Source organism: Punica granatum, chromosome 8, assembly GCF_007655135.1.
Source record: "Punica granatum isolate Tunisia-2019 chromosome 8, ASM765513v2, whole genome shotgun sequence".
Taxonomy (NCBI): Eukaryota; Viridiplantae; Streptophyta; class Magnoliopsida; order Myrtales; family Lythraceae; genus Punica; species Punica granatum.
Genome location: NC_045134.1, coordinates 17,603,579 through 17,674,513, shown reverse-complemented (window position 1 = coordinate 17,674,513; position 70,935 = coordinate 17,603,579). Strand labels below are relative to the sequence as shown.

The following is a 70,935-nucleotide window of genomic DNA, read 5'->3' as shown; positions in this document are numbered from 1 at the left end:
TCACGATCGAGGCTCCTACGATAAAATGATAGAATTTCAGAGGATTAGTGGATCCTTTTGTTTGTAATTATAGCTCACAGGTGGTATTCCCTGCATTCTGTTATGCATCATCGTTTTCCAAACAAAATAAAAGAATGTCGCTTTGAATAGACCCTCGATTGACGCGATTATTTGAATAGCGATCCCGAGATCAGCCTAGCGTTGAACCAACATTTATTTTTTAATGCAAAAACTTTGATTAACCAAAGGGATTTGTCATTCGAACTCAAAATCGCTTGGACGCATTTGCAAAAGAAACTATGATTTCGCAGATCAAAATCACCTTTGCAATCAAAGTCGTATGATGAAGTGAAATTTTCATAAATTCTTGTAAAATTGTTTTCAAGAGCATGAAATTCAAATCCTGCCTAAGCTGAACTTGAGGCCGCTATGCACAAAATTATCTCGATTAAATTTTTCATGACTTGATTTTAAAAGCAATCGGATCAGATTCAAAATTTTGTAAGCTCATAAATTTGATTAATTTTTTAAAAAAGAACGAGGCGCGAACTAGGTCATTGAGATTTTGAAAAAGCGTGAATGAGACTGAAGAATAGATCTCTCATTACTTCCTACCAATCAAGGTTTTTCCTCAAATCGAGAAACATAACGAAAGATCCTGATTTATCAAAGCGGCTTTCTTGGTTTTCATGCATCAGATATTGCGTCGAACGATTGCTCATTAGATGCCTTTCTTTTTTCTTTTTGTAGGAAATAAAAAGGAAAAATTCGAGATTAGATTAGCTGGTCGCGGAAGGAGTGCTTTGGTCTTGTAGTGCCTGTCATATGAGAACATTCCGATGATGACCAATTGTCTGAAGTAACTCAGAGTGCAGCAGCAACGCCATGGAAACTCGGACCTGCTTTAATAACATTCTTATCCCGAACTCTTTGATTGTTATTTATATGTGTGCTAAAGAAAAAAAGATTTTAAAAAACTATTTTGCCACATGATTCCTTATATGATACTATCGATTTAAGAAATAGGGTAAAACTCATAGAAAAATGAGTGCCTCCATTAAAATAAAAAAGGCAGGTGTATCCTTAAAATCATTTGATTTCATTTTATTCTAAATCTGTCACGCTTGACTCCTTTTGTTATTTTTTATTTTATTTTGTTTTATTTTTTGTGGTGAATCGCAAACATTGCAGTTCAGCGTGCAAAAGTATGGCCTATAATGAGTGGGTGCCGCGTATGTAGAGCCTCCACAGAATCATGATAACAGTGACAAATTTAGAACGTGACGGGAGCCATGCGATTTTACAAAAAAAATTAAAAATTAAAATCACTGGATACTATAGGAATTTTTTTTAGTAACATGTAATCTCTATTATATTTAGTCTAAAAATGTACTGACTTTAGAGATGAGAATCAATCAAGTACCTGCACTAAAAAACAAAAAAGCACAAAGAAGTCCAATGAAAGGCTATTTTTTCATGGAAGTCAATGTTCTGCACTACCTATGTTTATCTCTCAAATTCTTTTGGCCGTTTCGATGAGTGATGGTTGGACATTAAAATGTAGTACAAAGGTCGATACTTATATAAAATTAATCATGCAGATATTTTGTAATAAAATGACCGAACTAGCATATCATAAAGAAACGAGATTGGGCTGAAAAGCTTTCGTTTGTTATTCATTCCATCGGTATGTATATAACTCAGTCCTGATCAACAAAAGAAAAATAATGTCTATGGCTAAAATGGGATATCCTAAGTATGGTATACATGGATATGTACATAAATACAATAGAAAGAAAATCCTTCCATAATACTTCCCATCAAGTGGGAGAATGAGGATTCCGAATTTCCAACTTGCTGAGAAAAAAATGGAATTGGTCACGTCCAAGTGCTTTAGTAAACATGTTTGCCAATTGAAAAAGCGTAAACACATGGGATGTTTCGATAGCTCCAGAGCGTAGATGTTGCCTGATGAAATGGCAATGTATTTCAATGTGTTTGGTGTGCTCATGGAAAATTGGATTGGAGGCAATGTGGAGAGCCTTTTGATTATCACAGAACAAGCGCATGGGATTGGCATGAGAAACGCCAAGAGATCTGAGGAGGGAACAGAGCCATAAAAGTTCACTGACAGTTGCTGTCATGGCCCGGTATTCGGCTTCAGTTGAGGATTTGGAGACCCTCGTTTGCTTCTTAGTCTTCCAAGAGATGGGATTGTCACCTAAAGTAATGAAATATCCAGTTAAGGACCACCTAGTCATAGGACAACTAGCCCAATCTGCATCACAATAAGCCATCAAGGACAAAGAGGTCGGTCGAAGAAATATCCCTAGTCCTGAAGATTGCTTGAGATAGCGGAGTACTCGCATGGTAACGTCCTAGTGGTCTTGGCGAGGATCCTGTAGGAATTGTGATAAAATGTGAACGGTATAAGCGAGTTTAGGCCTGGTGATTGTGAGATATAGTTGACGACCGATAAGATGACGATACAGTTCGAGATTGGGAATGGGATCGCCACAATCTTGAGATAACCGATGTTGTTGTTCCATAGGAAAATAAGCAGGTCGAGAACCCAGCATACCGGCTTCAGTAAGAATATCCAGAGTATACTTCCTTTGATTGAGAAAAAGGCCGGAATCGCTTCGAATGATCTCAATACCAAGAAAGTATGATAATGGGCCAAGATTCTTAATATGGAAGCATTGATGAAGATAATCCTTAAAATGAGCACATGAGAGAGGATCATTAGTCACGAGAATCATATCATCCACATATACAAGGACACCAAGAAATACATCTCCCTGAGAGAAGGTGAATAAAGAGTAGTCTGCCTCTAACTGCCGAAAACTGTAGTAGATGAGAGCCGTGGCAAATTTGGAGTACTAATTGCAGGAGGCTTGACGAAGGCCATATAAAGACTTCCACAACCGGCAAACCTAACCAGTAGTGCCTGGATGAAAACCAAGAGAAAGAGACATGTAAACTTCTTCATCCAAGTCCCCGTGAAGGAAGGCATTGTTAACATCAAGCTAATGCATTTCCCAATTCTTAGCAACAATAGTGGTCAATAAATAGCGTACGGTGACTAGTTTTGCCACTGGGGCAAACGTCTCGTGAAAATCAACCCCTTCAATTTAGGTGAATCCTTTTGCCAAGAGTCAAGCTTTACAGCATTTTCTACAATGCCATATGCCCGTCTTTTGATCTTGAAAACCCATTTGCATCCAATGGGTTTCTTCCCAGGTGGAAGCGACTGAATAACCCAAGTGCCGTTATCCTCAAGAGCACGAATTTCATCTGCCATGGTGAGCCGCCATCGGAGATCTTTAGCGGCTACGGAGTAAGTCCTTGGCTCTGTGTTGGAATCAATAGCAGTAAGAAACGACAACTGTGTAGTATCGATAACCGAATAAGTAAGATAATGGTCTAGAGGATGAGACGGAGTGGGTGGTTGTTAGGGGGGAGGGAAGATTCAAAACAACGAGCAGTGTGAGTGATACATGAGCCAACTTGGTAGACGAATATTCCGTGGAGCCAACTTGGTGGATGAATATTCTGTGGAGCCTTAGAATGAGCGATACTTTCCATTTGAGACTCATAAGAAATAGTCGGGTTAGCTGAAGGTGCGGCGGTTATCGAATTGGGCGGAGAGTCGGGCGGATCTGATGAAGAAGAGAGAACGAGCTCACCAGTAGATGTGGGTTGGGCTGGATTTGATGAAGAAGAGAAAGCGAGCGCAACAGGAGATGTGGGTTGGACTGGAGTAGGCCCAATTGGCATCGAGTCGGACAAAATAGCAGAGGTAGCAGGCGGAGCAGAAAGCAACATCCATCTATGCCCAACGGAGGGATGTTAGGCCAAATGAAGCCCAGTGTCTGGTCAAGGCAAAGTTGGAGTGGGCTCAGCTGAATCAGAGCCATAAGGGCTAAGTGACTCCCCCTGAAATGCTGGGCCCGAATTATCCAAACATTGTATGCCAGTATTAGTCGGTTCATTGGGTTTTTCCTTGCTGAATGAAAAAATCAGTCTCATAGAAGCAGACGTCTCGAGAAATAAATACATCACGATTCTCCAGGTCATAAACTTTCCAACCTTTCTTCCCAAAAGGATATCTAATAAAATCACATTCTTGATCGTGGCCCAAACTTGTCCTTGAAATGAGGATTGTTATGTGAATAGCAAAGACATCCAAAAACACGAATATGCTGATAATCCGGTTTCTTACGAAAAAGTAGTTCAAATGGTGCCTTGCCTGATAGGACACTTGAAGGTGTGAGGTTAATTAGATGTGTCGCAATAGAAATACGCTCTCCCCAAAAATCAATAGGAAGAGAGGCTTGAAACATTAGAGCCCAAGCTACATTAAGGATGTGACGGTGCTTACATTCGACCCGTCCGTATTGTTGTGATGTGTCAATGCATGAAGTCTGGTGTATGATCCCATTGTTGAAAAAGTAGTCTTAAACGACTCGACTCATGAATTCCGATCCATTTTCACTTCGCACTGTTTTCACTGTACGATCAAATTGATTCTTCACCTGCCTGTAGAAAGTTGATCAAGAACCTTCGTGCCTCTGACTTATCTCGTAGAAGATAAACATACACACCACGACTAAAGTCATCCACAATTGATAAGAAATACCGAGCACTAGTAATTGAAGAAACCTTGTAAGGTCCCCATATATCACAGTGTACTAACTGAAATGGAAAAGAGGCTTTATTTGAAATTATTTGGAAACTTGAACGTGTCTGTTTTGCTTGGCAACACACGTCACAAGGCTCATTGTTATCTGAACGATTCATAAAAATAGAATGATCCTTGAACTGAATACGATGAGAAGAATGCCCCAACTGCTTGTGCCAAATGTCATCACTATCTGCTTTCATTGCCCATGCTCTCAGAAATGACGAAGACACTTGTCATAGAAGCCAAACCCCTCCATGAAGTTTACCTACTCCAATCGTACTCCCATCCTGAATTAGACATAGACGAGAAATGTAGTGAACATTACAGTTAAGTTCCCGAGATAATTGAGTCATAGACAATAAATTGCAATTAGAATTTGACACATAAAGAGCATTATGAACAACCATATTAGCTCCAAACGATATTTTCCCAATAAAAATGGCTTACGTTGTTCCATTCGGAACATGAACAATTGGGCCATTCTTAATAGGAGTAACATCAAAAAGATTATCCAAACTACTGGTCATACGTCGTGAAGCCCCGGAGTCAATGATTCAGTCAAGTTTAGAATTATTGGGCACAAAGTTCTCACCACTTAATTGATTAATCTCACTATCATCTCGTGAGACTATCAAGACAAGTTGCTGTAACTGGGCTGTACGGACCCGAATGTGGACTCTCGTCGGGGCCCGCATCGCGCACTTTTGGATCGCGCGGCTTGGGAGTGTCCACCTTCCCGTGGGGACGCGTGACAGAAACGCGTGAGAAGGAGTCGCCACTTATCATTTTACGACCCGAAGGTCGAGGGCCGATAAGTTACCCAGGGTCTAGGGGTATGGAACACCTAGTTATTGTTAAGGCATTGATCTATGCGGAACCAGAAAGTCCATATTCGGGGGTTCATGTTACGTAAGGGCCTATATCCCGCACGCCTTTTCGGTACTCTGATTTGCTAGGCTTGCATGTTTTATTATTTACTGCATGAACTCGGCTCGCACGTTTTGACACCGGAGATTCGGTGAACTAAATGATGTCGGTGGAGAAGCCGAGAGAGAAGTAAATCCGTGTGTCGGGGAATTGGTTCACAATCTTGCGTTACAGTTCATCGAACCATGGAGGTTGAATCCCTGCGTGAACCAGAACCGCGAATTCTTGGGTTTACTTTTCCTTGGCCAAGCATTAGACCGATTCGATTAATTCGACTCTAGTACCATTCGCTTACCGACTAGAATTCTTACAGAATGAATGTACAGAATAAAATCCTTACAATGCTCTCGAAAATAATAAATACAAATTACAAGTGGTAGAATTCCAGTCAACTCGCGTTCGGTTATTATTCCTCTCTAACTCACCGTAAGTTTAGAGAAAACACCGAAAAATTGAAATTCAAGCGTTCTCACTGAATAGGGCGTTGGACCATGTGAGTGTTGATTAGGGCGTTGAACGCTGTGATCGATGATTAGGGCATTGAACCCTAATATTATTCGGCCTAGGGATCAGGCTCAACCCGCATGGCAAACAGGTGCGGAAAGATAACAAGCAGCAGGTAAATAACAGACAATGTGTTTGTATTCACCGAATGTACGTGGATTAGCAAGTTTATTAATCCAGGGTATTTTGGTATGCAAATCCTACCCTAGACAAACAAACGCGTGCCAATGTTTTAGCATTCGGCTTTCGTTGGAAAACCTGACATGTCGGGTGTCCATAGTCAAGTTTCGTGTGTGCGCATTGCTTTTACAGTGATTCGGTATTGTGACACTGAATTACCACTGAATTAACCCAACTCGTGTTTTGACTCTAAATTTGGAACCTAGAATTCCACCTAACCATTTTCTAGCGTTTGGTTAGATCGAATGAAATGATTAGTCAGGTAATTGTATTTTTGATACAGAATACTCAACAGACACCTTAAACTGCGCTAGGATGTCGCCAAATCACAAAATAATGTTCTTGCCCTTGATTCGAAAATTTGTTTTCGGAAAAGGAAACAACACAATACGGATTTGAAAGTATAAGGGTTTTGAAAAGGGCATTAACACCATTTTGTAATTCGTCGACGCGAGTTACAAATTAATATCCAGTTCGTGCAAAGTTGTTTAAATTGAATGAATTAACCATGTGAGCGTCCCGATTAACCCGTTCATGGAATTAATGCTTAAGGTTATTGCCGAATGCATTAATTATGAAAACGATTCGTGACTCGACGACCAAGACGATTCCATAAGGATCGAAGATAGTTCGGTCCAATGACTGAAATTACCCTCGTAATCGAATGGACCCGAATGAGTCATCGATACCCGAATCCATGCATGTTTTGTTTTAAAAATACATTTTCAAGCGATATTGCGACGATAATATAAATTGCAAATTACACAAAAGCCGAGAACGAACTTAAAACGGGAAGAGGAAGCCTCGTGCAACCCGAATAAGCCCATGAATCTCTCGGCCACTACTCCTTGGAGAGAGAGCCGAGAGGTCCCATGGCCCGAATAGGGTTCCACGAGTTTTTCCCGTCTCATTTCGAATCATTTCCGGAAAAGCTCAAGCTACAAACACGATAAATGACACGATTAAACTAAAGTCGGTATTGCCATGATTTGAATAACGCATTCGAACATGCAAACATGCACAAATATATTATTTAAGGAATCGATAAAACAATACCGACTTCATGCACGTAAGAAAACACGAGAAACTCAGGAATCGAACTTGGATAGGGCTAAGAAGGTCGTTCTTAACCCGAGGAAAGCAAGCCAAGTCTTGGTCACCTCTTCTTGAGGCAAACCCGAGAGCTCTTTTGCTTGTTTCGGGTCGGGATGGTCTTCCGAGTGACGATCCAAACATTTCCCGACATTCTTGCAAGATGTATGATGATAAGCATGCATAATATAACATGAAATAAAAATTAAATCTTGCATATGAAATATGTCATATATTCCATATTACTCCATAGCCATGCAAAAATATAAAAGCCCTAACTCCTCTAAGTCGAGAATGTTTTACCTAGCCTTGGGATGCAAGGAAAGAGTCGAGGAAGAGTTTGAGAATCGGGTGACTCGGTGGAATCCTCAAAAGGACGTCTGGGTGCATGGGCATGCACGTTCGAACGAGCTAAGCCCACGGCTGGATGTGCGTGGGCGTGCGAGCGCGCAGGGCGTGGGCAGGCGCCCAAAAGAGGCGAGCGGGGAGGGCGGCTGGAGCGGGTGTGCGCACGAGCGCGCAGCTGTGCTCAGGTACTGTTCAACCGAGAGAACGGTCTTCGTCCGAAATGAAGAAATCAACCTGAAATGATGAGCAAATGAATTCAAACAAAAATTCTAAGTTCATAAATGAGCTCCTTAGGTCCAAAACAAATGGTCCATGGAGTTTGAGAATTTTCGAACTTAAGTAGGGATGATGAACATCGGCTTCCGACTTAAGAACTCAAAGTTTTCTTCGGGTTTTCTTCGGTTTTTCGCTCTTGGTTTTGAAGTGTTGAAGCTTGCTGGTTTTGGCTATGGAATTGAGAGCTTTTCTTGAGGGAGAAAGCTTGGAGAGAATGTGCAAGAAGAGAAGTGATTAACTTAATCACTTTTGGGCAATTTCTAGGCAAAGCTAATGACACAATTAGCAAAAGCAAGTTCACTTAACCCCCATGCTTAGCAAATTTTGACCAACTAATGAGGATGAGGATGAATGTGTACCATGCATTCTTCATGTGGAAGAGCCAAGAGCATTGATGAGCATTGATGAAGGCTTGAGTGTTGTCTTCAAACTCTTCTTGATATTTTGGGCTAAGTGAGCAAGTTGGTTTCTTGCATTGAAGAAGAAGAAGCCGAAACTTCTAGGGCAAGGGACGGCTCATCTTGGGCAGACCGTGGATCCCACGGTCGAAGAGGAAAAATCGGGAGAAAGCTCGGGTCTCGATTGATCGCGCATTCGAAGCTCGTAGCTCGAATTGAACGTCGAACTATCAATATACGTGAGAAAACGGATTTAATGAGTCCGAGATTGGCATTTTCCGTGGAAAATTGCCAAATGTCTATATAAGGCTCGGAAGCCGGTTTTGCTCATTTTAAGCATTCAGAGCGAGGTTACCCACTTCTAATAGCATATCTTGTATCTGCATCCCACGTCGGTCATTTTGAAATAAATTGTCAAATAACGTGGGCACTTGACCCTTAAGTTGGTAATGCAAATATAGAGCCGGAAATATCCTAGGAGGCCGAAACTGGATTTCTCAGATTGCTTTCAAAGTTGCTTGGGCGATCCGGAGTTCACCATGATCTCTGTTTGTCGAGATTGGGCCTTTAAGGACATGAAAAGTGCATCTTAGACCCTTAAAGCATTGCTTGGGGGGTCTAGATGAGTTGTGTGATTCATTCCGACGATTCCACATTGAGCCTTGAGAAGGCTAGCACTGTGTAAGGTACGCATCCGGCGTCAAGTTTCCCCAAAGAGGACCTCCGGATATGGATTTCCTCTGAAAATGGCCTTTTGTGCTCCTCGGAAGTTACTCGGGAAATCGAAAAGGGTTTTGCTGTTTGATTTGCCCAATTGCGTCTGTCCGCTGGAGTTTTCGGGGCAATACAGGGTCAACTTCGTTTGCCGTTATTCCATCTGACCAGTCTCCGGTTATGCTCTTCCGAAGAGGGGTATGCTCGTTTTGTCGCTCGAAAGTCATTCGGGGTGCCTGTATGGCTTCCAAAAGACAATCTGAAGCACTGCTCGTGCCCTATATGATTGTGGGGTATGGCCGCATCTGATATTTGAAATTTACTTTTCTTCGAGAAACCGGCATTTTTGGACTTCCACTGAAAAGTTGTCTGTATACAGAAAGTTGTTCTGTATAGAGCAGATGATTTGCGAAATGCGCTTGAAGACACTTTTCATCTGTTTAGCATCGATGTGGATTTTTGAAATCCAATATTGGCTATCTTCCGATAGACGAGCGAACTATCGAAAAATAGGATTGTCCATGTGGTACACTGAAAATGCCGGTTTTGGACATTGTTGAGCTCTCTAGTCACTTTGTTGCCTTTTGGTGACCCCTGGAGTCCTTCTATCATATGCATATGTCATCTGCTCGATTTTACCGACTTGAGGATGAATAATGATTTCTTGCTCTGTTGAGCCGTTTTCTGTGATGATGCTCCAATCGTGACATGGATCACTGCTGATAATGTAGTTCAACTTGATGAGCCAAAATGAGATGCTCACATGGGCCTCAGAGAGATGGGCTAGTTTGCTGAGGTCTACTGATTAACCTCCATGGGCCTGGGCCTGTGCCGCCATGTGACCTGCTGAACTATGAGGGGAAAACTGCTGGGCTGACTGGTTGGGTCTCCATTGCCCACAAGTCTGATGGGCCGAACGCACGTTAGATGGACCGCCGCCCAAGTAGTAATTTCCAAACTGTTCCAAATTGGAAGACCTAAAACCCGAAACTACCATTTTCCACGTTGCTGTGAAACAAAGACTCCAAACTTTCCTCCTAGTCACGACTACCCTAATGAAATCCCCTTTGAACTCCGTTGATTCGATTTATCGGTGCTCGAATATCCATGGAGCTGATAATAGGTGTCTCGGTGATGTCCATTTTGTTCGCAATAGTCACAGAAAGGTCGACCTCGAGCCTTGAAATCTCCTATGTTCGAGGCGGCAAAATTAGGGTTACCACCCCTAGAACAATTCGCGATTTTGGCCGCGAAACCAATTGCTTTCCAAGCTAGAATCGCTGCCTTGGGTGACTAATCACTGAGCTTCATCATGTGCGGCCATGGAGTGGGCTCGATTGACATTCGGGAGAGGGTCCATACTTAGGATTTGGGATCGAATTGTAGAAAACTCGGGATTGAGCCCGATGAGAAACTGGTGAACCTTCTCCTTCTCCTTGAGATCATCCCAAAGCACCTTGGCGTTATTTGCACTGGCTATAGAGCTCTACAATTCTTCGTCCAAATGATTAAAAATCCAAGAAACAAGCATTGAATTGCACGTTACCCATTGCTCATGGTGAGGTTCTTCTTCTGCCGACTGCCTTACTTTGCCTTCGATAAAGCCAAGCTTATTCTTAGCTTGGAGTGTAGTTTACATTGCCTGTGACCACATATTGTAATTCTTGCCATTGAGTTTGCAGGAAATTAACTGAGTTCTGGGTTCATCCGAGGAAGAGAGAAGATACGCTGGAGGTATGCTTGCTATAAGATTATTGCTCTCTGTGCTTTTCGACATTTTGATAACACAAGGAATTAAGAATTGACTGATGACGCTCAGCTCCAAATTGGCAGGATGAGTTGGTGGATGACGCTCAGTCCATAAACTGGTCGGATAGAAGCTCGACCTAAAAACAGGCCGGCAAATTGAAGTTTGACTATTGCCCTCATGATCGATGCTTTAATAACATTTAAAGAAATGAGATTGGGGTAAAAAACTTTTGTTTGTTATTCATTCCATCGGTATGTATACAACTCAGTCCTGATCAATAAAAGGAAAATAATGTCTATGACTAAAATGGGCTATCCTAAGTATGGTATACATGGATATGTACATAAATACAATAGGAAGAAAATCCTTCCTTGGTATACATATCTTAGATATCTTATATTGATTAACGTGAAATCCAGTAGTTTGGCCATAATCTTGTAATCTCATTAATATTTGCATGGATTCTTCTAACTAGGCACAAGATAACGATCAATAATAATTAAAAAAAAAACACTTACTAACATCACAACTTTATTTAGCAGATTTTAGTTACCATTTGTATTTTTGCCAAGATTTCAATTGCCATCTCACAAGTATTTAGTTCATTTATAAATTGACAAATAAATTAATTGTGAGTACTTTAGCAAATTTTTACCCTTTAAACACCAACATTTGTTTCAGGAAAAATAAGATCATGTATCCGAACCTTTAAATATTATTTTAGTTTTATCCTAGCGTTGACTTTTTTTTTCTTGATGTATCTTAACTTTAATAGTTTGATTTCAAATCTATCCCGCCATAAAAGTTCCGTCCATTTTTTATGGAAATGCTTACTTGCCCTGTTAACTACTTGACGGAGCTGACGTGGAGAGTGTATAGCTCCCGACATAAGGGAAAAATTGCATCAGATATCCTAACATTTTGTTATTTCTCAGTTTTATCCTAACTTTTTGATGTTTTTTGAATTTTATCCCACCATTTCAATAGTTTCTCGATTTTATCCCAATCTTTTACTATTTTCTCAATATTATCCCAACCTAATGGAATAAACTTGAGAAATTATGAAAAGATTGGGATAAAATTAAGGAACAACAAAAAGGTTGGGATAAATTTGAGAAAATACTAACAGGTTGGGATACATAGTATTATTTTTTTCCTTATATTGGGACCCACATACTCTCCACGTCAGCGCTGTCAAGCAATTAACGCACCAGTTAGCAGTTTCGTTAAAAATGGAAGGAACGTTTAAGGCGGGCTAGATTTGACAACAAACCATTAACGTTAGGATATCAAAGAAAAAAATCGACGTTGGGATAAAACTAAGACGACATATAAAAGTTGGGATATATAGTGCAATTTTTCCTTTATTTTATTCTCAAATTGATAAATACATTTACAGTAAGTATTTTAGCAAAACTCTATCATTTAAATGAATGGATATTATGTACTGTTCAAAGGCGTCAGGGCTAGGGGGCAGCGTTGAGGGGCAGCCACTCCATGACACTAAATCAAAGACTTCAATGGATAGTTACTGCATGCAACAACTGGCTAGGGACAGGGTCAAGGGCAAGGGAATTACTGGATGCAGCAACCGGCTGCATAGTTGAACGGTTTTCCCCATCCTTCGTTTGCGGTCTATTGGCTTCATCACTACCGCGCAACGTGGGTTTTAGGCCTCTGCCACTGACTTGAGTGTTTTGTTAGTTCACGTGGTTTGGGACCCAATCGGGATTAGAGTCGCCACTATATCGTTTATTTGGCTGGTGACCCACCTAAATCACCTACGTGGTCAGGATAGTAACCGTCTAAGAATTTATATTTGGACTCAGTTTTTTAACTAGAGAAATGAGTCTGGAGACTTTGTTACGAGATTAGAGGCTTGTAAGTCAATAACTCGCCATTTCGGTATCCTCTTGGGCTCCTAATAGTTTTAGCACTTTTTATTTGTTAATGTCGAGTTATTTAATCCTAGGTCTAGTCCATATTCGAATATAAAAGGAAATTAAAAAATGAATTACAAACTCCGCACACGTGCTTATATAGCTATAAAATCCGACTCTTGAATAATGGCCACGCATTCAGGCCAAGAAAGATAAATGGGCTATACATTCAGGCCAACATACATACATAGGTCATAAATGCATGCCAATCATTCATGCAATAGGCTGAGTGGGCCTAAGGCCCAAGAGGAAAAATTGGTTTATGGCCACTAACCTAAAAAAATTCTAAGTTTATTTTCTATATTTACACATTTTATTCGCAATTTTTTTATTTTTAATAATGCCATATTTACATGAATTAGCCAATTAATTCCCAAAATTCTACAAAAATAATCATAATCTCTCGAGGTCAATTTGACCTTCAATTTGAATCCTAAGACTCAAGTAGTGGGTTAATTACCCCTAATCCCCATGGCATCTATCAAAATACATGATTATCCATTTTTAATCAATTTACACTAAAAAATCGAATTATTAATCCAATTAAGTCAAGTGATTGACTTTAATCCGGTTTAGGGAACCCTGGGTTTTAATGACCAACCCTCAAGGTCCCAAGGACCTTCCTAAGAGTCCCCTGTTTGGTTTCAGAATGCTATTTTAGAATCACAATTCTAACTTAACTCTACCCACTACAAAACAAAATAACTCATACAAAGTCAAAGAGTGGGCACCATTTATACCACTTTTTTCCACAACAAAACAACATAACTCATACAAAGTCAAAGAGTGAGCCCCATTTATACCACTCTTTTTCAAAATCAAAATCTGATTTTAAAATTTTACTATGAAACCAAACACAACATAAGACATCCTCATTGTATCTAATTACTCTTAGGCCTGTGTATCTAAGTCAAATATACACGATTATTACAAGTTAACATGTCAATTTCACGGTTTGACCAATTTTGACTCGATTACACACATACAAAGCTGACCAACACTGACAAGGATGATTATCTATATTAATCAAGCCTAAGAACTCCCAGTTAGACTTGATTGGACTCCGATTCCATAGGCCGGATCACTAATTAAGTCAGTTTCACCTAAATTGATCTAATTACCCCCAATTAGACGAAATCAAATTCAATTGGACCATAACCCACTCGGCCCTAGACATTATTCATACATTCATGAGCTTCATACATCAATTGAAACATAAATTGAAGGATTTGGCCACAATTAGGCCTTACTACACAAGAGGAAATAATAGTCAACATTATTAACACCTAATTAAGCCTAATCAACCCCTAAATCAATCACTTGAATCTCAGGTCAATTCAACAAAAATCTTTCAGCATATTTAAGAAGTCGATTTTGAGCTAATCAAACCCAATTAAGCAAGATTCCAAGTAATATGGAGTTAATTACACCTAATTAGGCCTAGTCAAGCAACAAATTACCAAAATGACTCATCTAAGCCTAATTTACTGAAAATTACAGAATGTTACAAAGTCCGATTTCATGTTACAAAGTCCAAAGTGCTACCAGGTCCCTTTTGACGAGGGAGGGGGAGAGGGTGGATCATATTGAAGATATAAAGCTGGTGGCTGTGGAATTCTTCAAGAAGCTACTGGGTTCCTCAAATCCTGAAGTGCAATCCTCTTTTTCTCGAGTTGTAGGGCTTTTAAAGCTGAAATTGAATGATTCCCATGTATCAATCCTCTCTTGAGATTTTCTCTAGAGGAAATTCAGTCAACTATGCTTGCTATGCCGAAGAATAAAGCTCCAGGACCTGAAGGATCTTCTATGGAATTTTTAATGGCTAATGGGACATCTCTGACCTAACTGTTATTAAGGCCATTGACAGTTTTTTTTTTTTCCCTTTCGGCAAGCTTCTGAAGCAAGTTTAACTCCACATTTATTACTCTTGCTCCTAGGAAACTAAACCCGAAATATATGAAAGATTTTAGGCCCATTTCTTGCTGTAACGCAATTTACAAGTGTATCACTAAGGTTCTTGCCAATAGAGTTAAGGAGGTCCGCCCCTACTTAGTTAGTAAGAATTAGAGTGCATTCATAAAAGGAAGAAGGATTTTGGACAACATAATATTGGCTCATGAGTTGATTAGGAAATACCATGCAAAGGGGATTGGTCCTCGATGTGCTTTCAAAATTGATCTAATGAAGGAGTTTGACTCTCTTGATCATTTACTGAGTTGTTGTATTTCCAATTAATATGGTGAGATGGATTAATTCAAGCGCGACTACTCTTTGGTTTTCTGTAGCAGTTAATGACTCACTTGCAGGTTATTTTAAGGGCGAACAAGGGGCTAGGCAAGGAGACCCTCTCTCTTCTTATCTTTCTGTACCTGCCATGGAGGTGTTCTCTGAAATGTTAAATTCAGCTGTTGTAGAAGGATAATTGGGTTTTCATCCAAAGTGTAGAGGGATTAAGTTGACCCACTTTCTTTTTGCTAATGATTTGCTGATCTTTATGCATGGGAAGCTTAGCTATATTCATGCTCTAATGGATCTCCTGTAGGATTTCTATGAGGTTTCAAGCTTGAAACTGAATGCAGAAAAAACTGAAGTTCTTTGTGCAGGGTTATCTGAGGACAAAATTCAATCTATCATGGACTGCTATGGGTTTTCGCATAGCCAGTGTCACTAGCATAATTTTTTTTTTCAGTACCATTACATGTGGCATCGTAAGATTACGATGCGTGTCTGGGGAATTTTTGTAAATATACAAAGCTGGAGGACGATTGCGTAATTCTGAAACAGTATCCTCAGGCAATCAGCTCCCCAGGCAAAATGTCATCGCTCAAAGGCTTGATTTTGAGCCTAAGAGTATTTGGATTCTGATCCAAAAGGAGGGGGTCAGAACCAGAGGCATACGTTGCATGTGCGTGCATGGCTCAAATTCTGAGCTGGACAGATTCTAAAATCCGGCTTTGAACGGCATCGTAGATAAAGCTTATCCAAAAGACCGTCTCAACTAATTTTGGATAATTAAATTAAATGCCGATTGCAGTAAATGTGCGAGTTGTAGACAATTAGACAGATCATGAATTGATCCACTAAATGAACTCTGAGTACCCGAAAAGCTTAATTTAAAGAAAACAATTCATGACATGGCGACTAAGACGAGTCCAGGAATGTCGAGGATATTTTGGTCAAAATGATCAAAATACCCTCAAAATCCAAATGGCTTGAAAGAGTTACTGATACATGAATTCATGCATTTTTACTTTAAAAACAATGTTTTAAAGTTATTAGCATGCGGGATTTGCGATAATATTAAAATTTGCAATTTATACAAAATCAGAGAAATTGATTTCATCGAGGTAAAGAGACCGTTCTTAACCCGAATAAGGTCAAAGAACTCTCAGCTCTTTCCTCTTCGGAATAGTCGTGGGTTTTCTTGACCCGTTTTGGGTTTCAAGTGTTCTCTTTAACCCAATTTCGACTATATCTCGCATGCTCAATCGTTAAACACAATAAATGACACGTATGTAACAAAGCCGGTATTGCCAAGAGTTTGGAAAACGCATTCAAGCATACAAACATGCACAAACACGTTATTTACGGAATCGATAAAACAATACCGACTCCATGGATGCGGGAAAGCATAAAAATTTGGGAAACAACTCAAATCGGGGCAAGGAAACCAGTCTTGACCCAATAAAGTCAAGAGTACCCTCGGTTACCTCTCCAAGAGGTTAATCCGAGAGGTATCTCGACTTTTCCGGGTCGATATGGTTTCCTCAACTTTGATTTAAACATTTTCCGACATGCTAGCACGTTAAACGATGATAAACATGAATGATATAACATGGAAATTGCATAAAGATTAAAACTTGGAAGTAAAACATGCATAAACCCCTTATAACTTCATAAACACAATGAAAATGTAAAAGTCTTATCACCTCTAAGTCGGGAGTGGTCATACCTAGTCCCGGGATGCGGGATGGGACTATAAAAAGTCGGGTTGGACCTTGGGTGGGTCGGGTTTGGGCTGTTTTTCGTTGAACAGACCCGAACAGGCGCAACAGACCCGACTGGAACACTGAACAGACCCGACTGTCACAATTCAGGTCGGACGTCACCACGGAGGCTCCCGATGGAATTTTGAGGCAAGGTCAGCGGCCCTGGGTAGCCAAGGAACCCCTCTAGGTGACCATTGTGGTCGTTTTCTCTCAGAGTTATCGGGTAGACCCGTATAGTCCTGCAAAGATCACGGAAAACAGAGTGCATTCTGGAAACTGGCCCGTCTGGGCAGTTTTCGGCCCTGGGTAGCCAAGGGACCCCTCTAGGTGACCATTGTGGTCGTTTTCTCTCAGAGTTATCGGGTAGACCCGTATAGTCCTGCAAAGATCACAGAAAACAGAGTGCATTCTGGAAACTGGCCCGTCTGGGCAGTTTTCGGGTCGGAATTCACCACGGTGGATCCCGATGGAATTTTGAGGCAAGGTCAACGGCTCCCGACTCCTAACTCACCTCCGGAGGTAACTGTAGTTGTTGTTTTTCTAAAAGAATCTCGGATCGACCTGATCTGCAAGAAAACCACAAGAACAGTCAGAAATTTCGACCCGACTGGGCAGTCAGGCTGTTTCTTCGTATTGGGCTAAAACCAACGGGTTTTTCTTGGATTTATTGACTCCTTGACACCCTAGGGTTGTGTGGAGAGGTGTTTGATGGGTTTTGACAACTCAAACCGACCCAGAAGGGCTTGAAACCCTGGTTGAAAATTTTGACCGGAGAAGAGCAATTTTCTGGTTCGGTTCTGTGGTGGCTGTTCCGATGGGTTAGAGGCTTCAAACTTAAAATCTAAGCTTGGAAATGGATAGAGGGGGTTGAAAACATGTGGGATATGAAATTTGGTGAAATTTGGATTTAAGCCGGGATGGTAAATACCATGATTCCGACTTAAGTCTTTGGTGTTCTTGCTTGGTTTTTTTTGCTTTCTATTGATGGCTGCGATTTTGCTGTTTGCTTGAGGGAGCTTGAGAGCTTTTGAAGAGTGAGAAATGCTAGAGAGATGGCATGAAGTGAGTTGTGATTAGCTTAACGACATAAATGCAATATATAGGCAAAGCTTAAGTGCAATTAAGTGAGAAAAAGCTTGATTAAGGGCATGCTTATGGGGATCCGAATTTGCTAAGCAAGATAAGGATGAATATCATCCAAGTATTCTTCATGGAGAAGATCCAAGAAGCATTAATGCTTGGATGGGAAGTTTGTGTGTAATATTGAAAGATTTAGATATTTTTGAAGGCAAGAGTGAGCAAGAGTGCAAGGAGGAGACGGCATTGATTGGTTACGGTTGCCCTAGGGCATGCCGTGGGTCCCATGAGCTCTGAGGGAAATTCGGGACGAAGTTCGGGTCTCGATTGATCGTGCATTCGAGACTCGTTGCTAAAACGAACGTCGAATTGTCAATGTGCGCGCGAAAACGGTTTAAACGAGCCCAAAATTGTCCATTTTGCCTGAGGGAAAGCCCGTGTGGTTTTTGGGCTCAAAAGCCAGTTTTGCTCATTCCAGCCGATTGGAGCAAAGTTAGTCATTTCTGAGAATGTATCTCATGTTTGCATTTCGTGTTGGTCATTTTGCCGTGCATTGTCAATCAGACCGAATAGTTGACCTTTAAGCCGGTAATGCAAATGTGAAGCTGGAGACGTTCTAGGAGGCCGAAACTAGATTTCTCAGATTGCTTTCTGAGTTGCTTGAGTGCTCCGGAAATCACTGTGATCTCTGTTTGTCGAGATTGAACCTCTAAGGACTTGAAAAGTGCATCTGGAAGACAGATATTACAGTGCGCAAAAAAACCAATGAGTGCGATAGACTATGGACGTATGAATAAATAAGTTTATAAGAACGCATGAAGAATAGGAGAGTGGAGAAATAGAAATAATTACATTGGAAGCTCCTGTCAAGAACTCAAGATAGAATGAAATGGAAAGATTTTATTGTTGTCTAAAAGAAAGAATTTTATTGGGGCTGATGAAATTAAAATAGATGTGATATAAGTCTCACTACTAAGCAAGTAACCATTAGTAGATATTGTAAAATCATGTGAATCACGTACATAAATTCAAGACTTCTGCAAAATATGCTCAAGCATGCAAATTTTTCCTCTGTTTAACAGATTATAAGGACGCAATCTTCTAACGTATCAACTGACTACGGATTTTGGGTTTTGTGATTTACATTCGTACTTGCAGGGGAGCTACAACCTAGAGTTAACCTGTGACGCTAACGTATGCCCAAAAGACGAAAGACAGCATACGAGAACTATGGGCCAGGCCGGGCCGGCCCGGGCCGTCCTCGGGGCTTGATAAGGGCAACCAAAATATTGTGGAAAAAAGGCATTCTAGCAGTTAAAATTTTGTATCATCTCATTTTTATAAGATATTCCAGTTCTGAATTTTAATATCATATTCATGTTACGAAATACATCATTTCAATGTTGAAGTTTCATTGAGTGAGGAAAATCCAGTTATATTATAATACGCGTGACCGGGGAGATGACCCCGCTATACACCGCTCAAATCAGTCCACCACCCGACGGTAAGAGCTGGAAGACGTATTAAATAGTGCAAAAAGACCGATGAGCGCGATCAACTACGAAGGATGGGTAAATAAATAAGTTAATATGAATAGATGAAGAATAGGAGAGTGGACAAATAGAAACAATTATATCGGGAGCAATGTTAGGAGAGAGTGAAATGGAAAGATCTTACGGTTGTCCAAAGATGAATTGTACTGCGGTCGATGAAATTAAAAGAGATGCGATATAAGTCCCACCCCAATGCAAGTAATGAATCACATACATTGATTCGAGACATCTGCAGAGTACGCTCAAGTATACAAGTTATCCTTCGGCTGTTTTAACAGAATATATGGATGTAGTCTTTCTAACATATCAATTGAGTACGGAGTTTGGGTTTTGCGATTTACATAAGGGAACTACAGCCTAGAGTTTAACCTGTGGCGATAACATATGTGCACAAAACAGACTCTACTCGTGATTTAAGTTGGTGAGCCCGAGCTACCTCCTATCGATGAATCAATGTCAAAGGGCAAACAAAGGATCCACCATATCATCCCCGCGGTCACAATTGCCATGCCAGCCTCCTGAGCCCATCCCACATAGCGCACTAGTCTTCTCTGTTCTTCAGCAAGTCCAAAATTTCTGGACTGGGATAACTCGATCAGTAGGGAGCAGATTATGGTCACCAATAGAAGGCAGACAATAAAGCATGCTCGAACCCAAGTATCAGCCGGCTCGCCTCGACTGAGAGCACACCATATCTGAAATATAAAAGCAAAGAACGGAAGCAGCTGTCGTATGTTTGATCTGAAGTTGGCTCTCCTCCTAAGGGCTCCTCTGTAAGAAGAGAACAGATGATTAAGAAATTAGCAAGAATGATGCTTCAACACAAAAAACAGATATCTAATTCATAGTAAATGAGACCACATACATGTCAAATCTGGGAAGTCTTAGAAGACCAAGGACTATTCTGTCTCCTCCAACAGGATGAGCCTGCCATATAGAAGTTCCACATCAGTACTACTACGATAAGCACATTATTGATGAACAAACAATCAGATCAGATGGCTGTTCGCAATAAAATTATTTTCTGCATCAGATTGAACAAAATTGTCCAAATAACAAGGGCAGAGAAGACCTGATCAGTTTGTTTATTTCCATATCAGGTATTCATCAATGAGCTTTATAACAAGTGAATAGTATTACAACAGATATGAGAATAAAACCACAACCAGATATCCTTTAAACATAAACAATTAGCAGGAAGACTTAGCACCTAAAAGACATTATCAAGTTGAATTCCAGCAATTAAGCACGTGACAAAATATTTGGAACTGTAATTCGATCATGTTCAAAAAGAATCTTCAATGAAGGCAGAATTCAGAACAAAATATAAATCAAGAACCATTTTCAATATTTTCTATAAGAGATGATTTAGCATCACTTCATCACTAATACAACAGTGTAATGCAGTATTATCACAAATATATTACCATGAAGTTTCTTTTTTGTGTTAGAAAATATATGAAATACATTACTAAATCAATGAGGTATATATCATGGCCAAGGAGGTACGGTTTGATTTCCAAGATCGTTCTTCCCCAGGCTTGGACATACATGCCAGTCGATCTTAGCATTTGATGGCATGAATCCCATGGCATTAGCTAGTTTTAATGACTTGCTATTCAGAAGAAATTGACCTATTGCCCCAATTTTATTATTCCTTTTTTATTTTATTATTTTGCATAAAAACTAGTGATTTCACTCACAAAAGATGAACATGTGAAACTCTAAAGCAGTCCCCTAGTTCCATGTATACAGAACTGGCTTCCTCCATATAAGTGATAATCGATGTCTTAAAGTACAATATACTATATAAACAACGGTTTCTCATTTCATAGAAAAGCACATCAGTAGAAATTAGTCTCGACCAACATAACATATCCAACAATTGATGCTAAAGGGCAAGGAGTCATTCATAATAGCTACAACCAGAAGATGCTATCCAAAGTGGAAAACAACAGATGAGCATGAGCAATACTAGATATTGTTTACATCTAAACCAGGACAAAACACATACCTCAAGAATTACACGAGGAAGATCAATCTCTTCTAAGAGGTCCTTGGCACGAGATCTGGTATCAACAGATGTATCAGAAACAAAATACGGTGCATTCAGTATATATATATATGCATTTATATAATTGTCAACAAATCTCAAAACGAGAGAAAATGATGAGAAGCGTCAAAATTATCCCGAGTAATCGCAAGTAATAAAGGGAATCCTTGCGAAAAATACAACTGCAGGACCAAGGCCGATTAGAGCAACATTCCCACACCCCACCCCCGCCACCCGCCCCACCCCTAACCCATATCAACATCTTCTTCCAAAATAAAGAGCATACGAGATTATATTTCTTTGTCTGGGTGAAAGACCATAGGAACACATGATTTGTTTCTTTTCCCATGACAGATTTACCCTTTCACTCCCAAGTCTTTCCCTTCTTCAATACAGCTTAGGATTGACGAAGATGGCAGAAATACGACTAAGCTAGGATAACAGGAACCATTAGACAGACAAATTTGCACAGCAAAGCTAAAATACGAAACCCTTTTCTCCGATTTCCGTGCTTAACATCAAAATTCATGAAACTTTGTAGCTGATTATAATAGGCATCTGCAACAAGAGCTGATGAAATCAATAGGAGGAACGCAAAGAAGGAAATTTGCACACCTGCAGGTGATCTTCGCGGCCATGACTGCTACCGGTCTTGGTGTTCTTGTACTCGTTCGTTCTTCTGAAAGGATTAGGAGCAGCAGAAGTCCGGTTTGCTCCTTCCGAGCGGCAAAGCTTGCGCGAAGGAGATCGGCCCAGAGAGAGAAAGAGCTTCGATCGATCAATCCGTCTCAGAAAGCAGAGCAGAGCGTGAGACGTGAAACGGCGAAAGTTCGCTTGAGAAGACGACGGAATCCGTCCAAGAACGATGGAAACTGACGTCCGCCGGGAAGGTTAAGCTAATATAAACGGTCGGTCGGGGCGGGATTTTGCGTTCCGGTCGGGTTTTATGAAAACCGCACAGAATGAAAATGGGATATATATATATATACACCAACGTGGGTTTACCTATTCATGGGCCGACCTACTTCGACTGAATTAGTCGGGATCCAATTGAACTTTTAAATATCGAAGTTTATATCGAAAATGGGATATATATAAAAAAAAACCAACCATTATAACATCGGGTTCTCGGAGTAACCCAACTTGCTAAAAAGAACAATATTTTCTCTCGTATGTTCAACTCTCAAGTTTTCCAACATCAACATCATTAAGCACTCAATTCAACACGATGAAAATGCACAAAGTAATCAAGTTCAATGCCGTTATACAACGACTACTCAGATCAACACGAGAAGAATTTTATTAGATTTTTTATGTATTAAATAATATATATATATATATATCGGATCAGGTCAGTCCCGATTGATTTTCATTCTTAGATCCAAAACCCGAACCAAGAACTGAATATGCTAAAGAATATCGTCAAATTTATAAACGATTTTTCGATTTTCGATTATTTTTTATTGAGCAGGTTCGGGTTTTTCGAATCTCAAATTTTTCGTATTTTACTTACTTACACCCTAAGTTAAGCAAGAAAAAGAAAAAAAAATTGAGAGAAAAATCACTTTTGGTTCTCAATCTTTTCATACCTTTCACTTTCGTCCTAAACTTATTTTTCGTTCAATTTATCCTTAATGTTGCATTTTTGTTCGCTTTGATCATGTCATCAACTTTTCCATTAAAAAGTTGCGTTTATGTCACAACTATTTAAAAAATTAACTAACTACAAATAATTTTTGAAATTATAAAATGAAACATAAAAATTTAATTAAGAAAGGGGACAAAAGATCGGAGGGAATGGGTCTATTAGAACCTCACCAGCGATCACCCCTCTCCCTCAAAGGCCTCAGCAATCCTAAAGGTCATTGGCAACCTCGAAACGGGTGGCCACTAGTAAAACTCGGACAGTCCCTTCCCCTTTATTCCGTTGTCCCTTTTTTTATTTTTCTTTTTATCTGTTTTGTCTTTTTATAATTTCCATAAATGGTTTTAGCATACAAATTCTTGGATATAGTATGTGACAAAAAATAAATTTTAACAAAGAATCGGACGGAAAGACTAAAGTGAATAAAAACACAATATTTGGAATAAGATTGAAAAGAATTAAGATGGAAGTGAAATAGATAAAAGTAAGTTGAGGATTAACTTCTTCTTTTTTATCGCAGGTTATGAATAGGTGAGTAATGAAAAATTACAATATAAATATATATAATAGCCCTTCGTAACCATTCGTAACGAGCAATCCATAACCACATCTCCTTTTGCTAATGTGACGCCAAGAGACATATACTTTGCCACATAGATCCCATATCATAAAACTGCACAACTCGATCCGTTACCTAATTTCTTTATCGGAACTAAATCTTACCCAATTTAAGAAAAAAATAGAAATCGGTGAAAGAAGAGATAATATGTGGCTAATTTTGAAAGAAATTAGTGCCGCTGACTATTTTATAAACTATAAGGGGTGTCATCGAAATTTATTCAAAAAAAACTATAAATGTGGTATTTTTCTAAAATTTAAGGGGAAGCAACTTATGTGGCTAAAGTGAAATAAAAATATTCACTGGGCAAAAGTGAAAAAACTGAAATTGTGGGATAAACTTAAAATAGAGGAATGGAAGAACCGCTTGCTGCACTGTTCGAGTTCGACGGCTGCGGAGAGATCGCCCACAGGCGCCGTCCTCACCCACCGTCCCCTTCGCCGGCGTCCTCTCGTGGCGCCCTGACCAGTATCCCCTCTGACCTGACCTGGGTGAACTCTCTGATTTCTCGAGCTCCTTGACTTCTAAGCTTACAGTTGAGCTTCCGGTGTTCGTCTCACTCTCAGTCTACCCCGGCCCTTTGATCAGATATCCCGCAAATTGGACTCCGCTTGGAATATTTGAGCGGCAGAGTTTACGCTGATAGTTCCTCGTTGCGGCAGAGTTTACGCTTGTAACAGATGATCGATGAACACGGCGATTTTTGCGGATTTCTGATTTAGGGTTACGTTTGCCTGTTGCTTCACTTGTCTTTTTTGGTATCTTCAAAGAACAAGCTATGGAATCTGAAGGTAGCCATTATCCGAGGACCCCTTTGAATACAGCAGTTAATTTTGAGGTTTCATAAGTATTGTTGAAGCTCAGCCGATGATAATGGTTAGGGCAAAAAGGGACTGGCAATCCATCAGCAATGATGGCCTCTCTGCTGAGCAAACGAGCAAAGCTTCAGGAAGAGCTTCGGAACATCGAAAAGCAGGTCTTTTCTCCACCTTACTCAGCAAATGTTGCTTTAATCATTTTGTCTTTAGTAGTTGAAATGTATACTTGTTCTGCTCTATGTAAGGTTGCTTAAGTCGGGTTTGTGTGTCGTAAACAATTGTTGGAGTAAAAATAAAAATATTTGCTAAATTAGTTTCCTTTCTTCTGTGATTTTATGCATAAGCTTAAGATCTATTGGGTTTTGGTGGTGAAGTAATACCCTGCAGGGAAAATTCATCGGTTAATTTGCAGACAAAGTTGAGGCTTCTTCAAGCAACTATGTTTTGTATCACAATCTTGTTAGGAGTGGCAAAGAAAAATGAGTGCCTATATCTGCGTAGGCAAATTTGGCCCTTTCTAGCACTCCGATACCATTTGAAATCAAAATAGATGTGCCATTGCCACTATCACGTTTTGTTAGCATCACTTTGGAGGGTTGTGCTTCCCCTTTCATGCTTTGGAGGGTTTTGCAACTATTGCCTCGGCTGATGATTATCATGTTATTCAGGTTTATGAAATGGAGACGAGTTATTTGCAGGATCCTGGTCAATGTGGGAATGTACTGAAAGGTTTTGATGGGTTCCTATCTGCATCTAAGAGTACTGCACTGTATGAATAATAGTTATTTTTTTGCTTTCTTTTGTTTTAGCACATCTCTTCATCTCTCTGTTTCGGTGGATATTGCATCTTGAATTTCGTGTTCTGTGTGAATCCATGTCTCAGTGCATAGAAGTCATGAATGAATAACTATTGGTTAAAATTATGGTATTGCCAGTATCTTATATTTATGGCCTTTGCTTCTAGGAAAGTCTCATGCTTCATTTGATAAAATAATGTTGTTGAATATACCTTTTTTCCTCCCTTCTTTTTGGAAAATTAGAATATAGTTGGTCTGAATGATGATGCCTTAATTATGCCCTGTCATGTAGAGTTGCTCCTTTTAAGTATACTATATAGCTCTGTTGATTCACTGTCTCCATGTAAGTCAACAAGCATAATTTGGACCATATAGTGTCAAGTCTTTCTTAAAGCGGTTCTCAAAGTCACATGCTTGCCTTTGGGTATATCTGATCATGAATACCTGATTTCAGGTGTACTTGCTAGTTGGACAAATTAATGAAACGTCACATTGTCAGTACTGTTCGTATAAATGCATGCTGTGCAAAATGTAGTTGGCACAATCATAATGAGAAGGAGTATTTTATTTAGAAAAACTCTTACCATTCAAGGTCAATGTTCTTACAGTACTTTCTCCGTATTCTGTAAAGAAGCTATATATTTCCTGTTTACGACTTTTAATGACTTGTGGACTTTGCAGTGTGGTTTAGTTTTATGAATATAATGCCTTAATGGTGATACATTTGTTAATTTGTCCTGCAGTTTGAAGCGGTCTCGGAAATTTCAGCCAGAAGATAGGCTTTTCTCTTTATCTTCAATTACCTCGCCAGCTGTATGTCTTACCTTCTCTTTTCTCTCTGTTCCTTCCCCCCCTTCCTTTTGGGTTTGAATGTTAAAATAAGAAACTTTCAGTAGTGCAGCACCAAGCGGGTTCAATTACACCTTAAAAATTTCGAAAAGGTTCACCCCTAACCAATTTATTCACAAAACTAAGATCTTGGGACAAAGGACGTATTTCCCTTCAATACCCACCTAACCGGTAAAAATTGATTTCAACATGCTGGTTCTGGCTTCTTATCTCTGTATTAGAGCAGTGTTCGTGCTTGTATTTATTTAACGTATGGGAGATTCTATATATATATATATATATATGTAGTTTGTCAATTTGGTTATATTTGGAGAGCATGTGAAGTTCTTTTATGATTGCGACTGCTTTCACTTGCGCTTAATTGTGTTAAATTTAGATTTCGTGTGCAACATGTGATGGTGTAGGTTGAATGAAGGCAAGCAAATCTGGGCAGAGTCATTGTTGCATCTACATTTAGGCAGTCTATAGGGGATATGCTGAATATATTTACACCTAAAAGTTGCTGTCAAATGTTTGCAATCATGTTATTGTTGATGAGCTTCATATAATTGTATGATTATTCTTTCATACGCTCATTGTTTTTGAATCTGAAGAGAGTAATAAGTTCTGAAGTTTTACTTGTCTGCTGAAGCAAATAAGACGACCAAAAGTAATGATCACAGAATAGATGGATGATTATTATTGAGTTTTAAAATTGTTGAATTTGATGGATCAGTGGGATTACCCTATAATTTATGCTTGATATCCTGACGGACTGGGTCCGTGGATTATCCATAACATGAGGTCCATTTGCAGAATAGGTTCTACCTTTTGAAACCTCGTCAGTCTGAAGACTCTTATTTCAACCATCATATCTTCTTCTTGGAGAAACTTGTCAATTTTAGGTAGTGAAATTCAATGGAAAAATGATTGCTGGCTGGTGCAAGAAATAGGCATGATTTAGTTTGAGCAGGAAGCTCTGATGGTATTCTTTATATAAAGTAGTATTTTGTTGTTTGTCATACTTTTATTGTCGCAACAGATGGTAATTTCGGAGCTCAATTTCTAAGTCTCTTTGACCAGTCTTGCTTTCTTGCTTTCTTGTTTTTCCAGGCCGAGGAGCTTGCAGGTGGTAGAGACGGTGAGTCGCTTTACCAAGCTTTTATTATTGTCTCATGCTTCACTCTTGCTTTTATTATTATCTTTGTTATGTCTCATTTTGTTCCTTGTAGACGGGAGATCAGAATATGGTTCCGGGAGGTCCAAGGGTGGTATATATGCCAATGGCCAGTAAGCATCCTCTCTACTCATCATTGTCTTGTATTCATGCACACTCAACTAATTCATGATCTCAATATTCTGATATCTTCTGTTTGAGCTGCTAAAACATGCATTATTTATATCCTGAAACTTGTGCAACAGGGGGAAGCCAAAGAAAGGCAGGCTTGCCCCTAGGGATGTCAAGAGGATGAGACCCAGTGAACAAGATTTTGACTACGAGGATGATCCTGATTTGACTTCATGATGTGCCCTTGCGTCAAAGGAAGTATATCTAGGGCCCCTGACTATTAGCTTAGTCGTTTCAAGCGTGACTTGCAATGCCAGTGAATTTGTGGTATTATTGTGGATCAAGTGACGGCAATTTGTTTTCGTAGGCTCTGTATGTTTAGCAAGCATGAGCATATATTGCTGCTGTTGTTCGACATCGTTGTTTGTTTTGTACATTTCATGTAGAGATCTTTGAGATGTTCAAATCAATTGAGAACTGTTACGACTATTGGCTTAGACTGGAGTTTTCCCATTATTTGGGAGTTCAGCATCCAAAAGAAAGCGACTGTCTCCGAGTTCTTGGTGTTTCCAATAACAGACATGAGAATACGAACTATTTGGTATTTCTCGGATATGCCGGAACTCTCTAATTTCCACCAAATCATCACCTGGTTCTTGTTGCACCTCAGCTACTTTTTCTGGATGTCAGATTCCGGCCGCAAAAGATGGCTCACGGAAACTAAATTCCATTACTTATTGCGAAACACTGTTGCTTTGTAAGAAGCAAGTCTCTGTAGATCATCTTCCTGATCAATTGCTCATTTCTTCCAAACGGCTCCCTAGCTTATGGTAGATTAACTCATTATGTTTTTATTATTGTCCCAATGGTGCGGAAGATGTTAATTGAAAGATATACTTTATTCGGGTCGAGGTGGCCTTATCCTGGCATCGATCCGCATGGACCGCCAGCACCTATGAGCTCTACGTGGACCATCATTAGACCCGCTCCGACATTTGAGCTCAGCTTAATAGCTCTCTCGACGAGTCTTGCAATATTACGAATGGAAAAGGCATAGCCTATCAACTTAATAATTGTTATTATGAAAACTAAAACTTAATTAGAATAGGGAAAAGGAAAATATATTCTCTTTCCAATGGAATAAAAAAATATAATTACTAACCATACATTGCAAGGGCTTACATCAAATGCCAATAAGAAGGCATTCACAGACTACGTTTCCACCAAGAGTATAATAGTATATATACCTTTTTCTTCTTATAGGTACCAAATATATACATTAGTATTATATCATTGGGTTAATCATCATTGGAACTTGTCCTTGTAATCCTAATGTGTCTGTCAATGAAAAAGGGACTTGTCGAAGATCGGTCCTCCTCCAGTGTTGCCGTCGATCTGATCGCAGTAATTCTCACAAGCCGTCTCACAGGCGCTCATGTTGCTATCCTCCTTCAGGCACACTGGCATGCACAGCTTCGCGCACTCAGACAGAGCCTCAGTCGTCCCAACAGCGACCGCCATCAGGACCAGTGCTGCCAACCCAAGGGCCGCCATGCTGTTTCTCTTTGTCTCCATTTCCCGTTCTCTCGGCTCGATTTGTATATAATTACCCTTGGTGTAATTGATTTTCTATGTAAATGCTCAATTCGTTGTATATGGAGGGGCTTGAGCTCTATTAAATAATGTTGTGAAAACGTCGGAAATGAAGCAGAGCCAGTGGTGGTTCCAAGGGCTTGGCAGCAAAAGCTGAGGAATGGCTGATGATGGATCGTGTTTTTCAAAGCGTTGGCTATAACAAGACGTTCTCTTCCATTAATGGTTTGCTATCATGTTCAGCCACTAATTTTTTTTCCTTTAAATGATTGATAAAGGACACACAAACGTGGAGGCATTCTAGAGTGCACAATGTATAAATTATTTGTAAAATGAATCGTTTTAATATATTTTTTTCCGAATTAAAATTTTATATGACCATGATTTGTAAAAATTATACAATCGAGACACTTGTTATTCTCATATATCAACCATGGCCCATGCATCTTATATCTTATTTACGTAAAAGTAAATGTTATATTATATTATCACACTCATATTTTCAATAATTCAATATATTTACTAAGTATAGCAATTTCACATTTCATATAGTTACATAGAAAAACATTTCAGGATTAAATTTTCTAAGCGATCTTTGTATTTCTTGTAATCTACTACATACATAGTTTCAAGGTTAAGGAGCAGCTGAAGCTCTTTAACATTTTGTTTTACTAATCGGGAGGGATGGGATATTCGGGGTGGGCAGGGTGGATTATGGATGGGCGGGGTATGGTGGGATGGGTTGAGGTAACTATAGGGAAATTTTCTTAACTCTCTATAATTCTTAGATAGCATTAGGAAGGGATTGAGGAACAATTAAAAGCACATTATTTGACTATTGTATTTCGTTCTCCCTTTTGGAGGAATGTATGCCCACCATATTATAGGTAATTAGAGAAGATTATATGTCTTTTCACGACATATCATCCTTCCTTACTGATCAAATTAGTTGATTTACATAATGGGTCTTGAAAGAGTTACAAAAGTTAAAATGACCCTCCGTAAACTTTCATAACATTTCAATATATTTTGCCAAATAAGAGACTCCATGTTCGATATTTAAATGGGATTATCCGTACTCCTTAATTAGATATACTCATGATTTATTTTTTTATTATATTAGCCTCATAAGCCTCTCTCGTAACAGGAAAAATCATTCTTCCCCCTCCATATACCTTTTGTAAATTCCCCATAAACCCCATATAAACAAAGTGTTAACGGTGTGATTGGGAGTTTTTTAGGGAGGGAGAGGAGAGGAGTGGAGAGGGAAGGAGAGGAGAGGAAATTGAGGGAAATGAACTCTCTCGTTCGAGAGTAATTAGTAAGGAAGATGAGATGAGATAAGTGAAAAAAAATTTAAAAAGTTTTAAAAGAATATTATAAAATAGTTTTGAAAAAAAACTATTACAAAGAAAGTTGTGTAGAGAAGTGAATAGAAAATACATTAATTCCTCCGAATTCTTCCAATTTGGAGGATTAGAAGATTCTAACGACGGAGGGAAATAGAGGGAGATTGTTTCCCTCTAGATCCCTCCTTCTCCCTTTCCTCTCCCTCAAATAAATCTCCCAAACAAGGGAAACAATTTCCCTCCAAATCCTCTACCTCCCCCTCTAAATCCAACTCCCAAACAAACCCTAAAGTCTTGCTTTGCTTTACCACTGTTTTTAAGCAACATGATCAACCGGATAAAGCATCAGAGATCTTGTCATCTAAGTTAGGGGTGAAAATGGTTCAAGTTGGGTAGGGTTTTCCTATTTCAGGTCGGGAACCAAAATTTCGAGTTGGGTCGGGTTGGGAAAATGCCCACCCATAAGGACAAAAATTACCTAAATAACCCGACCGCTAGTGGGTCAGGTCCTCGACTGACCCGAATTTATTATAAAAAATAATAATAAAGCGACTTAAAAGGGGAGGGAAAGGAATCGGATATTTTTCTACTCACTCTTTGAAAAGAATTTCGGGTAAATGTCTCTACATTTGAGACTGGAAAGCACGCGGTGAGAGAGAGAAAGATGATAATGGAAGAAGAAGAAGCATAAGAGGAAGAAGACTGATTATTAACACATAAAACGAATAAAGTTTCTTTCTTTTTTCTATCTGAGGCGGGTTATGATTCTTCAACGGAGGAATCACTTGTAAAGTTTCTTTATTTTTTTTATTCGGTTTAATTTGGTTCTCCATCCGGTTTGTCTAGTTGGTTCAGTGGCTGAACCAAGAACCAATAAGGGGGCTCGAACCACCTGAATTAGAAATCGAATTTTCCGGGTCGGGTTATGTTGGGTTGGGTCGGTTCTCGGGTTGGTTCGGTTCTTGGGTTGGTTCGGTTTAAAAAAATTGTTCTCTCTTTTCAATTCTTTTTTGGGAAAAAGAGGCAGTTAAGTGCATTAAGTTGTTCCTTTTTTTCTCAAATGTGCATAAGTTGTTATTGCCCTCCTTTTAATTCTGGGGCATTTATTTTTGCGGCATGCACTCTGCCATTTAAAAGTCCCATAAATCTTGCCTAATTTAAGTTCGAATCAGGTCGGTTCATTGAGAGGTAAAACTTTCATAGCATGAATTTTTTTTTCATTCATAATACTCAACTTCGATATTTTATTTAAGAAAAATAAGCGTCGAACCATATGAATTAAATCATATTGGTCAAGAACATTATATATATATATATAAAACACGAAAGTGCTATGAGGGAAGATTCATGGACTTCTTCGCCACGAAAAATGTAAAGGTAAAGACGAAATCTTGATGGACCTTTGAAAAATTGCGTTTGGTGAAAGATTTGTCCTAGTCGAGTTTGGTCATCACAAAGATTGAAAGAGAGTAGACAGACACCCCACGTCAACATAAAAGTCTTTATGGTGTTAAATTGTTATTAGCCTCCGACATGCGTCGCCTACGATATGCTCGTTATTTACTAGAATTTTTCGTATAATATTTTCTCTCATCGTAGCGGTTGAAAATTTTTGATTTAGGTCAACGAAGTGCAATAAGACTAGTATGCCTTCGCCCAAGTTTTCCAAGAAGCAAACAGTCTTGTGTTGCTAGCAAAACTACGATGTTGTGATCATATCATTATGTAGATGGTGGCGTACTGTTGCAAGTGATTTGCTGGTAAAGCGATTATATGATAGTGGTAAAATGGAAATTGGTAACATCATTAATTTATATTAGAGTTTTACCTACACATACCGCCCGATACCAGGACTAACAAAGTAAAATCGTAAGTTTTATTTGCTATGTTTGTTTACAAAATTAAATTTAACTTTACTTTACTTTTTCCTCAATTCAACAACACAATTATTATTTTTCTATTTTTTTCTTCAAATTCTCTCTCATATTTTTCTTATATATTATTACAATTAATTTTTTAATACTAAATTCTCTTAACTATTTAACATATTTTCCTCAATTTCAACACTTATTTTCAGTTCAACAATACAATCATTATTTTTTTTATTTTTTTCTTCAAATTCTTTCACGTACTTTTGTCAACTACTTTTGTTTTCATATCCTTAAATCAAACTTAATTTCGTTACCAAACGCAATGTAAAAATTTTGTAAATAAGAATAAGATTTAGTAATTTATATATAATAAAAATAATATGCGGTTAAAATTATAAAGAAAATAAAGAAAAAGAAAAATATAAGACTTGAGGCTGCGAGAATGTGAGGAAAGAAATTTGGGTTGTTTTACGATTTTCTTGTTATATTCATTATACTGTTTTGCTTTTCTCCAATATAATTAAAAATAATAAGAACAATTTAGTAAAATCATGCAAAAAGTAACCAATGAGTTAAAACTCCATCTCAATCTCATCCTACTCCATTTCTTTTCAAACTCAACAATATAATCATTAGTCTGTTTTCATTTTCTCTTATTTAATAGCAACTTCTCATACATATTTTTTCCTCATCATTATACAATTAATTTTTAATAATAAATTCAATTTTTACTCAGTTTTTTCATCAATTCAATAACATAATCATTATTTGCTCCTCTTTTCCTCATATTTAATAATAAACTCTCACATATACTTTTTCTTAACTATCAAACAATCCTATTTAATATATATATTTATATTTGGAATAAGTGAGTTCAACTCTACTTCATTACCAAAAGCAACTCTTATAAATGTAACTATAAGTTGTTCAAGGAAATATATACATATATATTATATATATGGATATTTTCGGTCATGCACGCCTATTAATGAACATTCACAATTTTTTTGTGTGAATCCTGGTATTCGGAAGTCCAATTGAATTCCAATTAATCCAGTCAACCCACTAAGGGATAAAGCTCTTCCAACATGGATTTTCTACATTCACAATGACTCGAACTAGAGATCTTGCTAAAACGGAACAAGCGTCAAACTGCTTGAACTAATTCATGTTGGTATTCATAATTGTTTTTTTGTCTATTTGAAATTTAACTGACGAAGTTGCCATGTGATCTTCTTTTCTTTTTTTTTTTTCCGGAGCAATACATAGTTTCATAACTTAGATAATTAAATACCGATATTGGAGGAAACAGTTCTGAACGTCACCCTTCTTTTTATAATTTTATGCTGACAGGGATTATCCTTGAATCAATCGTAGGAATATATTGGCCTTTACACCTGGAAAAAGTAGGCAACCATGTGTCCAGGATTTAAGGAAAAAGATGCTACTATAACATTAATTTCTCCATGTTCTCTTCAATTTTTTTTCTTTTTTAAAGGGAGATACATGGTATAATATGAGAAAATTAAAAATCTAATTACTAAAAAGTATGAATAGTCCCACAACAAGAATTGAACATAAAACTTTTTACTTATCAGGCGAAGGTGTATACCACTACATTATACATTTTTTCCCGTACCTTCTTCAGCTTTTATTGTCAAACTTTTTCCTTCTTCGGCTGTTCGAAGAAATTTTTTTCAATAGATAATTGGTTTAAGAAATTGTAGGAAGACTTTATTAAAATTTGGGGAAGGTCTATGATGCAATCAAATATTATATAATATAATCAAAGTAAATTATTTAAATTTTTAGTATATTACTAGCAACTAAAGTAAAGTACACGAATTTTAAAGTGAATTATACAAATTTCGAAGTTATACAAATTTCTAAGTAATTTACATTGATTTTAAACAAATTTATTTTTCACTTTAGAAAAATTATTAATCTTACTTAAACTCATAGTAATTTATTTGATTATATGGTACAATCATTTTTGTTGAATCATTGATTGCACCATAGAATCTCCCTAAAATTTGATTGTACTCAGTGTAGTTAATTGTTGAGGTGTCTTGCATTAAGTCTGAAAACTCGAAAACTCCAAGCAAGTACGAGATCAGTCAAAGGCAGATATCCAGAATCTCTTACAGTGCGTTTGGTTTCAGAGTTAAAGAAACTGTGATTTTCATTGCAGAAAAGGAAAAATGAGATGGGATTATAAATTTGACTTGAGAAATGTCTGTTTTTGTTGTGTAGTGTGTTGAGTTAAAGTTAAAGTTAAAATTTTTGACTTGGGAAATATGTGTTTTTGTTGTGTAGCGTGTTGAGTTAAAGTTAAAGTTAAAATTTTGAAATTTTAACTTTGAATCCAAACAGAGCCTTATTCTACGGAGATTGGATTTTCTATTTTCTAGATTTTGTGTAATCTGTGAATGTACTCAAAGGAGAAAATATCTTAGGGAGAGGTATTGGAATATATTTGGAGAATATCATGGATATCTTTTGTGGGTCTATAAATAGGGATCTTGTACAAGTGAAAATGTTGCCTCGGTGCCGCGAATGCTTAGCCACCTGGATAAGAGATGGTGTAATCTCTTCGAGATTCTCTAGGATGCCTTCTCAGGAACTCTAGGGTTAGAGTGATAAGTTGAATGAGAGAGAATGAGAGATTGAGTAGACTCTTCTTGGTATGGGCTTGTAATGGGAGCTGAGTTGAGAGACATCTTCAAGGGTTGTAATCTCCTATTTGTTTAGTGATTTCATATTCTGCCTGTGGATATTTCCCTTACAGAGGCTTTTACCATGCATATTTGGTGTTGGATTTAATACCTTATTTTCATATCTCATTTTTAGGCTTTTTTTCCCCAACAATTGGTATCAGATTCAGGTTCTTAGTGATTGAAGATGTGGTTGCAAGATTCGATGTTGAGAAGGTTAATGGATCAAACAGGAAGGTGTTGATAATGCAGCATGGCCATGAGGAATCACTTGGGGGAGAAGTACTAACTACCTCAGCGACTCAATCCGAATGACGACGGAAAAGGGGGAGCTTAGGTGAAAGCTCCAGATCTTGACTTAGCGTAGAGTTTGTTCAAATATATAATCTGAAGGGAGGCCACAAATACTGTGAGACTACACACTAGTGGAAGACAATCGAGGGGGATCCCTGCGAGGGCTATGACAGAATAGGTGAATGGCAAACCATTGAGAAGCTTGGCTTAATGCAAGCCAAGGGGGAGATTAATGGGGCGTCTTGCATTAAACCTAGAAAACTCGAAGACTCGGAGTAAGCATGAGATCGATCGAAGATAGATGCCCATAATCTCTTCTGAAATTGTGTTTCATGTTTTCTAGATTTCGTGTAACTTGTGAATATACTCAAAAGAGAACATATCTTAGTGAGAGTTATTGGAATATCTTTGGAGAATACCAAGGGATGTCTTTTGAGGGTCTATATATAGGGGTCTTGTACGAGTAAAAAAGTTGCCTCGATGCCACAAAGCCTTGGGGCCGATTTGAGAGGGTGGTTAGCCACCTGAATAGGTGATAGTGTAATCTCTTCAGTATTCTTTAGGATGCCTTCTCGGTGACTCTAGGGTTGGAGTGAGAAGATGAATGAGAGCGAATGAGAGATTGAGTAGACTCATCTTGATATGGACTTGTAATAGGGTTGGGTTGAGAGACATTTTTGAGGTTTGTAATCTCCTGTTTGTTTAGTGGATTCCCTATTCTGTCCATAGATATTTCCCTCATAGAGGATATTACCACGTATATTTGGAGTTCGATTTATTACCTTATTTCCATATCTCGTTTTTAGACATCTACTCTTCCCAACAATAGTGGATTTTTTCCGAACAAGTGGTATCAAAACTAGGTGGTTACGCCCCCGTGTGGGGACTCATACCACGTAAGGCCCGAGTGTGGAACTTATGGCTAGTGAAGTCCGAGTCTAAAAGTGAAAGCTCGGCCCGTAGTTAGTTGACCCTCTTCGCCCGAAAGTGGAAGAAAAAGCCCACCTCATGGCAGTTAAGCCTGAGTACGGAGAGATGAAAGCCCCACTCAAGCTCAATTGTTGGGAGAATGGAAGATTGTTGCTTATCGTCGTATCACGGAGATTACGGCGATATCCTCCACATAGTCGAGAATGGAGAGAATTGTTGGGCCGATTTCTCTTTTATCTGGAGAATGGTCCAAGGCCCATGTGCATTAAAAAGCCCACATGGAAGGTAGCGGGTTTAGAGCCCATGATTGACACGTGAGGACGGATGTTAGAAGTTTAATCCCACATTGGAAATATGAGAGAAAATCTACAAGTTTATATAAAACTTGGGTCCAATAACCTATGAACTTAAAATTTTGGATTGCAAATGGGCAAATTCGTGTAAGCCCAGTGAAATTCTTTTTGGTGTGGACTTTAGTATCCAAAAACTCAATTTGGCAACGACTAATCCAGTCGAGTCGAGTTGGCCCACTAAGGGTAAAGCTCTCCGAGCGTGTATTTTTTATATTCATAAGAACTCGAACTCGAGACGTTGTTTAAGCAGAATAAGCGTCGAACTGCTTGAACCAACCCACGTTAGTTAAGCCTAGTAGATCGTTTCCCAGCGTTACTATATACATACATGTGTGTATATCTATACACATGAGACTTTTCAATTAAACTTACTAATATATGGTCTTCTTATCCACTTGGTTAATTGTATATAATTCCTCTTACAAGAATCTTGCATCAAAATTCTTGATTTCTAGGCGCACGAGGCCGTACATTTGCTACTGCACTAGCCCTTTTCTCAATCGATTCTCAATTTAATTGCAGTGTATGTATCGATTATTGTGATAGGATAAACAAAAGGATATCTTGAATAAATTTGTAGGTTAAACTGGAACCGGCGCTGAATCATCAAGCCAGCAATCCTGAGGGATTTGAACCCCAGGGAAAGTTCAACTTGGAAAATGTCTAGTCTTAGCTGATCTCAGCCTTGGCATCCTTTCAATGTCAGTGCTGGACTGAAGATTTCTGATTACATATGATGGGCTTTCTTCAATTTAGGATTGAAAATAGGCGGAATTTATGAGACAATCTTTTTTTTTTTCTTTTCAGTATTTCTTGATATCTCATCAATTTATTAGCTGAATTTAATCTCTTTTAGGTATCGACTTCGGCATAATATGGAGATATTTCAGTGATTTTCAAACTATTGCATTGCGGGTATAATCCTTCCATTAAGAACCCACATTTCATTGAACCATATCCTCGTGATTAAAACAACCCGTATACTTCGATAATGCTTGAGAGAGTGTGTGCGCTTTCATTGACTATATATGGCTTTGTCCATTTAATCAAAGGTGAATAAATATGAAGACTTTAGTCCTCTCCTACAAATGATTTGTCAAAGGCGGGTGGGTCAATTTTTTAGAATTTAGTGTTAACAGAAAAAATAGAGACAAAACAAGAAAAGATGGTTACGGACTATGTGGTTTCAAAGTTCCGTTTCTCATCTTTATAGCTTCCTATCAATTAAAGTGACCAAGCCTTGGACCTACCTCGTCCACCAAAGTAAACGATTATGATCGGACAATTATGGAAAAGTCAAATATCATATCTTTTTTGGTGTGAAATTTAATTATGTCATTCGTTCATAAGGAACTTAAGTTTGATAATGAGCCAGAATATGAATATGCTAGAATCGTATTGCAGATATCATGATCTTTTTTGCCATCTTTTAGCATTAAAAAAAAATTTAACAATCAATTTGAAAAAACATATATAATTTACTCTCTTTCTATATGGCAATAAAAAAAAAGTGTAGTGCAATGATATACGTTTGAGTTTGATAATCAAGTTATGTTTGGTTTCAGAGTAGAGTTGTTACTCTACTTAACTCCACTCTATTTTAGAAAATAAAGACAAAATAGGCGGAAAATATTATTATTAAAAAATTGATTGTAATAATTATTAAGAAAAAACATATGAGAATATTTAATATAAAATTGGAGAAAAAGATAAAAAATAATGAATAGTTGAGAAAATTTGGTATTAAAAATTTTGTTGTATAATTGTTAATAAAAAGTATGTGAGAGAATTTATTATTAAATTGAAGAAAAAGACAATGATTATTGACCTGGAATCTCTTAATTACCAAGCAAGGGCAAGCGATACTGCATTACACCCTCTTTATCGACAAAGTGGGATTTTTTTTTAATAACCCTAACTATAGACTTACTGATATTAATTCTGCTCTTATAAGGAAAAGTCCCCCACCCCAGAAACAAGAAAGGAGAAAATTAAGAAAAAATCTGTATGTTTAGTAAAGCTAAAATTTAGAAAATTAGAAATAATTACCTATGAGAAATGTTCTTATATAAGACTATAGCAAACAAATTGCGTTCGTGCCATGTCGCAGATCAATAAATTGTCTTAAAGAATTTGTGAAAAAATTATAAAATTAAGAAATTATTATTTTTTTATGTTCACTCAATCTCACTACTTATATAATCATATATCAGAACTACCGTATTAAATTTAGTTGCTCTCATCATGCAAATCCAACTATTAAAATTAATCAAGTATAGACAATGAATTATCTTACCAGGGTTGGAATCGTTATTTTGTTGTTCTTGTTGACGACTACTTCCGGTTCACCGTGATTTTTCACTGAAAATTTGTTTTGAAATACATCAAAAGTCTATGGTGATTTTACTGCCATGATTCAAACTTAGTATCAAAGTGTGTTAGCACGATTATTTGATCTGACAATGCTGTCAAGTTTAATGATCATCGTTTATAAAATACTGTGACAAGAACATGACACTTTTACACAGAGATTTTATTCAAGAACCATGGAAATTAGATCATATAATTCTCAAAACTCTGTGTGCAATGCTATTGTCTGCACCTCTTTTTGAAACCTTTTGGAGGGAAGTTGGCCCTTATTGCTGTAATATCGCCATCACTTATAATAAAAAAATAATAATAAGGAAAGAATTTTCATCTCAATGATGTCCTCAATTAATACTTCCGTAGTACAGATTGGACTTCCTCGGCCCAAAGAGAAATTAGCTCTACATCTTTTTGGGAGTTTCCCGTATCCCTATGTGCACTAGTTGATTGACCTTTTTGGGTTTTGACTAAGAGAGTGACTTAATTAAAAATTGGAATTGAAGCCATCATCAAATGAATTTCCCTCTTTTCTTATATTTTAACATATAAAAAATTTATCCTCTTTAATTTGTCGGATCCGATCAACATCCTTTTACATCAAGTTGCTGTAGAGACACGTTGGAGTTGATTGCAATCTTGATTGTATCTGTAGAAAATGTGCCTATGCACCTTTTAGTTAATTAATTATTTAATTTTTTTTAGTATAGCTAATATCCGAAATCCCAATGAATCCGGACTAATTAAGGGGTGAAACTCACTTAATTCCAAGTATCAAACGTGATAAATTACATAAGTCGGGGAACAAGTGTCAAACCTAGTTGAACCAATTCCCTTTGATAATTAATTTTTTATTTAACTTTACATCATTACTCAAAGAATATAGCACGTTTTACTTGACTCATAAAAAATTCCCGAAGGAAAAAAAAAAAAACGTCGGCTGGATTTACAGTTTCAAACAAAAATTATTTAAAATTAATTCGCTGCTTTTGGACTTTAAGTGTTAATGTACCAACCGAGCACATAGTGTGTTAATATATATATTGCTACTGCTGAGCTCAATGACTATTCTTAGCTTTAACCTGTGATCTCAACTGTCTTGTGGGCATACCGTGGAGAGATCGAGAAATGGTGAGGGCTCCGTGCTGTGAGAAGATGGGACTGAAAAGGGGACCCTGGACTCTCGAAGAAGATCAGATTCTGATCGATTACATTAGAGTTCACGGCCATGGGAACTGGCGGAAACTCCCAAAACTAGCCGGTAAGAATCCTTAATAGAGCATGTGAAAGAAAGATAAACAAACTGATTAGAAACTGCAATGCTTACTTAGAAACTCATCGAAATGAGACAATAATATGGTCGAACTAGAAAAATTTTGCAGGTTTATTGAGGTGCGGTAAGAGTTGCAGGCTTCGATGGACAAATTACCTGAGGCCGGACATTAAACGTGGGAACTTCAGCAAAGAAGAGGAGAACACTATAATCATGCTGCATGGGATGCTGGGGAATAGGTTTGTTTCGATCGCCATTGAAGCTATGGAAAGGGTAGATTTTTGCGGTGAATCCTCATCTTTTTGGTTATTCCTGTTTCAGATGGTCTGCGATTGCAGCGAGACTACCAGGACGAACAGATAATGAAATAAAGAACATCTGGCACACCCATCTGAAGAAGAGGCTTCCGAAACATGAAACTGATGTTACTTCTGAAGATAAGACCGTTGATGGTGAATTCAAGCCTGTTCCTACTCCAGACAACACCCAGCAAGAGGAAACCTATGATTCCGGCCTTTCCCCTCAGCATTGTTCAAGCAGTAGTATTTCCTCTGCTGTTATTAGTGATGATGGTAACAACGCCAGTCAGGCAACTGGATATTCAGAGGATAATTTCTGGTCGGAAGTTTTGTCTATTAATGACGATTGTGGTGGCCTAAAGGTCGGTATTCAAGACATCAATGATTTTCTTCTTTGGGAAGGTACAGATGATTATTGGTACAACATACTCAGCTCAGCTGCATTACCTGAACTCTTAGAGATCTAAAGATGGGATTCTTCTTTCTTTCTTTCTTTTTTTATTTCTTTTTTTATTTTTATTTTTATCTCATTCAGTCAGATCATGGGTATCCTCAGCATTTTAGCTGAGACTAATCTAGTTTCAATGTTGGCTTGGCCCTGTTCACGAGGTTCTTTCCTTTTTAGGTTGTTTCGTTAGTAACATAAATGATAGCAAGAGCATGTACTCTGTCGTTTTTGTTGACAATAAAAGAAAGGGTGATAATAGTTAGTGAATCAAAGAAAGTAGATAGCCAGTTCCTACTGCGGTGCGGACGTAGATTTTGTTCATTTGGCCTTGTTTGCAGCAGCTGTGTCATGGATTTCTAGGTGTAAAATGGGTTTGCTAGAGGCTCTACGATCTCCCAGCAGAGTCAATTTAAATCTCCACAAAAAAAACATATCACGACAGATGATCACTAATAAATGTTTGATCAGTCATGGTCTATGTATATATTATACATTCGTTCGAGGTTTGAGACCCCAATGGCCGCTTGGTACAAATGTAAAGTAAAAATTGAGGCAAAATGAAATCTCAATGTCCAACTAGTTTTGGCTAAAGAAAAATTAAAAATGGTGTGGGATTAACTTGTGGTCATGACTTGAAGAAGATATACATAGTAGGCCTGGTCTTGGTCCTGTAGAGGACTCTTTTCTTCTTGTAAGTCCGGTTGTCGATGGAGATCATAATCTTCCCTGGCTCACTGATGTAGAATGAATTCCGCATGCTCTCATCTGATCTTTTCATCATTCGTATCAGAATCTTGTAGGAGCATTCATCGTCAGGAATGAACTCTTCCTTGTACGACACGCTGTCCCATCCGACCACGGTCAAATCCCAGGCCACTGTGACTCCTGCCTGAAATGATGATCAATAAAATCAAAGGACCATATTGCAATTTGATCAATGAACTTAGAAGTGATTAAGGTTTTGGATGTTTAATTTGCATTACCTCATGAACAGGAATTTGAATTTTCCCAATTGAGTTCTTTCGAACAATGGCCTCTGAAACTTTATCTGTTTGTGAGAAATCAGAGTCATTCTCCCTCTTGAGGCCTCCATACTGTACCGGCAAGTCCTCCGGGGCCACAAACCTAAAACGAACGAAGCAATTATTTAAATCGATGTTGAAATACAAATGTTATGATGTGTGTAATTGACATGACTTATCTCACTTTAGTAATGTCTTTGTGACCCGTGAAGGCCTTGCAAAGATGAACTTGTTTTTGTTTGACTGGTGAATGAATCGTAGAATCAGTACGTGGAAAGTGTAGTACCAGAAGGGAACGTTTATCATCACCTGAGAGTTTAGAATATCAAGCATGAAAACTCTGATGAACCATAACGATTCTTTTGATGATTTGTAAAAAATAAATAAATAAATAAAGTTACTATTACGTACATGCTTGTGGATGAGCTCGGGATAGTTGTCTTGAAGCAGGATGAAGTTGCTCTTGAGAACATACCGTAACTCCTTCATGCTCGACTTTTGCAAGTTCTTTAAATCCATAATGTGAACCATAGAGTCGACCCCACCCGGCTTAAAGCTGAGATTTTTCTTTACGCTTTTCTCCATGAAATGGACCGTCCATCTGAAGAACTCCTCACATTTCTCTTTCGAACCGAACATCCTCCTACACGAATCCATGTCCTTCAAAACCCCGTAAGCATGATAACACAAGGGGCGACCCTCCATATCGGTGCTATTTATGTACAACAACTTCTCGAGATCGGATGGGAACTTCTCATCAAGAATCTGCTCGACTTTGTTCTCCTTCCGCCATCTTAACGTGTTCTGGAGCATATGGAAGGCCTCGGAGACCTTGAAACCACTCGCCTTTAGGAATTTCAATAAGATGATATCCGTGCCCTCATGCCCGGCACTAGGCAACAGGGGCACACTCCACAAGGAAATGTCCCTCAATGGCTCTTTCCCAGCCTTAGAATAATTATCATGATCATGTCGCGCCAAGTGGTTCTTATCGGATTTTCCCAGAAGATAATTCCCGAGAATGGCATCTTCTACCCTACACCGGAAATGTAGCAACGCCTTCTTCCTTGAGAGCCTCATGATCTGCATGGACTCGTTGATAGTGTCATCTTCTTGATCAGGCTTTGGAGGGTCGTCCTTGTAGGAGGTCTCGCTTTGAGCGTCATCGTAGAGTTCCTCCTCCTCCTCCTCCTCCTCCTCATCTTCTTCATCATCGGTGTCTATCTTACTACTTAAGGTCTCCCTCGACTCCTCTCGAACATGATTCGTATGTTCTTCCATGAATTGGGAAACCGTAAGTTGCGGTTCTTTGTCTCAGATACAAGATTCCGGCAGCCAAAAGACAGCTATATTTGGCTTGCCGGAAATCTCAATTTTGTTTTGGCGGCAATGCCAAATATCTGGGATATTAGGGCAAGATAGAGGTGGGAGAGGTAAGGAAGTCTCAAAGGGAATTTGACTACTTTTTTTTTTAATTATCCCAAAAAAATGATTATTTCTTTGCCAAGTAATGTGAGTTTTTTTTTTTAATTTTCAATTTTTGGGGAGAGGATTAGATGTCAGAATTCCGACCGTGGGTTTACATGTGACTATAATTAGAGGATTGGTAGTCTGACAAAGCAATCGTCAAAAGCGTAAGGGGACATAAAATTACCGACAAAAAGTGTGGAATTTGTTCATCAAATGTTTGACTGTGCTTTTGGGAAAAAAATTTCGAGTTTTATGGGGTAAATGACCTGTCTGTCTTGCATGTTATTTGCAGGTTGTTGAGAGATAGTTTCAATATTCCAGTATTAAAATTGACTTGTGGATACATGCTTCTTTTTTTTTCGGTATGCACCCTAGTATCGAAAATCCAATTGAATTCCAACTAATCCGGTTGAGACAGGTCGGCCTACTAAGGAGTAAAATTTTTCGGTGTAAATCTTCTTCAATTACAAGCCTCGAATCTCGAAACCTCATTAAGATGAACAAACGTCGAATCACTTGACCCAAGTCACGTTGATGTATATATACATGCTTTTTGAATGCATTGCATTTAAGCCACTTGATTAATAATTGCAAGAATTTGGAGGGAGAGGGAGCGGATTCAGAGGAAGAGCATTATTCCTAAAATTTCTCCGTACAAGAGGTAGTTTTTTTTTTTTTCCGCTTGAATCGGCTGGGAAAAAAAAAAGAATTCCTCTTTTCACTGAGTAAAATAAATTCTCATCTAAATAGAAGAATTTGGAGGAACGATCATCTTTCTAGGTGTAATTTGATCAGGGTCCTTATGCCGAAGCATATAAAATTGTCGCATTTCCCCAGTAAAATAATGTATATACTATGTTGTGAAAGACGTATGGCATGGCCGAGAAAATATTAGATGAGGTTGGAAGGGCTTCCAACTTTCTGTCTTAATTAGCTCCAATTAAGGCATGTCATCAATGGAAACCTGAGACAAGTCATTCACACGAAATATTTTGAAATTTAGAGGATTTTGAAATTTAGAGGAGAGCGTGTTTTATTATTTCCACTAGATATCGAACCTGCGATCTATTAGATATATATGTGGTATCTTTACATTACGGGACCAAGTGTAATTTTGTATAGTTTACTATCTATATATATACAACAAAGCTACCCATATTGTGTACAACTTCACAATTACTCATGGTATCAAAGCCTAAAATCATCAAAACCTAAAAATTCGTCTCCGGCCGCCACCCCACTGATCAATCGATTCAATCCATCTGATGGATCCCACAGCTTCCCTCAAAGTCTCAGATGGCCAGATCAACCCATCTGATGGCACTTCGGCCCCCATCATCGACCACGCACTTATTCCCCTTATTGGTCCCGTCTCAGTCCATAACAGCGCCAACGTCATTCCGGTCCAATTGAACAACTGAAACTCCTTGGTTGGGAAATCTCTTTTCTCCACATTCCGTAGGTCTCATTGCCTCTTTGATTATGTTGATGCCAATGCCTCCTCCTCTTCCCCAGCTGATCCTTCCTATTTGAATCGGCATCGTGCCAATGATGTATCCGTTCATGGCTCTTTGCAACCATATCCGAAAATCTCCTTGACACCATACATGATCTTCCTTCTGCCAAAGCCATTGGGTCCACACTCCACAATAGATTTGTCGAACAGTCCAGTGTTAGTGCCATAGACATCAAGGTGAATCTGTCCCGGCTTAAATGCACCGATCAAGGAGTCGATAAATACTTGCTCGACATTAAATCCTTTGCTGATCAGTTGAAAGACATCGAGAAACCCCTTCAAGATGAGGATCTCATCACTATAGCCTTAGCTGGTCTTCCGAGTCAGTATGCCAACTTCATCACCTCCCTCTCCCTCGGCCAAGGTCCTCTCCCCTTTGAGGATCTCTACACGAAACTCATGCATCAGGAGATGTTTCAACGCTACAGCCCGAATCCATCCAGTCCCAACACTTCTCCTACTCCCAATACAGCCTTTCAAACCCAAACCTGTCAATCAATCCTCCAATCATGGCAGTTGTGGTGGACGCGGTGGCAAAAACAATCGAGATCAACAGGTGATGACATGCGCCATTGTACTACACCCTCTTTTGATGATAAAGAATATAGATAATTTGCTAGAATGTCACACACACCAAATGATGTGAATGTATTCTTATTTATAGTAGATGGAACGCAGCAATTGTGGAAATATATCAAAGATTACACAATATCATAAATATCAAATATTCTTTGATATCCCTAATTGATTTTCTCCATATCATATCCCTCGATTCTCTCCCTAATACTCCTCCACAAGCACAACGGGGAGGCCGCACGTTGAGCTTGAAACTGATTTTAGCAAATGCAGTGTGAATAGACCCTCCGTAAGAGGACCATTGAGTTGATCGGTCGCCGCCTGATGAAGTGAATTTGAAATGGCTTGGAAAAGCTGGCTTTCACGTCCTTGGCAGTGTAAAAGCCCGTGACCACAAGTAGAATAGGCTGAAAGGGAAAAAATGCAATAGCCCAGTTTTAAAGGAGATTGGACGTGAAAGGTTTAGAGGGAAAGGCCAACAGAGAGAAAAGCTGTGAGCATTGGCAAAAGAGAGACTTGAGAAGACGAGGCCGTGACCGGGGTTCGGGACAACCAAAAATTTAAGGAAGGTCAAGCACGACCAGTAGTAGCAAAAAAGATAACTGTCGAGATTTGGGGTGGAAGAAACGAGAGAGATTCCGCAGACAAGTCTACAGAGAGAGAGGAAGGAAAAACTCGAAATTATGCGACTCAAATCCAATGCTGACTATCGCTGCAGTAGGACAAAAGAATTTGAGGTATTCTTGTCGGTAAGCGGGAGACGGAGATAATCTGCAGGGAGGAGAGATTTATTTCAAACAATCTAAGTAGGCGAGGAAAATGAAGCTTTCCCGGGTAGCACTGTGGAAGAAAGGTAGAGAAATTGGGGTTGATAAGTGCAAAATTGAGGTTGCCGGGCGCGCTCGGTCATGGCCGGACGCGCTGGAGAACGTATTTAGCGGAAGCTTTAATCAATAGCAGCAAGATCGTCCTGCTCTGATACCATAAAAAATATAGAGAATTTGCTAGAATGTCACAGACACCAAATGGTGTGAATGTATTCTTATTTATAGTAGATGAAATGCAACAATTATGGAAATATATCAAAGATTACACAATATCATAAATATTAAATATTTTTTGATATCCCTAATTGATTTTCTCCATATTATATCCCTCGATTCTCTCCCTAATAGGTGAAAATAAACACTTCTATGGGAAGACTAGATTTGATGAAAAACTTACTTATGTTTATATTTCAATATATAATTATTTCTATATTTAATTATTTAGTGCTATGGCATTAAACTTATTAATAAAGATCATAAAAAACATGTTCCACCAAAAGATCATAAAATATGAAATATTTCAAATTATAAGTTCGATTCTATCTAGAAATAGCCTAAACATGTAAACTTAAGTAAAACTAAATCACGCCAAATATATAAATCCATGCGGCCATGCATAACACAGGGAAAAGACTGGTAGTTTATTGAAATGCAATGGGTCTTCGCAAGATGAGAAATAATGCCACAAACTTTACTCATTTCAAATGCAGGGCTGGGTGGGCTGAAGATGTCTAGGCCTCCGGGGTACCCCATTAACAAAGTCAAAGAAGGCCTCTTCGTCTACACCAAGGCATGCTAGGACAATATATTCAGGTCATGGTCAGGTTAAGGGCTTGTTTGGTTTTATAATAATATTTTAGAATCACAATTCTAACTTTAACTTTATCCACTACAAAACAAAATAACTCATACAAAGTCAAAGAGTGGACCCCATTTATATCACTTTTTTCCGCAACAAAACAACATAACTCATACAAAGTCAAATGGTGGGCCCTACTTATACCACTCTTTTTCAAAATCAAAATCTGATTTTAAAATCTTACTATGAAACCAAACGCAACATAAAGGTCCGTAAGTATGAGACAAGTAATATATGACCTCATTGCCTGGAAATGTGCATGTGTCCAACATTATTCAGTGCAAAAATCCGAATCAAGGGCGGAGTGCTTCGACATATGTATCTTTGGTACCACACTTGGTTTGCAAGAACCCGAATGAAGTGTGGACATGCTTCGACATATGTATCTTTGGTACCAGGCATGGTTTGCAACAATATTCTTCACAAGAACCCGAATGAAGTGCGGAGGGCTCCGACATTTGTATCTTTGGTACCAGGCATGGTTTACAACAATATTATTCGCAAGAACTTGAATGAAATGTGGAGTGCTTCGAATATGTATCTCTGCTACCTCAAACATCGTTCTTTATAAGAGCGTAAGGAGTTATCGGTCAAGAAATATTGAAATATTAAGTAGAAATCCATGCAACGCCTTAGTGATATATTTAAACTGGAATGTAAAAACTAGGAGCTCCTTTTGTCTAGTTTCCAACTCTCAAGTTTCTCTGTTTTTTTTTTTGCTTGTTTTCCGGTTAAAGAGGAGGTCCAAAACCTATTACAATAAAAGAGAAATCCTAAATAACTAATAGAGGAGCACAAGTAGTCCCACTAGGTATCGAGCATGCGACTTCTAGGTGGGGAAAGCTTATTTTTTGCTTGTTTTATTCTAAACTAGGTAAAGGTCCAGGCAATGGGCAGGTTGTAAGAAGATTAGTGATCGATGTGTATATTCGACAAAGTCAAACGAATATAGCTCGCATAATTTTTTTTTTGTTTTTTTTGCCCCTTCTTATCGTTGATAATTATTAAGGTGACTATTTGATAAATCATATACCATAAACTATTGGATGGCACAAGATATATTTGAAGTTTTATAACTATTAGTTTTTGGTCTCGTGTAATGCACAGATTAATCGATATAAAAATTGGATTGACATTTTATAGATAAAATTAAATAGATAGCTCATTGAAATTTTATATATTTCAAATAATCATTAGAAAATAATAAAAGAAGAAGGCATTCCATTTAATCAGAAAGTTGGCATACAGTTGTAGATGAAACAATGATATAATGTAAGATATTATTTCAATATTGTTAAAATATTTCTTACTAAAGCATGATTTAAGATTTTTAATAACTTTCTGTGGGAAGGGCAAAGAGTAAAACAATATCAACAAATAGAAATTAATATTTGAAAATTAAGTAAATGAAGCGTGAATTGTTTAGAGTATATTTTTGTAAAAGTTTTTTCTATAAAAAATCATAAGAGTTCAACAAATAGAAACTTCACTGAATCAAGTCCAATTAACATGCAATTAGTTTTTTCCGAGGCAATCAAGTATGATTTAGCCGAATGATACCCTTATTAAGCATGATACTGCACGATTAATCCTAATTAAGCTCTAATACACACAAATTAGCAACCTATTAGTCTAATCTACATGTAAATACATTAATTAAGCACATAGCAACAAAGTTAGGAGCTAAAAAGCTCTATCTCGGTTCTGGACAGAGGGGAAAAGCTGCCCACACTATATCTTTTCTTGCTTGTTCGGGAAGAGCAACCTTTTAATCACCCTAAGCTTGGAAATGGATGCTTCCTTACTAAATTAGGTAGGCAATAGTGTAATTAGAGATTTAGGGTTATTTTGTGAGAGTCTCAGCACATGAGAATGGACAAAAGTACAATATATTGAAAATAACCCTTTATTTATAGACAAAGGGGAGTCGGGAGTCGTTTTGCAAATAACAAAACCTGTGAGGCCAAAAATGAAAGATTTTTTAAAATTTTCAGATGTTGGACGCGTGCCAACTAGCCATCTGGATGAGAATTGCCAGTTGGCCCTTAGGCGCGGTTACTAATAGTGCCCACATCCCGTGCACGGTTGTTACTCCCGCCGTGGGTAGTGATCGCGCCTCCATCCTAAATTTTGCATTTAGCGGAAGTCAGTTCAACTACTTCTAGTTGAACTATTTTTGTCAGGAATAATAGCGTGTCCGCCCTCAAACTTGTTTAAAAACTGCATTTTTACCCTTTTCGTGATTTTAAAGCACATTTGAGCAAAAGAAAAACTATCGAAAAATATCATCGGGTTTAGTAAACACTTTTTAATTGGAAAACACCTCGACATTAATATTTCTCGCTACATGGGAATATTGATTTCTCCGTCTCGAACCCTTGTCCCGCTGAATGAACTATATGAATAAAAAAGTTTTAATTAGAGAATATTAAATGTGCCTTTTTATAAAAAAAATACGAGCAATTATGGTTTTAAAAAAAGTCTCTGAAGGCTAGGCGCCACGTTTTACAATTTGCTTTACACGGGTTCCTCCGGAGATTAAGTTTGCGTTTGGTTTTCAAGTTGGATTATGATTCAGTTTAACTTGATTTCGTGCAATGATTGCAAGTGATAAAAAAATATTTATGTGTGAAAATATATATATGCATGTATAGATGTGAAAGTAAATAAAAAATTATTTTTTAAAAATTAATTATGAAAATTGTTAGGAAAAGTATGAGTGAGAAATTATTATTAAATGAAAGAAAATGACAAAACAATAATGATTATATTATTGAATTTGTGGAAGAATAGAGTTAAGTTTGGTAAAGTTGGATTGTTATCTAAAAACCAAACGAAGCCTAAATTCTACCAATTGACCCGTATTGTTTTAGAAATAGATACTGAAGGTTGAAATTAAGAGTTTAGCACTCGATGACTTACTTGTTTATTCTCGAAAATTCGTTTTCTGACGTGTGATCCCCATGTGCTTTTGCTTGCTCTCTGGTTCGATGTGTTCCCCAAATGGTAGATATAGCCCGGACTAGAACATGGTGCTTACACTATCAAAAACCAAACCCGTATACGGGTTAGACACTTAATATAGTATTAGAAGTAAAGAAGCAAATAGAAAGAAAAACCACTTATTATTAGCAAGAAGCATTTTACAAAAAAAGAGAAAGTTATGACTTATTTATATAGTATATTTTTTATTTTAATTCTCTTCAATTTTACTATTTAATGAATTTTATTTATTTAAAGCAAAAAAAAGTTAAATAAAACTTCTTGCTGAATGAAATAGAAAACAATATCTTTTAATTGTAAGAGAATAATGATTCTTAGAATGTAAAATTATACCACATATTCTAACGTTTACATGTTCTTTTAGTTTTGTCCGAACGTCGATTTTTTTATGAAATATCCTAAAATTACTGTTTTGATTTCACATCTATCCTATGGTGAGCAAGTCGTCCAATATTGACGGAATATCTTACGTGGCACGTTACTCTGAATAATGGTGCCGACCTGTATTTCTTTGTGGGCCCCTAATGACATGTTGGACAATTCTCGCCCTCTCCCCTGCCTTCCCCTACCCTTCTCCCCTGCCTTCCCCTACTTCCTGTCTCTGTGGGTTAAAGATAGAGAAGATGAACAGGCGAAGTAGGGACGTGCTGAATCAAGAGCACGAGAGCAAATCTGGCTAAAAGAACATGGACGGCACAGCCTTCGACGCCGACTAAGACGTCGCCGACAAACCCCCCAGGAAGAAGCCTACTACCGACACACTCCCCATCAAATCCAGGAGCTTGAGGCGTATGATTTCATGCTCTCATCCATCTCTTCCTTCGTCCTCTCTCTCTCTCCCACCGATTCATTTTCCTTATTTGGCTTTTTCTTGTCGACCCAAAAAAAAGAAAAACAAATCAGTCTGATCAAGGAGTGTCCTCATCCCAACGAGGAGTAAAGGCTGTATTAAGCAAGAGGATGTGCTTGGAGACCGTTAGGTCAAGTTCTGGTTCCAAAATCGCCACACCCAGATGAAGGTGACGAAACCGAAAATCATTATTATTTCTCATGAATTAATGGAATTTATAGAGGAAAAATAATCATGGCAAGTGAGTTTATTTCCATTTGAAGAGAGAGGTTACGCCAATGGTGTGTGTGAGTTAGCTGAGATTTTGTTGGCCGATTTGTTGTCATGGCTGCAGTTGCATCAGACCCAACTCGAGCGCCACGAGAACTCGTTGTTCCGACACGAGAACGACAAACTACGGGCGGAGAACGTGTCCCTTCGCGATGCGATGAGGAACCTGATATGCACCAACTGTGGTTGCCCCGCCATCATCGGGGAGATTTCCCTCGAGGAGCAGCACCTCCGGATTGAGAACGCGTGCCTCAAGGACGAACTCGACAAGTTCCTGGGCCGCCTAATTACCTCCATTGGCGGCCCCATCCCTCCCCAGGTGCCCAACTATAGCCTCGGCGGCCCCATCCCTCGATAAAAGGACGACATCAGGAGGGACATCTATGTCTGCTTTGTGGCTGTGGGTGAACTTCTCTGTGTCTCTCTGTCCGATCTCTCTCTCTCTCTCTCTCTAAAAGGCATAGGAAGAAGGGTAGGGGAAGGCAGGGAAGAGGGTGGGAAATGTCCAACGTGTCAATGAACGACCCACAAAGAAATACACATCGGCGCCATTTCTCAGTTGATCGTGTCACGTAGAAAATTCCGTCAATTTTGAATATGAGTGGATGGCTGGCTCACGATGGAATAGATGTGAAACCAAAATACTAATGTTAAAATACTTTAGAAAAAAAATCAATGAGATAAAATTAAAATAATATGTGAACGACAAGATATACTGTGCAATTTTTCTTTCGAACTACATCTAGTACATATAATAAATTTTCAACTAATTAACATGGCTTCTACTTTCAATTTTTTTTAAAAAAAAACACTAATTGAAAGCCTTTTTATTTGGTTAGTATAGAAAATTATATTTAATGAGAAAATCAAGAAAAAGTAAGAACCAAATTCAGCAATAAAAGAAACAAAAGTTTGCACTATTATTCGTAGCCTTATATCTAGAAATATATTATCGTATCAAACGCGAATGCATATGCGTTTGACCGCCATTATCACACCCAAAGGAAACGCATTGAGTGTGTATTTGACTGAATAAGTGCGTGTAAATGCAGATTATATATATATATATATATATATATGCATACATTTAATCAAGATATTTGAAAATTTAGATTATATATTTATTAAATTTATCCCGATTTATTAGGTGGCTGTCATGAGTTATTAGACGAACAGGCCATATACATGAGCAAGAATGATTGCGATAATTAATATAAGGGAAAATAGATCCATATAACACAGTTTTTACCTTATTTTCACTTCTTCTCACGTTTTTAAAAGTTGTCACGATTTAGCACGAATCACCATTTTATTCTCGAATTTAGCACACCGTTAAATTTCGTCTAAAAACCGTTAAACTCCTTCTTCTTCCTCCTCCTCCTCCTCCTCCTCCTTCACAACTTTGCTTCCCAGCTCCTCCAGTTCCACCGACTCTGCTTCACAGCACATTGATTTCAAGACGTCAAGAGGACCTGGGCCACAACTATGACGTCAAGGAGCTCAGGGAGGTCCGAGATAGGTAGCAGCTGTTGAGGATGCTTATGAGAAAGGCAGACGATCGTCTCTGGTGATGATGGCTGCTGTCAAGAAGAACCCGAGGGTGAGTTGAAAAATGGGAGGGAACACGGGTGAGTTGTGTTATGAGCTGAGGGGTGTGGTGGTATGTGTTGTGCTTAGGCTGGCTTGTGTGCATGTCTCCTCTCCTAAGCCGGTGTTAGAAGAAGCCTGTAAAACTTCAAAAATCCTTCAAACCGAGATTGGAGCGGGCTGTCCAAAGGCTCCTCAGGGTTGAAACAAGTGGTATTTTACACTCAGCGGCTAATCAATACGACAACATCTAAAGGAGCTCGAAGAGGGGTTGAGCAGTAGTAACAAAACGCAGTAGGGAGCTCAGGGAAGCACTGGACGAAGGAACAGCAGCTCAGGAAATCTTGGACAACAGCAACGAGCTACAACAACCTGCACGGGAAGAGGAAAGAGAGCTGCAAGGCTCTGCAGTGAAGATGAGCAACAACAAAACACAGCAATGAGCTCTAGGTGGTCGAGAACACCAGCAGTTCAGCAGCTGGAAGAAGCTCAGACAAGTAGAAGAGCAGTAGCTTGAGGAGAGTTCAGGAAACTCGAGGGAAGGACACCAGCAGCACAGCAACGGGAACGAGGGAGGGTAGTATAATTCAACAGCAGCTCGAGGAGAGGCTCAATAGCAACGAGAAGCAAGCTCAGGGAGCTCGGGAAGCATGACCAGGAACAAAACAGTTTAGCAAGCTCAAGGATGAGCTCAACAGTTGCAAGGTGACATCGACAACAACTCAGGAAGCTCAAGAGAGGACGACACAACATCGACGAGCAGCATGGAAGCAAAGCAGCACATCAAGTAACTCGGGAGAGGGGCACAACAACTCAGCAATCGAGAAGAAATGCCAATAGCGGCTTCGGGGAGCTGGAGGGTAGTCGAGCCAACAACTAAAGAGAGGAGAAAAAAAAGAGCCCCTGATGGAATTGGCGTCCAAAGAATTAAAGGAGGGACTAGTCTGATGATGAAGTTCCAGGAGGTCCTCCAAAGGGATGAAGATGACAGGAGGAAAAGAGGGCAAAGTCGTGAAGGAGGAGGAGGAGGAGGAAGAACAAAGAGTTTAACCGTGTTTTAACGGTTTTTAGACGGAATTTAACAGTATGTTAGATCCGTAAATAAAATGGTAATTTGTACTATATCTTGACAACTTTTAAAAATGTGCTAAAAAATGAAAATAAGGTAAAAATTGTGCTATACAAAGCTATTTTCTCTTAATAAAATTACTATTATAACTCTATAAAAAGGATTTTTATCTTCATTGCTATTTATATTAAACATTATGGTTGACTAATATTATATAATTTCCCGAAAATTTAATATTTTCTTGCAAGTTTCTCAACCAAAATGTAAACCCCTAACAAAATATGAACAACTTAACATATTTATTATATTAATCTTTTTGTCTTCCATTTTTGCAAATATTGTGCCATAATATTGTGCCACTTGTGATATGGCTATGGCAATCAAACAAAGGGTTACAAAATGAGAAGTCTCATTTGTCCTACATTACACTTTCTGATATTTGACCCAACTTTTAGTATTTTATATAGATTTATTAGGTGGCAGCCATGAGGTACTAGACGAACCACTTGGAATGGTTGTGATAATTAATAAAACTTATTTTAACTCTATAAAAAGGATTTTTATCTTCATTGCTATTTATATTAAACATTATGGTTGACTAATATTATATAATTTCCCGAAAATTTAATATTTTCTTGGAACCGCCTCAACCAAAATAAAAACCACCTGGCAAACTATGAACAGTTTAACATATTTATTAGATTAATCATTTTGTCTTTCATGATTGCAAATAATTTCAGTTTCGCGGTAACATAATATTGTGCTGCTTCTGATATTGCCATTGACAGTAAGACGAATGGTTATGCAAGGAGAAGTTTCCTTATATGGGGCTATTTTCCCTTAATAAAATTACTGTTATAACTCTATAAAAATGATTTTTATCTTCATTACTATTTATATTAAAAATTCCGATTGACTAATATCATTTTTTAAAATTTTTTAATATTTTCTTGCAAGTGTCTTAACTAAAATGCAAATCACCCAGCAAAATATGAACATCTTAACATATTTATTATATTAATCTTTTTGTCTTCCATTTTTGTAAATATTGTACCACTTGTGACATGGCCATGGTAGTCAAACAAAGGGTTATGCAATGAAAACTCTCATTTGTCCTACATTACACTTCCCGATATTTTGACCCAACTTTTAGTATTTTATATAGATTTATTAGATGGCACCCATGAGGTACTAGACGAACCACTTGGAATGGTTGCGATAATTAATAAAACTATTATTATAACTCCATAAAAAGGATTTTTATCTTCATTGCTATTTATATTAAACATTCTGGTTGACTAATATTATATAATTTCCCAAAAATTTAATATTTTCCTGCAACCGCCTCAACCAAAATACAAATTACCTGGCAAAATATGAACAATTTAACATATTTATTAGATTAATCATTTTGTCTTTCATGATTGCAAATAATTTCAGTTTCTTGGTAATATAATATTGTTCTGCTTCTGATATTGCCATTGACACTCAGACGAATGGTTATGCAAGGAGAAGTTTCCTTAGTCATATGTGGCTTTTTATTTTATTTTATATAGATGTATGAATTTAATTTCATTTTGATTTGATTTAGAAAAGTAGTAAATATCAATATGCATTTATTTTACGGGACAACATCTCCATATGAATTTTATTGATATTTAATCATAGAGTAGGCTAATTTATATATATATATATATATATATATTATTTTTTTGGTCGAGTGTATGTACATGTTATTAAAGCAACTATGTTAATATTGATTTATAAATATATGCTATCTTTTAATTTGTTAAGCACCTATATCGATGAACTCTTATTGAGCAACTATATTAAATATTAACGCATGAACATATGCAATCTTTTCATTTATTAAGCATCTATGCTCATAAACTATGAATTCACTAATTTAGTCCTGCTTAATAAGGTGAAAGTCAAGTTAATTAACTTATTCAAAATATAAATATATAGATATGCAGATAACTTAGTTTACTTTTTGTAGATGAACATATTTATTTTTGGATAAATATTTTGTTAATGAAATTACTTGTATAAATATAGGGAGAATGTTTCTCTCTCCTCGATCGAGCCCGGGACTCCCGAGCCGTGAGTTCGCCTAGTTGTGGCTCGTGGACCTAGGTCTGGGTTCGCGAACAAAGGGCAACCCTAGGGTCTACGATCCCTAGGTGGCTCAGGTGACGGGGAGCGATTGGTTCGTCGGAGCTCAAGGAAAAATTTTAAGCTCTTTTTTCCCAAAAAAAGGTTTTTTTTTTTAAAATTTTAGCAACTGTGATTTTTTGTAAGTATTATTTAAATATTTTCTTTTAATAAATAAGTTCTAATATTTGTTGGGTGATGGCATTTGGTTTTTTGTATAGGGGAGGTAATTGCACATTTTTATCTTAAGCCTCTCTATTCATTCTTTAAAATTGAATTTAAGAATTGTGATTCCCATCTCCTCTTTTATATCCAACAAAATAAATGAATTACATATGTAATCTTAATTCTATAACTTATTAATTCATATTAATTACTTATTTCATTAATCGCTAATTCTATTACAGTGAAGCAAACGTAGCATAAATAGTTTCAGTCTTGAAAATCCTAAACAGTTTTATGATAAACCGAGTCTTTCAATAAATTAAATGATTGCTCCATAATTAATGCAATAGCCAGTTGATTAAGTAGCTTGTATAACTTTTCTTCTCCCAATAATGTTCATTATTAAAACAAAAATCATAAATTCAAACTATTTAAATTAAGAAAAAATTTAAAAATTAGTTAATAATTTATATATTTTCTTTAACTACTCATTATTACCCCTCGCGACTTTCTTGTCTCACCTCTTCTATCTCCCTTTCATGCCATTTTCGTTTCTATTTTTCTTTCTTTATTCTCATTAATAGATTTAGCTATATCATACAAATCTTTTTTAATATTTCGTAAATAAAAAAGATAATTCACATTTTTAAATATTACAAAAATGTGTGTTGTAGTTCTCTATCAGAAATATCAAATGATGCATTAGATAATGTTTAAATTACGAGCAAACAAATGTTTAAAATGTAATTAAATGCAAAATAATATTTACATAATTCTACGCATAATGCATGTAAAACGCTATCCAGTTAATATTATTGACCAGAGTAATACAATACAGAAAGGAAAATGAAAAATGAAATAAACCAATTAGAAAAAAGAAAAATGACCAGGGTTCACATCAAAAAAAGAAAAAAAGAAAAAAAAATTATCCTTCGTTATTTATCAGCAGAAAAAAATCTTGGGAAAAGAAAAGCGAAAGAAAAATAGTCTTCGTTTGGGTTTCTTCTTCTTCAGGCATCCGAAGCAAATAGGGGACGAGAGTGAAGGGAGAAGGGCGGAACACTCCTCACAGTCCTCGGTGGTTGGAGGAGGAGGAGGAGAAGAAGAAGAATCAGACGACAAGAGTCGTCAGAATGGTTTCCATCTCAACTTGGGCCCGGTACATTGTGCAGAAGCTCGATTACTCCGTCGTCGTTGGCTTCAAGGTCTCTAATTACTAGCCGGTTCCCTACTTTTCCCTTTTACCCCAATTGCACAGCCCTTTCGCGGTTGAATGGATGTATCCTTTATGTTCTCTGCTATTTCCTTTCGATTGAGTTTGATGGGTCAATGTGTTTCCGGTGCTTTTGCCGTCGAGGTTTATCAGCAATTCTGGGAATTTTTTCGGGGATTTTCTCATACTTTCAGGGGTCATTGTATAGGGCCCCTCTTGGGGGGAAGTAGAAAAACAGCAGTGCCGATATATGAGAAAGTGTAAAAATTGGTTCTTGCTGTTCATGGAAGTTGATCAGGATAGAACAGTGAATGGAGGAACTTCCTGATTGTTGGTGGGTATTGATTGCCACCGCATTGGGAAGCATCTAACTTTGCTTGCTGGGAATAGTTTCTCCCTTTTTTGTGATTTTGGGACCTTCGGATATCATTTAGAGGTTACGATGTCTGCAATTTTTAGTGGTGATCTTTTTACTTTCCGGGCCTCTGATATTAGTTGGAAGGCTCCTACTTCGGTATCCATGTTTTTCTTTTCAGCTAAGATATTGTCATTTGTAGAGTTGCGTTGAAGTGTCTTGTATTGGAAGAGTTTAGTGGGGACTGGAGTTGCAAGGCTAAGTCACAAAGTTCTTATTTCTGGATGATCATTTTTCCCTAGGTTTGCTCCTTGAAGCTGTATTTTAAAGGAGAAACAAAAATGAACTGGATAAGATGGTTGAGATTCTGTATAGGAACAGGGAGATAGTTTTAATTTGTAGAGTTGTTGGATATAAAGTGTTTTTATATATGCAATAGCTTAATAGCGACAAAAGTTCCTCACGGAAATGTATAGCAACATAGTAAGTGGGAGTTTCTTTACTGAATCTCCTCTGCATCGAATTTTGACATGGATACCGATTTCTTTGCCCTTACTCTGAAGCACAATTTGGTGTGAGGGTATCAGACCTATAGTAGCACTAAGGTTTAGAAGTGGGACTTAGAACAGTGATTGCAATTTATGAGGTATTCAAATGCCTTAAGTTGGAAGCTGCTTTATAGTGCACTGACTGGTTGATTGTTGAATTAAGTGCCTTCACAAAGAAAATGTCACTGGATGTTACCAGTTATATCAGTCATTTATGAACCATACTTCTTTTGTATTCCGTTCTTTTCACGCTTTGGCAAAAATTAGGTGCGATTTGCCTTCAACTGTTGAATATTGAAGTGTACCTCAATTACTTTTTCCAAATCATGATGATTGATTCTGCTTCAATGACAACTTCTACTCACTGATTGAATCTACATAATACTAAGTCGTGTACCATTTTCTGTCAATTACATTGATAGAATGCATATTTTCATTTTTGTGTATACTTCTTATATCTCAAGTCGTACATATGCAATCTGCTTGATAATCATTTTTTTCTTTCAGAAGATTGAAATATTTTCCTTAGGGAAATATGCTAATCACTGCCCACTTTGCATCTCTATGCCTAGAAATCTCAATTGGGTCAGTCTAAAGGTCAATGCTTTAAGTGCAGTTTACATCTTGAAAACTTGTCCTATTGATTCACACGTCATTAGATACTGTTTTTGGACAGGATAGGATGATTGAGAAACTCTTGGAAGCTTTTTTTCAATCTTTTTCCTGCTTCCTTATGGTGAATTCAGCATGTTGTCAAGGCTTGACAGAAATTGCTGAGTGGGAAAGAAAATCAAGATTGACTAGAACTTATGTTTCCCTTGGTGGCATTGATGCAGAACTACAAAAGTGGCCACATCACTGATGCACAATTAGGAGATGTCATATGGAAGAATCTATTTCAGGGGAAGTTGACATACTTGCATTGGAATAAAGGTGAAGAAATGGCTTCTGGACTCGGCAGTCTGGTGGGAACTCTTCTTGTTCGGAGGATACCTCATGCAACTCCACAGTAAGCTTAGTTTTGCTTTTGCAACTTCCTCTCTCTCTCTCTTTCTCTCTCTCTCTCTCTTTCTGCTTGTTAAACTTTTTCATTATGTGAGCTGGGAGATTTATAATGGCATTGGATTAATTTCCGAGTGTTCCCATTTTTTCACAGAATTACTGTTGATTGCATTTCATCTACTGAGTCTCTGGAGATTGTTTCACACACTGTTGACTAGGATCTAGATAATGTCAATAGATACTAATTTACAGTCAGATGAATCTTAGCGGCTCATTTGGGCTTGCTCTATGGCTAACTGTAGATTTAGTTCTTGGCTGATGCTCTTCCTGCTGAGATTTTCAATCCCAACGCTCCTTCAAGAACCGGTGGTGTTTCTCTTCAGCGGTTGATGAGTGTCCAACTGGCCATAATAATTTACACACAAGTTGCATGGTCAATCTATTCATAGTTATGCATTTTCTAAATCTGTAATGTCAGAAACTGAAAAATTTTGAGCAGAAAGTGTCAAAGATAGATCTTTATCCTGTAACCCATTTGTCTACCCGAAAGACCTTTTCAACTTTCATACCATAATTCCACAAAATCTTTTGATTCGTCATTTTTTATATCTTCATTCTAGTCAAAATTATATAACAAGCATATCGTAATTGTTTTGGGAAAGATATGCTGGATTATTTTCCGGCATTTGGCATCCAGAAAATTGGTGTTATTTCTGTTTCCTGTTTCATGAAAAGTGGAAAGCTTACAGATTTGCTTTTAAAGAATCACTTTACAAAGTGTAACCCCCCTTGCCTGTATAGTTAATACCATATCATCTTCATACTTTCAACTTTATATTGGTGCTCTAGAAAAAAGTAGAGATAGTTGTCTTTCACTGTAGTTCCCTTTCTCTTGTTTGATGCCTGTAATGTATAGGATGCTAACGGGAATACTATATTCCTTAACTGTACAAGTTACATCTTGCAATATATATGAAGCTTTTCCTGATGAAAGGAAAGAGGAAAAAAGATTGCTGTTTCTTACATAGTGTTTATAAACATATTGGGCTGGCCGCACAGACTTGTTTTTCTGGGAATGGATTTGGGCGCAGTTGGTTCACTTAAAACTCTGGATATGCAAGTGCAGCAGGTTCTTGATGAGAAAAAATTGGTTTCTGAGCTGTTCCAATACCAAATGAATCGGCTGGTTCAGATAATTAAACAGCTCAAATACTTAAACTATTAAAATGACATTATGATTTAATTCTCTATCTTAAATTTTTTAGATGATATGCACTAATGTTGAGAACCTGGTTTGTACCCATCAAACACTTGATTAGATCCATTACAAGTTGGTTTATTCAATCTGGTCTTAATCACATTATGATTAGACTGGATTTCTCTTTTCTTCCCCCCCCCACCCCCCCCCCCCCCCCCCCCCCCCCCCCCCCCCTTTAGTCTAGATTTTTTGGGTTAAAAAATTATCCAGTATTCTGAAATTTATGTTGCTACATATACTAAAGGATTTTTTTTCATCTTTATGGTTCACTCTCTGAAACCCGCATGTCATTTTTCCGATTAAGTATTTTCCTTAAAGAGTAAAGCATTTCTATTGTGCTTTTATTCACAGGCGTGTTTTTGTTGGAGATGTTGTGGTTTTGAAGGACCCTGAGAGGACAGAGGATTTCCTAGTGAGACGATTAGCTGCTACTGAGGGGTATGAAATGGTTTCTACTGATGAAAAGGAGCAACCTTTCATTCTCAAAAGAGATCAGTGCTGGGTACTTGCTGACGACAAAAAGTTGAAGCCTAAGGTATCGTATATTTATCGTGTGAAACAAATACTGATGCTCAGGTGGTTTCATCACACAGTAAAGTGCTTAGCGAGTTGATTATGATTTAGTTGAAAGGAAGAACCAGTGAGAAGTAAGAGAGGAAGAGGTTGAGGACTAGCATGAGATTAAGTAAATGACCAGTTCTAATGCATTAAGTTTATTTGGGAAACTAAGAAGATTAAGCAGTTTTCGACTTAATTTTGTTTGAAAACTCTCTGCTAATCCTTCTGACATCCTCCATTCATCCTCCTGATAGATCTCTGACTCATTTCTTAGCTCTTAATTCAAGCACAAGCTTAAGCATGCGTTCAGCTTTCTTACAAAATGCTTACTGAATGAGATGAAATCTTGAGTTTTGCTGTTTCTAGTAGTTTTGCATAAGCAAGTCGATCGATTGAGTTTGTAAATAGCTTAGCATAGGCTCTGATATTACCTCTACCATAGTTCTACTTTTAGTGGTTGTTTGGATTGAGGGCTCCGTTTGGATTCAAAGTGAGATTTTACTTTAACTTAATTCTACCCACAACAAAACAAAATAACTCATACAAAGACAAAGGGTAGGCCTCATTTATACCACTCTTTTTCAAAATTAAAATCACATGACTTATACAAAGTCAAAGGGTGGGTCTCATACATAACCATTTATACCACTTTTTTTTAAATCAAAATCTGATTTTAAAATGTCACTTACAAACCAAACGCAGCAGGAGTGTTTGGATAGAAACCCTCCATAAGCCTCCCCTCCATTACCCTCCATAACCAGCATACCCAAACAAGCTGTCAGAGAGATCATCAAAATCTGCTGGATGTGTACACTCTACTGGAAAACTGGCACTTGAGCCACTGGGTTAATTGTTTCTATTATAGAGTAGAAGATCATCAAAAGAAGAGAATGAATGTGTCGGAGAGAGATCTAAGAAGATCCCACTCAGAGATTTTAGTTGAAGCAAAATCTTAGAACTATAATCTGAGAAAGGATGTCTTGGAAATTAATATAAGTTCTGTGTTTGTTTATAGTAATGTCCCTGACAACCTAATATTTATCAATTTATACCTAGATATACATATATATATATTATATATGTATGTGATATGTAGGTTTTACTGCAATTTTTTTTCCATGATCTGTTTTATTCTGGCAGGTTTACTCTACTGAGTCCTGACTTGTTCTTAGAAACTTGTTCTCCTTATAATGCCAGGAAGCAAAGGACAGTCGAACATTTGGGCCAGTATCAATGGCTGGTATAGTAGGCAGAGTTATTTATTGCCTGAGGACAGCTGTGGACCATGGACCAGTGAGAAACAGGTGTGTTCTTATGGTAATTGCAAGTATCGCTTTGCATTGGAAGTTTCTTAGCAAACTCTATTCTTTATCTCATGAATAAGCAAGACAATTGAGGATTGTTTCAAAGACATTGTTATGAAGTGTTTCAATGGATGTTTTGTTGAAAAGAGTTTTGAAAAGTTAGTGTGATGTTCGACAATTGACACGGGTCATTAGTAAATGGCAGATGGCCACCAGCGAATGGTGGCCAATGGTTGTAGTGGTGGTCGGAACCATTGGTGGTGATAATGTGGAGACGAGTTGTCTTGATATCAAAACTATGTTTGGATACAGTTTTCTCAAATGTTATAAACACTCCATTGAGATTCATGTTTGTCCAAACAGTCCCCAAGCGACAACGATGGGAACCACTAGTAGTGATAATGTGGAGGTCTTAATATCAAAAATATGTTTGCTAAAATTTGTGTTTCAAAACAAGTTCTTGGATACAGTTTTCCCAAAAGTAAAGACTCTAATTAATTTATGTTTACCACGGTCCCTAAGTAGCGGCAAGTTTTTATTTTGTGGATATCAAGCCTAGAAGGCATTGGCTATTCTTGATTGGTTTTGGGTATTTTTGAAATTGAATTGTCCTTATCCCAAAAAAGAAACAAAGAAAAAGAAAAAGAAAAACTGATCTGTTTCTCTTTTTAGGGATATCAAACATATAATATGGGTATGGCTTGTTAGTTCCCTCTTTTCCTTGAATATCAACTTTGTTTTATCTCATTGATGATTGGCATCTCGGTAAATATTTGAGGTTGTGCAGAAGCTCTCATGCATATTGATGAAAAAATTACAATAATGAAATTTATGCTCTCTTCAGTTATGTTTTTCTCTACCCTAAGAAATTGTTAATTGTTTCAAAAGAAGGCTTCGTCATGATTCATAAATTGCTTGATCTAAAATGAAGCCATGGATGAGAGTTCCTGTTAGGATTGTAATTGGTTTTCTTTTTGTTTCTTGGCAGTCGCTTTGGCATGATGAAGGATTCGCCCATTTTAGAAGTTGAGCTGGACGTAGATGAGATGGCCAAGAGCAACAAGGCATGAGATCCTTTGCCTTGTATATAAAAATCTCTCAGCTCGTTCAGGTTTCCTGCAAATCTTGGTTATTTGTTGCTGCCCTTTGTTTTCTCCTTCTCTTAGGCTGTCCTTTTTCCTACATCGAGAATTGGAGAAAATAAGGAACATTGCAACTTATCGACATTTTTGGGAAGGCAATGTTCAGTTTAGCTTTATTTATGCCGTAATCTAGGGTTGAGAAATATATATGATCTCCCTATGCTTCTATTTGTTGTAATTGAGCTAATTTAGTCGTGCATGCTCGGATTCTCTAGAAGGTTTTTAATCTTAATAAAATTGAATCCATCTTTTGAATTTCAAGCCTATATTATGCCTCTCTGTGCGTTAGAATTTGCTTTTAATGTGATCGTGCAATGACCGTTCTGGGCATTTGACTAGGAAAAGCGAACATGTTCTTGATGTTGGATTGATGGAATTGAAGGCCATTTGTCTTCAGTTATTCGATGTTCCAGTTGGGGAACCATGGTTTCTCTTTTGTTTCTGTCCAGCTTTTGGTACAAAAAATGGAAAGAACTCGAGATTGTAGTGTGATTATCATTGGTAACAACACCACTGCATAAGTGCTTCGGTCACATTGCTCAATATCAACTGAGAAACAGTGGTTTCGGCTTTGGGAAGGAATTGAGATAGCCAAGATCAGCCTCGATCTGCATGTTATGGCACCGCCCTCGCCATAACTACCATAGTGGTAGTTCTGTTCATACCATAGGTGAAGTCGAACGAACCGATGTTTGGCTTCCACCACCAAACCAATCTCCTTTAGCATTCCTGAGAGCAAAATTGGTTTGGATCTCGCCTATATGTATGTGAACTGCTTTCGGATGGGTCTCCAATCTTGGATCAAAGATCGGTTAGGGTATGGATGGTGCAATCTATCTTGGATAAGTGGTTTGGACTTTCTTTAACAGTCGATGTTTTAGAGAGGAGCCAATTAGTTTCGAGGATCTTCGTGTTTAGTTTTGGTCCATAACATTTTACATGAAGTTCTAATAGATTTCTTCGGTTTTAAAGAAACTCTTTATGGGACATAATGACCGGTCTTTTACGATTTTCATTAGTCATGCTTGCAAGTCGCAATCCGCAATGGCTTAAATTGAAATGCCTGAGAATGAACCGATAAAGATTTGTATAACTAATTAAAATTATACCCTAATTTTCATATTTTATCCATATTTTCTCATGTCATGTGAGAATCACACATTTTTCCTAATTTTATTCTTATTTTCTCATGATTTAATTATTAATACATAGTGTAAAGAACCCCTCATGCGGTGTACCTATCTTTGGTGAAACTACAATACCAACCTGGCAATCCCCGATATTCTTAAATTAGGAGCCCTTAAACCTGGGGAAAGATGGTAAATTGATAAAATGACGATCAAAGCCACTTACATTGTCCTCTCTTTATTCCTCTCCTCTACTCCAAACAACACTTATCATATAATGGTCCTTATAAGGTGACGTTATGTCACCATGGCATTGGAGTTTTTTTATTGTTGAATCCTCAAAATTAGATCCAACGGTGGAGGATGATTACCTGTTGTTCAGATAGCTAATTTTAGTGCTACACTTATAGTCAATTTTAGTATTCCGTGAAGGAATATATAATAATTCAATTCATTCTCTGGGTACTAAATACCCCACTAACAAAGTACCTTAGTTATGTAATATTCGATACTGTTAGTTTAAAACGCCTATACAATACTAGAATTTTCAAAATACCAAACTTTTAAGTAGTAGTGCACTTATAGTCGATTTTAGTACTATCTCAAGAAATATATGGTATTTCTATTTACTTTCCTTGTACTAAATGACATACTAATAAAGTACTGTAATTTATAAAATTTAGTACTCTCAATTTCAAAGGCAAGCACAATAATGAATTCCTATAATATTAAACCATTGAATAGAATTGCTGTACCTATGGGCAATGTTAGTACTTCGTGAAGGAAACTATCATACTCCGAATCATTCTACATTTACTAAATGCCCCACTAACAAAGTACTTTTGTTATATACAATACAACACTAGCAGTTCAAAAGATCAGTACAATAATGACATTTCCAAAATACCAAACATTTTGAGTAGAAATACTATACCTATTGTCAATATTAGTAGTATTTGAAGGGAAATAAGGTACTTTAATTCGTTTTCCTTGTATTAAGTGCCACACCAATAAAGAATTGTAATTATATAAAATTAGGTTTATAGGTCCGTGCAATGCACTGGTTAAACACAAACTTATTGTCACGACCCGAACCAAAATGTATCTTAATCCCAACCGCAAACACACATAGTTGATCACTTTTAAAAATTTGTGGAAGCGTGTAAAACTTATGGGACTTAAAATCAACCATCTAATGGGAAGTAAGAGGGAAATGAAGAAACTGAAAGAGTGTGTATATATGATCATTCAAAGCAAATTATACTTTATACGTACTGATAATATCAAATATATACATCCACACTATTATACTAACACAAGTGCAATCTCAAACTTAACTATACAACTATGTATTCTCCCAATTGAAACACATTTATGGAACTTTCAAAATGCCTCTATATAAAAAAGAATCAAATGAGGTCCTTGATTCCTGCTTATACCTTCTCTCGAAAACTAGAACTTCAAAACATTTCCTTATGCTAGACCTCCACGACCAAATCCTGAGCCCCAAGCACTAACTATATGAAAATGTTGAAATAAAATGATGAGCTCACAGCCCAGTAAGTCAATAATCCATACCCAAACATTAATATTCACCAAGCACCTATACTCAGCAACATCATAAACATGCCTCATAATCATCTTAACAGACCGATACTTACCAAATCGAATCACATCAGATAACTATCATGCCATGAAGCTAAAGGCAACTCAACTTATCACAAACATACTACATAGCTGGCCCCGTCGATATTCATAGATGGATAACGGATGCCAATGGCTAGTGGTCAAATGCCCTTTTCAGGGCACACGAAATTCTCCAAATGGGGACACTGATATGAACACCTAACCAGCTAAAGTTTCATTATATTTAATTAAGTCATATATACATAGCTAACCACATCGATATACACAAATGGATAACGGATTCCAACTAGCCAGTGATCTTACTTAACTGACTAACTCCTCATGTGGGGCATTTTAATGCAAAATGATATGCACATGTCTATCTCAAATCACATCGACTTGCCTCATATGTTCATGAGATGTCCATATCAAATAACACATTGAAATCACTTGACGGAAGCATAACAAACATAAAAATGGCACTTCAAGTGGCTAAGAATGTTTATTAGCCTGGCTAAGAATGTTTATTAGCCAAACAAATGCAATGGAATGTTAGAAAACAAGTCTAATTCTTCACTTCATAATCAAAACAACATCTTATCTCCCTATGATCTCTAAGCGTAAATCTTAGCATGTTGAGCTCAATTATCACATCAAGAGGAAATTAACAAACTATCTAAACAGACCAATCAGCAGCTTTCATATGCATACCAGCATAAACACCCAATTCCAACATTCATAAGAAAACCATTCACGAGCTTATGAGGTGCCGGAAATAACCAATTCTGTAGCACCCACTCGCATAGAACCTACATCTATCATCCAACTCTAACCTCAGTTGAACGGACCTAAAAGGAGCCATCCTCCATACTAACACTTAGCAGATACGAATGTTTAAGCCATGGAAGGATCAACTTACTGGTCGAAAAATGATGTCTACTATCAGATCCTCCACACTTTTGAAAAATGAAGTCTTCTCTCTTCTAGGATTTGTGCTCCCCTGTTTCGGTTTTTTCTCTGCAGTCTCTATACTTGTGAGTTGGTGAATGAGAAAAAACAGAGCCGAAAGCTTCGTGTAGAAGCTGGCCGAAACTTAAAAGAGGATGGGGAAGGTCGATTTACATATTGCAAAAGAATCCTCAAGGTTTTGGAAGGTTTCAGAGTGGTCCCAAATTGTCAGGAAATTGTAAACTGATCCTTGAAGAAAAACAACTTATTTATTTACTCCATTTACTTAAGACATTACATTTATTTTATTTACTCCATTTAAGACATTACATGTAAATAAGAAAGTACTGCCATTTGGATTCAAATAAAATATCAGAAAAATTAAACTCCAAATGAATCAAAAGTTAAATTTCCAATCGAAGAACAAAAGCGAGATTTCTGCACTTTCTTCGAATTTCAAATGTGAACTTACCAAAGCAAAAGTTGTTGTAAAATTCATTAAAAATCATTTTTGATGTCTAATAATATGAGGGAACAATTACCGAGAAATAGTTTCTCGAAATTCGATTATTTTTAGAAATCCCAAAATAAGGTCAACCCTTCCGGACTTTGGCAAATTCCAATTCCTTGAAAGCACACTGATCTTACGAGTCTAAACTTAATCAAAAGACACCTAAATTCACACAGATCGATCAATAAATGCATAGCTAGTCCTAATCTCATGAGGTTCGATCACTGATGTTACACTTATAATAAAGAAATGAATTTATAGATATAAAATAAGGAATCAATATTAATAATAATTATAAATTAAAATATTTATAATTTTTTGTGAATAAGTTATCATATAAATAATTTTTAGTTGATAAGTGAGGAAAACTATAAATTTTAGAAAGATTTAGAAAATAATGGTATACATAATCCAATTGTATCATGCTCGCTCAGGCATAAATTATATAAATAAAAAGTAAGCAAATATATATAAAAAATACCTGATATTAGGAGAAATAACACAATTCACTTTGTTGCTTGAAATCTTGATTCACGATGAATTTGATAATATGCTCAAATTTTTGTAGGTTTTGGTGGAAATACGCCAATTGAACCATACTTAAAAAAGAGACTTTAAATCAAAATTATGAATTAATTGGAAGAAGTTACTTACTTTACCTTGTAACTAATTTGCAATAGATAGGAATACTCGAATCAAGTGTTTGTGTTGATATTGACAAAGCAACTTCACCACTTGCAAATGAGCTCCAAACCCAACTTATATGGAGATATTTGTACAATTAAAATAATTCAAAATTTAATTGCCATAATAATACCATTCTTGTTAATTGTCGACTAAATTTATGTTTTCTTTTATCAATTGCTGGCACTGGAGGTAAAACTTAGATTATGACATTCATGCTAAAATAATATTATGAGCCCATTTAATTCAAATAGTTAGTGGAGTTTATCATTCATAACCGTCTTATTAGTATTATGGGGGTGGAAATTAATATTTTTCTTAATTTTACTATATGTGATTTGCTCGTAAAATGACAATATGTGATTTGACTTCTTCTTAGTACTACTTTGAATATTTTCTTCATTTTCATCTATGCTATTGCCAATTACAGTAATATGTCTTATTATATAATTTTTATTTATTTCATTAGAAGTATTTGTAATATGCTATTACTAATTATAGTTATGTGTTATTATTTAATTTTTATTTATATAATTATAAAATTCATAATTTTTGTATTAAGTGATTTGAATTAGTAAATTCTTCATTTCATATTTGCTATTATTAATTACAATGATATGTATCGTTATTTAATCTTTATATAGCATATTAATCTATGTATTAATAAGATATTTACTATTATATCCTATTTATTATGGTTAATCACGTAAAAAAGCACGACTTTTACTTGAATTTCCAATTCTAGAACTACTTTTCGGAAATGGTATAAAAAAGCACGACTTTTTTTTTTAGTATCAAATCTAGCACGATCTTTCATTTTAATCTCAAATCTAACACGCTGTTAAATTTTTCGTCAATTTTAACAGTAGCGGCTGACTTGATATTAACGGTGTCACATGTCATAACACTATTTGATAAGTGGAAATATGGGAAATTAAATAAAAATATGTTGGGTTCACTTATTGTGCTAGATTTGAAACTAAAATAAAAGATAGTGCAAGATTTTAGACTAAAACGAAAGATCATGTCTTTTTGTACCATTTTTGAAAGGTCATGCCATAATTGAAAATTCAAGCAAAGGTCATGTTAGATTGAAACTAGCAAAGGTTGTGTTAGAATTGGAAATTCAAGCAAATGTCATGTTAGATTCAAGCAAAGGTCATGTGTAATTTCCCAAATGTCGTGTTAAAATTGGAAATTTGAGCAAATGTCATGCCTTTATATATGATTAAATTCATTTATTATCCATAGTCAAGTTTACATGATACATAGATTTAGTACTATCAGTTTAGAAGGCAAATATAATAAAAAAATTTCAAAGTACCAAGCCTTTCAACAGAAGTAGTACGCCGTGAAGGAAACTATGGCATTCAAGTTCATTCTTTATGTACTAGATGCCATACAAACAAAGTACTTTAATTGTATAAAATTTACCATTATTAGTTCCATTTCACTGTGATATGGTGTCATTATATAAAAATTATATAAACTAAGGAGTTGACCCGCGCTCCGCGCGAGAGAGAAATTAAAAATGATTTTAATTTTTTGAAACTATGATTAACATTTGTTAAATGAACGTCGGATTAAAAATTGATTCATAGGATATTTTTACATATCCTATTCATCTACTGAGGATTTGATCTATACGTGCCTTTTGCACATCAATTATATGTTCTTCCTGTTATCTGGAAAGGAACAATTTGTGGAAGAAATAGGAAAATAAAAGGAGAGAGTTGGGGGGGGGGGGGGGGGGGGGGGGGGGGGGGGGGGGGAAGGATAATAAGAATAAAAGAAAACGGAGATGAAAATGAAAACGTTGCTGGGGGAAATTGAGAGAAGAGGGGGGACGCAAAGTTGGACGTGGACAGTGTCCTCCAATGAAAAGAGAGAAAAATCATTAAATCGATCTTCGACCATTCACCAATTCCTTACTGATAAATTCTTCCAAATATAACGGGTCCGATAGCTGAGGCGTGATGCCCCTTTTGTTTAGGCCTGGTATAGGGAGTTCGCTAGTCTCGTGACAGAATCAGGCTGGGATACATATATAAATCTGGTTATTGATCAATTAAACTTCTAAGGGCCCTTTCTGTTTCTCAATTTCTTGCCCTGGGCCTCTTGGACAGTGCAAGTGTGCGGATCGGAATCTCTTCTCGTCGGGACCCGCATGGTTGTACAGGATCGCATAACTTGAGAATTCCACCTTCCGAGGGACGCGAAGTAACATGTGCTAGAACGAGTAGTCACTACCTGCTTGCGACCCTAAATCGAGGGTTGGTGAATTGTTTGAGTATAACGATAAACAATACCTAATTTGCTA

General features: G+C 37.4%; 6 protein-coding genes and 1 long non-coding RNA gene across 11 annotated transcripts; 4 read left to right on the top strand and 3 right to left on the bottom strand.

Moving 5' to 3' along the window:
* Positions 1–19,587: 19,587 nt before the first annotated feature.
* LOC116215876 lies at positions 19,588–22,417 on the bottom strand. Its single transcript, XM_031551679.1, has 4 exons — positions 22,104–22,417; positions 21,450–21,504; positions 20,301–20,362; positions 19,588–20,206 (listed from the first exon to the last, which is right to left on the bottom strand). Exons 1-4 carry the CDS (start codon positions 22,124–22,126, stop codon positions 19,849–19,851), a joined length of 498 nt encoding a protein of 165 aa, XP_031407539.1. The 5' UTR covers positions 22,127–22,417; the 3' UTR covers positions 19,588–19,848.
* Positions 22,418–24,091: 1,674 nt separating this feature from the next.
* LOC116188642 (chromatin modification-related protein MEAF6) lies at positions 24,092–27,980 on the top strand. 4 transcript variants are annotated; one of them, XM_031518127.1, is made up of 8 exons: positions 24,092–24,243; positions 24,341–24,543; positions 24,634–24,728; positions 25,239–25,339; positions 26,111–26,180; positions 27,309–27,336; positions 27,428–27,485; positions 27,618–27,980. In XM_031518127.1, the coding sequence occupies exons 2-8, from the start codon at positions 24,531–24,533 to the stop codon at positions 27,718–27,720; spliced, it is 468 nt and encodes a 155-aa protein (XP_031373987.1). In that variant the 5' UTR covers positions 24,092–24,243; positions 24,341–24,530; the 3' UTR covers positions 27,721–27,980. The 4 variants fall into 4 exon arrangements, with proteins under 4 accessions (XP_031373987.1, XP_031373988.1, XP_031373986.1 ...); XM_031518128.1 differs by having other exon boundaries at positions 24,110–24,543; positions 24,643–24,728; XM_031518126.1 differs by having other exon boundaries at positions 24,111–24,543.
* Positions 27,981–40,018: 12,038 nt separating this feature from the next.
* LOC116187260 (transcription factor MYB13) lies at positions 40,019–41,243 on the top strand. Its single transcript, XM_031515918.1, has 3 exons — positions 40,019–40,212; positions 40,334–40,463; positions 40,546–41,243. The coding sequence occupies exons 1-3, from the start codon at positions 40,080–40,082 to the stop codon at positions 40,988–40,990; spliced, it is 708 nt and encodes a 235-aa protein (XP_031371778.1). The 5' UTR covers positions 40,019–40,079; the 3' UTR covers positions 40,991–41,243.
* A 178-nt stretch (positions 41,244–41,421) lies between these two features.
* LOC116187259 (patellin-4-like) lies at positions 41,422–43,440 on the bottom strand. Its single transcript, XM_031515917.1, has 4 exons — positions 42,405–43,440; positions 42,178–42,302; positions 41,955–42,096; positions 41,422–41,860 (listed from the first exon to the last, which is right to left on the bottom strand). Exons 1-4 carry the CDS (start codon positions 43,272–43,274, stop codon positions 41,597–41,599), a joined length of 1,401 nt encoding a protein of 466 aa, XP_031371777.1. The 5' UTR covers positions 43,275–43,440; the 3' UTR covers positions 41,422–41,596.
* A 7,382-nt stretch (positions 43,441–50,822) lies between these two features.
* LOC116187257 (homeobox-leucine zipper protein ROC6-like) lies at positions 50,823–51,922 on the top strand. The gene is made up of 3 exons (XM_031515915.1): positions 50,823–51,033; positions 51,135–51,263; positions 51,429–51,922. The coding sequence occupies exons 2-3, from the start codon at positions 51,258–51,260 to the stop codon at positions 51,720–51,722; spliced, it is 300 nt and encodes a 99-aa protein (XP_031371775.1). The 5' UTR covers positions 50,823–51,033; positions 51,135–51,257; the 3' UTR covers positions 51,723–51,922.
* A 5,380-nt stretch (positions 51,923–57,302) lies between these two features.
* LOC116189254 lies at positions 57,303–63,985 on the top strand. 2 transcript variants are annotated; one of them, XM_031518839.1, is made up of 5 exons: positions 57,303–57,544; positions 59,292–59,464; positions 61,067–61,250; positions 62,446–62,577; positions 63,566–63,985. In XM_031518839.1, the coding sequence occupies exons 1-5, from the start codon at positions 57,473–57,475 to the stop codon at positions 63,605–63,607; spliced, it is 603 nt and encodes a 200-aa protein (XP_031374699.1). In that variant the 5' UTR covers positions 57,303–57,472; the 3' UTR covers positions 63,608–63,985. The 2 variants fall into 2 exon arrangements, with proteins under 2 accessions (XP_031374699.1, XP_031374698.1); XM_031518838.1 differs by having other exon boundaries at positions 57,305–57,544; positions 62,471–62,577.
* Positions 63,986–66,087: 2,102 nt separating this feature from the next.
* Positions 66,088–67,529, bottom strand: LOC116189105. The gene is made up of 2 exons (XR_004152317.1): positions 67,392–67,529; positions 66,088–66,363 (listed from the first exon to the last, which is right to left on the bottom strand). It is a non-coding gene; the product is annotated as an uncharacterized LOC116189105 (long non-coding RNA).
* Positions 67,530–70,935: the final 3,406 nt, after the last annotated feature.

What these genes read in the sequence shown, in the direction of transcription:
- LOC116215876 (XM_031551679.1), bottom strand. Translation starts at nt 22,126, where the DNA reads ATGGCCGCGAAGATCACCTGCAG. An exon ending in GCCGCGAAGATCACCTGCAG is followed by an intron (nt 21,505 to 22,103) that starts GTGTGCAAATTT and finishes TGTTGATACCAG; the next exon opens with ATCTCGTGCCAAGGACCTCT. An exon ending in AGACTTCCCAGATTTGACAT is followed by an intron (nt 20,207 to 20,300) that starts GTATGTGGTCTC and finishes CTCTTCTTACAG; the next exon opens with AGGAGCCCTTAGGAGGAGAG.
- LOC116188642 (XM_031518127.1), top strand. An exon ending in TTCGGAACATCGAAAAGCAG is followed by an intron (nt 24,729 to 25,238) that starts GTCTTTTCTCCA and finishes CATGTTATTCAG; the next exon opens with GTTTATGAAATGGAGACGAG. An exon ending in GCTTGCAGGTGGTAGAGACG is followed by an intron (nt 27,337 to 27,427) that starts GTGAGTCGCTTT and finishes TGTTCCTTGTAG; the next exon opens with ACGGGAGATCAGAATATGGT.
- LOC116187260 (XM_031515918.1), top strand. Translation starts at nt 40,080, where the DNA reads ATGGTGAGGGCTCCGTGCTGTGAGAAGATGGGACTGAAAAGGGGACCC. An exon ending in GAAACTCCCAAAACTAGCCG is followed by an intron (nt 40,213 to 40,333) that starts GTAAGAATCCTT and finishes AAAATTTTGCAG; the next exon opens with GTTTATTGAGGTGCGGTAAG. An exon ending in CATGGGATGCTGGGGAATAG is followed by an intron (nt 40,464 to 40,545) that starts GTTTGTTTCGAT and finishes TTCCTGTTTCAG; the next exon opens with ATGGTCTGCGATTGCAGCGA.
- LOC116187259 (XM_031515917.1), bottom strand. Translation starts at nt 43,274, where the DNA reads ATGGAAGAACATACGAATCATGTTCGAGAGGAGTCGAGGGAGACCTTA. An exon ending in CCGAGCTCATCCACAAGCAT is followed by an intron (nt 42,303 to 42,404) that starts GTACGTAATAGT and finishes CTAAACTCTCAG; the next exon opens with GTGATGATAAACGTTCCCTT. An exon ending in TTCAAATTCCTGTTCATGAG is followed by an intron (nt 41,861 to 41,954) that starts GTAATGCAAATT and finishes TCATCATTTCAG; the next exon opens with GCAGGAGTCACAGTGGCCTG.
- LOC116189254 (XM_031518838.1), top strand. Translation starts at nt 57,473, where the DNA reads ATGGTTTCCATCTCAACTTGGGCCCGGTACATTGTGCAGAAGCTCGAT. An exon ending in ACAAAAAGTTGAAGCCTAAG is followed by an intron (nt 61,251 to 62,470) that starts GTATCGTATATT and finishes TTATAATGCCAG; the next exon opens with GAAGCAAAGGACAGTCGAAC. An exon ending in CATGGACCAGTGAGAAACAG is followed by an intron (nt 62,578 to 63,565) that starts GTGTGTTCTTAT and finishes GTTTCTTGGCAG; the next exon opens with TCGCTTTGGCATGATGAAGG.